This window comes from Pongo pygmaeus, chromosome 8 (genome assembly GCF_028885625.2).
Source record: "Pongo pygmaeus isolate AG05252 chromosome 8, NHGRI_mPonPyg2-v2.0_pri, whole genome shotgun sequence".
Classification (NCBI taxonomy): domain Eukaryota; kingdom Metazoa; phylum Chordata; class Mammalia; order Primates; family Hominidae; genus Pongo; species Pongo pygmaeus.
The window spans coordinates 101,419,886-101,480,833 of record NC_072381.2 but is presented as its reverse complement, the minus strand read 5'-3'; the positions used below and the strand labels follow the sequence as shown (position 1 = coordinate 101,480,833).

Below are 60,948 nucleotides of genomic sequence, written 5' to 3'. Positions count from 1 at the left end.
TAGAGACGCAGTTTCACCGTGTTAGCCAGGATAGTCTCGGTCTCCTGACCTTGTGATCCGCCCGCCTCAGCCTCCCAGAGTGCTGGGATTACAGGCGTGAGCCACCGCGCCTGGCCTCCCTGATCCTTTCTTTAAGCTTCTGGTTATCTATTGGAATGACCTGGCAACTGTTTAACCTCCACTGTTACTGATTGCTCTACTGTTTTCTACAATACTCTGAAGTCTGTTACAAATAAAGTCAGGCCCTGTGACAGTTAATTTTCAGTGTCAACTTGAATGCATTAAGGAATACCTAGAGAACTGGTAAAACATTATTTCTGGGTGTGTCTGTGAGGGTGTTTTCAGAGACTGGCATGTGAGCCATTAGACTGAATGGGGAAGATTTGCCCACAATGTGATTGAGGCACAATCCAAACAGCTAGGAGCCTGGACAGAAGGAAAAGAGAAAAAGCTAATTCTCTCTCCACTAACCTCCTCCCCCCCACGCCTAAACCTATACCCCAGGAGCTGAGACAGCTTTATTCTCATGCCCTTGGACATCAGAACTCCAGGCTTTCAGGCCTTTGGATTCGAGGACTTACACCCGTGGCCCCTTGGTTCTCAGGCCTTCTACCTCAGTCTGAGAGTTACACCATCAGTTTTCCTGGTTCTGAGGCTTCTGGACTTCGACTGAGTCATGCTACCACCATCACTACGTCTCTAGCTTGCAGACAGCCTAGTGTGGGACTTCCTAGCCTCCATAATTACGTAACCTAATTCCCTCAAGACTTGCCCTCTTATATTGGTTTCGTATCTCTGAAAAACCCTAATTCAGGCCTCTTGTAATGATGTGTCAGTTTTTGAAGCTTACTCCAACCCCCCACTGAACAGAACCTCTGTACCTTTATGCTACGGAACAGCTGGAGGATAGAAAGAATGGTAAATCAGCTCTTTCTGCCAAGCGGGTACATTTAGTCTTCCACTCAGAAATACTATGTTATCTCCCAGTTACATCTTACAGGTTTGGTTTGGTGTCTGGTTTTTTTTCTTTTTTGGTTGTTGTTTTTTGGCAGGCTTGTATTATTTTGTGCCTCTTATTATATACACGGGTCTTACTGGCTGGGCGTGGTGGCTCACGCCTATAATCCCAGCACTTTGGGAGGCCAAGGCAGGTGGATCACTTGAGGTCCGGAGTTCAAGACCAGCCTAGCCAACATGATGAAACCCCATCACTACTAAAAATATGAAAATTAGCTGGGCATCATGGTGGACACCTGTAATCCCACTACAGGAGCGGCACTTGAACCCGGGAGGCAGAGGCTGCAGTGAGCCAAGACTGCACCACTGCGCTCCAGCCTGGGGAACAGAGTGAGACTCTATCTCGAAAAATAAATAAATGGGTCTTCTTTTATTGTTTCCCAGTTGATTACTGTTAATTGTTCAGGAAAGTAACTAATTTTCAGTGTACTCCTTTAAACTTTAAAGATATTAAAAGCAAGTCATCAACAAGAGTATTTTGGTCTCTCTCCCAAATTTAACTTTCATTTTGCTTTCCATTCTTTGACATTAGCAATAGCTTATGATGTAATTGATGATCGCAGGCAACATTTCGCTCCTTAATTGAAAGATGTATTTCAAGAGTTGCCACACAAACATAACCCTCACTTTTGGTTTAAGCACTTTAAAGTATATGGAAAAATTCTTATTTTAACACATTAGAAATGTCTTTACTAGGAATAAGTATTTAAATTAAGCACATTCTTGGCATCTCCTAAATTCATGACTTCTAAAATTGATGTACATTATATTTTTTCCACACTATTTACTTGAAAGTTTCCACTCTTGTAACAATTATTCTTGTTTTAAAAAGATTCCTAAATTTGGAGGCATTAACAGAAGCTTTGTTAAACTAGTCAAAAAGCACCTCAAAGATGACTTCATGAAATACTTCCTCCAAGATACTAATTACTTCTCAATTCTCCAGTTATTAAGAGAGGCATACATAAATTAATAAACATCAAACTCAACCATTTCAACTCTCCATTATAGGGAAAAGTTTCCACTAATGCCATACTCTGCTATTTAGCGACAAATACCACCCTGAAAAATCCCCCCAGTAAGTTTTGCTAGATGACATCCCCAATGGGTCAAGTAGTTAGCTGAGAGCAAGGATCCTAACAAGTTGCTAAGGCAAAGAACAGAGCCAATGCCCCAACTGGGTCTGTTAAGAAGGTTAAGGAAGTAGATGTCAATGGTGAAAACGAATCTTATTTTTAAAAAATCAAGATAAGCTGTATGGAATTAATATATAATATTCTGTTTTTAATTCACCTTCATTTTCTCCCATCCCAAGAACTTCTATAACTTTTTCTTAACAGCTATTTCAGATCACTAAAAGAATATCTAAGTCCTTTTCCCATCTAACCTGGACATAAATTCTCACAGCATTTCTGCTCTATCTCATTTTTAATCCCTTCATAAGTTGCACTACTCTTAGCACACAAATGACCTATTTTACCCACTAACCATTTTCATTATATTTACAGTCTCTTTGTTGTTATACAAGTACATCCATACTAGAAACTTTACATACATACATTTCAGTTCGTACTTTGTAGCTCTTTTACACAGGTGAGGTACATCACGAAACTTATCAAGCTTGTGTTTTTTAAACAAAAATCCCATTCTGAAAGCAGACTCTGGGGAATTCAAGCAACAGTTAGTAAACTATGTCTGGTAGGCCAAATTCAGCCCACTTCCTGTTTTTGTAAATTGTTTTATTAAAACATAGCCACACTAATTCATTTATATATTGTCTATGGTTTTTTCTGCATTATGAGAATTGAGTAGTTAGGACAGAAACTAGAAGGCCTACAAAGCTTATTTATCTGACCCTTTATTGAAAAAATTTGCTAACCCCTCAATGAAAATATTTTCCATTAAAAAAACTATTACATTTCAATTTGTGTTACTGAATACTTAGCAAGATAAATTCTTTGAAAAGTGAATTATGTTTTTTAAGTACTTGCCAAATAGTGAGAAACCCATTTCAGTGGAGATGGACTGGAAAAAATAAAACAAATTCCTCACCCAGAAATTCAACTGCAAAACTAAAACTAACTCTTCAATTGTAATAAGAACCTCGAACTACTGAATATCATATTTTGGAAAGCCCTCTTTGGAAAGCCACACAAAAAAATAAAGGATACAGGCTTTTGTTTTGAATTTTCTGCAATGGCAATAATGAAGCTCTAAGCAGGTTTGCCTCCCTCAGAATAACCTAAGTTAACAAAATCAGAAAAAGTTCCAACTAGAATATCTGGAGCACAAAGCTTACTTTAAATGGCTGTTAAAACTTTAAGGCAAGAAGTACGTATCTCGACATTTTCCTGAAATGGCTATTCTGAAATGTAATTTTATAGTGCTGCAAATATTAGCAGGAAAGTTCCTTCTCTCTCCTTGCTATTTACAGCAGGTGATGCCTCATAACAGATCTATATGTGACAAACAGGGCATTTTAATTTTATTGCTGTTAGGATACTGAAGTCTATAAGCCTCTCTATGGCTTACCTTGCCAGCATAATGATAGTAAAATTATGGTATATGTTACCTTTCTTAAACAATATATCATCTATGATTATGGGAAGAAAAAAAATCCCACACTTTATCTATCTCGTATAGTTAACTAGCATTGAAAAAACACATCACTTTAAAATCTGTATTTCCTAAAGAACAAAATTTCCATTAGATTTTAGCACAGTAAAAAAATTCTTGTGTAAACACAAACTTAAGATAAATTTAATTGAAAATGTTCATTACAGAAATTAACAATGCTTACCATTCTTTAAACACCATATACATTATTAATATATACTGTATATTTCCAATTAACTCCATTCTTAGGCTCAATTTAAGAAACACAATTGTAACATTTTATACAAAAAATACTTCACTAAGAAAGTAGACAAACTGCACAAAACAGTACAAGTATAATGTGCATAGCAAGATAGCTTGAAGCATTCTATGTATGGCTTTCTTTAAAATAAAACTATTAGGGGAATGGGCCCATTTGGGACCTACTGTTACAGTTGACATATGTAAACTGTTTCACATCTTTTTTAGGCACTTGCTAACAATAGTGTTCAATCCCTGAAGAACGAATTTACCTCAAAAACAAAATCTACATCTGAAATAAAAACCAAAAAAATAACATGGGTAAAGTCTTATATATTCCTTTTAAATTAAACAACCAGTTTTATTAGTGCATGCACTGAACTAAACTGAAAGAAAATAAACTTATGCCAAAAATGTCTGTGCAAAATTTACATAAAAGGTACAAAAATATGTACAGACTTAATTTGTTATATACAGAAAAGAAGCCCTGAAGTTTTCATCCATTAATGAAAATGTCATTAACACTTGTAACAATGTAACAAAAAATCATATAGCACGTAATTTTTTAACACAAGAACTCCATTATCCAAAGATCCAGCAAAATTTGATCCAAACTTACAAGGTGAAAAATCTAAATCTATGATTCTGTTGTCATCATGAAAACATCCATTTTAAAACTCTGTTGGGCGTGTCCCTTAGGAATCTATCCTAAGGTTTTATGCACTGCCTCTGGGTCCACTATTGATGCTTCCTTTTTCAAATGCCAACAATCTGTGTATGTTTTGGGTTGTCAGTCACACTGAGAAGCAGCTAACAGAAATGCTTTGTCCTAATTTGGACATGTTCAAATAATAAAGTGAATACAGACAAAAATATGATCTTGCTTCAAAATACTGTTTTGGTAAAAAATTTTAACTTTCAAGAAAAGCCACTCCCTTGGAAGTGCTCCTATGTTCCATTCTTTTTAAACGGATGGGAACCAAGAAGAAAAAAATGGCCATTTGTTTATGGAGGACAAATGAGATAAGCATAGTTCTGTGCAAGGGGATCATCAGAGAATATAATCAAATTCAGAACTATGTTCAATTTCTTTAACCAAACTTTCAATGAGACAAAGAGTTTAAATTCTTCTCTTGAAGCTGCCCATCTACTGCAACATTTGACATAGTCATTTAGAAAAAGAAAATCACCTTGGGAGAGTATTCCCAATCTCTAACAAGTGACAGAGTTCAACTGGAAAAAAAATTTACTTGCCAAGAACTCTTCAAGCATTGTATGAGGTGTAACTGTAGTGAGTTAAATGTAATTTCAAGGAGCCTAATATCCTTCAAAATAACTATATTTAGCAGACATAGAGTGACTTCTTTACCCAAGCTCTCTCAAAGTATCTTCACAAATGTGAGAAACTCCTTCAGTTCTATGATGAAAGAGCTCTCCATCTCCAGAGGAGCTACACTTAGATGCGTAAGGCTGGTGGAAGAAGAGAGGGAATGGGGGTGTCAGCCATTACCCTCTACTAAGAGTCACTAAAGAACTAAAGTGGGAAAATTGTTTTATCAAAATTTTCTTTAGCCCTAACTTCCCAAGAACACATGTTTAAAAAATTAAATCAAGGTACTTCTGTGCTGTGATTAGTTTCTTTCAAAACTTTTGAGTGCAGGGATACCATTTTCAAATATCATACATACAACTTTTACTCTTCCACAGAAATATAATCAACTTTTAAAATGTTCAATTTCAGGTATTATACTGAAGTAGAAAATGTCTGCATTATGGTAATTCAACCCGTTGTTTTCTTCTAAGGTAATTTTACTTTTCTTTTCCTTGGTAATTATGGTAAACTATTCTAACATGTTCCAATCCCGAGTAGCTTCCATTAAATGTCTCTGCCCATGACCAGCCCAAGTATCCTGATTGTCAAATACTCTACCACAAAACCAACAGTTAAATTTAGCCTTCAAAATATTTTCAGAGGTAGTCTTCACAATCTGGTAATTGTTTTTGCTTGTCTTTTTGAGTGTTAATTTTAGCACAAATCTTTCTTTCACAGAACTAACAGGTTTAAATGTTTTGTGCCTCTTGGAAAAATCATCATAAGTTGTTTTAGGAGGGTTGTAACAAACCGGTTTCAGTAAAGCATTTATAGTTCTTTTCGACAATGAAACCTTAAGTACATGTCCATTAAATTTAGCAATAGTTTTCATTACACTTACTACTTCTGGTGCATCTGCGTCAGGATGATTCAAAACTACAACTGGTTGGTTTCTCCTAGGACATTTCACAAGCTGTTTAGAACTAAAAGGGAAAAGCCGCAAAGTTCTGATGGAATCTTTTGAAAGCCTAGGTCTGCTAAATCCAAATGTTTCATGGACATCTTCAGGTTTTGCCTTTTCTTTACACTTTCTATGCAATGTTGCTTTTCTTCTTGGAGGTTCTTGGTAACTATCCCTACACTTTCGTTTACAGTTTCTGTTTCTAGATACAAAGGCAGTTTCAGAGTCTTTACTTCCATGAGTTTTTGTTTTTGAAAAAATTTTTTTGGAAGTCTTTTTTCTATTGAAGTTCCTCTCAACTGTACAATTTGTTTTACACCTTAATACCCTGGACTCTGAACAGTCACTGACACATATTGGTTCCTCAGAAGATTCTGGGCATGTTGCAGTAGAAGTTATCACAATTTCATTTGCTGGCATTAAGTCATCTAGTAAGAAGGGTAAGGCATCTCTAGAAGATTCTGGCTCTTTCTGCTCTCCTCCTATAATCTGATTAGATGGTACGTTGTCTTTTTGCAATGAGGATGCAGAGTTGCTTACTGACAGATTATTAGCAGCAGTCACATTTAAAACAGGGTTAAAAATTTTCAGCAATATTCTTTGTGGTGTTCCTTCAGGTTTCTTTGGCTGTATATTTTGATAAGTACTATTTTGGACTAATTTGGGCTTAAGCAGCTCAGTTTTATTTGGCATCACACACTTTAAAAAAACAGCTTGTTTGCCATCAGGCAAGAAGGTATAAAGAGGTGGTTTTGGAAAAATCTCATTCTGCTGTTTTACTGAATCGGAGATATTCAACTTAGTGCTCTGTTGCTCAGATAGCATGTTAGGAATAAGAACAGCTTTCACAGAACTCGTTGGTTTCAAAATGTAAGGGCCTTTTAATGGCAAAGTATTTTCTGAGCTACTTTTCATGCTCAAACAACTGCCAATGCTGGAACAAAGTCCAGGTGTAAGACAATTACTGTTTGGTTCTACCTTCAAAATAGGTGTTTTGCAAGGCTCCTTAGTCATAGTTCCACGAGCTTGGGCACCCTCGGTTTTGACAGCGGAAACACCTTCAAGTTTCCCATTATTAAGTGTTAAAATCATCCCAGGTTTCTTGTTTACAAAAAGAGAAGCAGGGATACCTTGTGAATTAACCAATGGAAGTGCATTTCCAGGAATAACCGGTAGCCCAGGCTTGTTAGTAATGTTCAATGGTATTAAAAATCCTTTTGAAGTCTGAACAATTATAGTTTTTTTTTGTTCTGAATTTAAAAGTGGACTCTGCATATAAAAAGAACCTAAATTTTGTGTGGTGGCTCGTAGTTTGTCTTTTACAAGCTGCTGTGTTATTATCGCATCTGACTGAGTCTTAAGTAATGTGCCAAAACCTGAAATTCTAGGCATCTTCTCTGAATCTCTCACATCTTGTGGCATTGATGAAACTTGTTTTTCTTTTCCAAATTTCAAATTCAAATCATTTGTAGGCACATTTATACCCACACTGCCAGGTGGAACCGGGAAGATGCCTTGCACTTTGAAATCTTTCGAAGACTCAACAATTTTGCTTTCTCCGTCCTGTTTTTGAAATGACTGGTCACAATGAAGTGGCAGGCCTTTATTTGGAGTGTTACTAGAATCTTGTTTTACATCAGGTTTTATTTTCAATACATCCTGAAGCAATTGGTTTACTTCAGGTGGCAGAAATTCTGATGCCTGTTGGCTCTGGAGAGAGAAAACAGATGTGATTCTAGGCATCATAGGTGAATCGACATTAGAAAAGTCTTCCCATTTAGATTTTTCAGTCGCACACTCTAAATTTTGATTTTCATTCCTGTACAGGTTTTGTCCATCAATGTTTTGTCCTTTTTCTAAAACATACTGTTCTTCAATTTCAGATTTTGCTTTTAAAGTCCCATCTTTATCATTTGAAAGGCTAATAGATGCTAACAGACTATCTGGTTTTGAGCTCTCCTGCCTCACTAGTGATAAAAATGATTCACTAATTGGTTGTTGGACAACTGTTTTGCTGGATGAAGATTCTCTTTGAGGGTTTTCACACACTGCTGTTCCTGAAAACCTACGACGTTTATTAGAATTATTCACTTTTGAGTAATTATGAAAAGGTAATGATCCTTGGTTGGAGGATTCAACAGGTAACTCAGAGTTGCCATAATTAATGCAATAATTATGCATATCTCCACTGTTGTATGTATTTGGTTTGGCAACACAGTTGACTTTATCTGGACTTTTAATGGTGGTACCTAATACCTCGGGGTGACTCTGAGTGAGATGATTTCCCCAGAAGTCAACATTATCTCTTGTTTCAAATTTTGTGGTCAAATTCACTGATGCTGTAACCAATTCTGATGTTGCTGACAAAGAAGATACACTTTTCTCATAATCCACTGTTTGAAGCATATTATTCCTTTGAGATATCAAAGTCATTTCTTTTTCTGAACTTGCTTTCCCTGAAAGTATAGAAGATGAACATGAAAATGGAGTAGTTGCTTTCATATAAACTGTGTCATTTAACTCAGTTGTTACTCCTGTTAAAAATCCATTAGTGTCCAAAGTCTGCGCCTGCAAATTAGCAGTACTGTCCTTTGCAGCACCTGAGTGTGAGTCTGGTGAACATACATTTTGTTTGATAGGCACCAATTTTAATACAATATGCTGTTTTCCATCCATCATCTTGAAGCCCATGAACTTAGCACTATAGTTAGGGGGAACTGCTATTTTATTATTTTTCAGCATTACAGTTTTCGGTGTAGGTCCTAGTACAGCAGTCTTCATGAAACCTGAACTAGCGTTTGGTCCCTCTTCAGCTCTATTACCTTGCCCAGTGGACAGAGGAGTTGGCTTCTCTGACTCTGATTCAGGGGCTTTATCATTATTCTCACAGTGTAGTCTTTCATCCTTTTCTTCACTTAAATGCTCTTGAACAACATGGCTCTGGTCTTCAGATTTAGTCTGTGTTTTGTTCATTTTCTTAAGCACTTGAGTGTTCTTTTCTATACTTCTGTCACTTCCACTGTTAATTTTCTTACGTTTCCAGAATGTCTTCCTTGATGCACCTATTTTATATCTTTTCAGTATTAGCTTAAGTCCTGCAGAAGTCTTTGCCATTCTTTTTTCATATTTGTCTTTTTCCAGTTTTTCTTTTGCATATAAATGTTCTTTGTGCAAAGTTATAACATGTCTTACAAGGTGTTCTCTCCTGGTGGCACCATAGCTACAATATTGACAAGTGAAGGGAAAAGTACCAGAATGAATATGAAGGTGCTTCTGAAGCTCTCCTTTGGTAAAACATACATGATGACATTTACCACATTTATAATGAATTTCATTATGTCTATGAATGTGCTGAACAAATGTGCCAACATCCTGGGTGGAGAACTTACACTTTTCACATTGAAAATTACCATTAACACAATGTGTGGATGTGAAATGCTTTGTCAAGTTCAGTAAAGTATATACACTCTCATTGTTACAAATCTCACATTTTACTAAAGTGCTTCTATGGGTTCGTCTGTGTTGTTTAAATACCTGAAAGTCATTTGCTGAAAAGTTGCACATTTCACAAGGATATGAAGGTAATTCGCCATGGTGCCACATTTGAAAGTGTTTCTGCAAATCATTTGGGCTATATCGAGTGTTGTCTCGGCATTTTAAACAGCTGAAATTGAGTATTTTTGCAGACATTTTTATACCCTCTTCTTCAGCTCTCTCAGACTTATGAAGCAATGTACACTCCTCTACACAGCTTACAGTCTTTATACTGATAGATTTTCTTGCAGTCTGCTGTTTACTCTGAAATAATTTTCTGTATTTGTCAACTTCATGTTTCAATAGGACTTCATTTGGAATATTTATTTTTGGCAAATCAATTTTCACATTTTTTAGTTCATAATGAATACTTTCTGAAATTTTTGGTTTAGGGGCCAACCTATCAACTATCTCATTTTTCACATCATAATCTTTTTTTAAAGTAGTTTGTTTTTCATCACAAAATAACTGTTTCTGTTCAGATGGCATGATTTAACCAAAAAAGTCCCAATTTCTTTTTTTCTGAAAACTCTTGAAGTTATCTGTAATTTAAACAGGAAACGATACTGTGTAGAGACATCTTCAATATACAGGATTTTTCCCACAATAACTCACCTAAAATTAAACAAAGAATTGAAATTCTCATCACAAAAATAATAGTAAATTTCCTATCTGTAAGTTTATTTTGGCACAAAGTAGGAATGTTAATCAAAAACATAAATTAAATATACAAAAGACTTGTTAAGTATTTTAAGAACAGCTTACCAAGAAGTAATAGTTTGAAGTAAAAATAACACTAATCTGGAAGTCAGGAAATGCAAGCTCTAGTTCCAGCTCTGCTGTGTGACCTTGGGAAAGCTTCAACTTCTCTGGACCTCAGTTTCCTCATCTAAAGAAAACCACAGTTGGGTAAGTAACGCTCAAGCGCTAAGATTTTTATATTAAGGTGATAATACAGTTTTTAAACAAGATTTTAAAAATCTTAGAATCCTAAAAAGTTCCAATTACACACATGTGGTTTATCCATATACTATTAACTTTTTCATTTGCTTAGTTGATCTAATAGCTATTCCCTGTGAGAATCCCAACAGACTTCTCTCCAGATTTCCCATTTCCCTAGTTCCTCAGGGATAATCTACAGTTAAAACAAAAGCTTCATTCATCTAACAGAAACAACCAAAGACGGTATCTGCTTATCATTACTAACAGGTTAGAAACCAAACAAAAAGAACAAAAAGGAAGAAATTAAAAAGAACAGCAGCACCATTTCCCTAGTGTAGTCCTAAAGTCCATCTACTCATTACCTTTCTGGTTCCCTACCATTTTGGCTATGTGAATTTATATCCTTAGAACTCAAGCCAGATGACAGCAAGGAAAAGCCCTTGGCAGATTAGAACATACCCATCACTACCTACCTGCATTAATTCAAGCACTTACTGGTCATGTTACTTTAGACAAGTCTCAACCTCTGTGTCTCAGTTCCTTCATCTGTAAAATGGGGGGAAAAATTAGTACTTCCCCTATGTCTTTCACAACGTTGTTGTGAAGATAAAATGAGAAAATATATGTAAAAATATCCTTTAAAGTGCTATATAAATCATAGTTACCACTATTACTCTATGTGATTACCAAGTATGGGACATAACAATATATTGTTGAGACAGGAATCTGAATACTGAAGGTTCAGTCATTAATATATCAAACTGTATTATTAGAAAAATTACATGTTTTTAATTTTGTGCTTTACATATATATATATATATATATATATGAATAGACAAAATCAGATAAGCTAAACAAAACATAGTATAAATCACATTAAGCTCCTCATCCATAATGTCTATCCAAAGGTCTCAGCTTTAAACTTCAGTTAATCTAAATACCTACGAACTTTACTGTTTTAGAAATCCTTTACTGAGGGAATCATTAAAAGTTGAATTACTTACATATTAAGAGATCTATAATAAATTAATCAGAAGGGTACTAATTATTGAATTGTTTTACATGCCATGACTAATACAGTAAAATGTGAATCCAGAATGGAATGTCTGTCATAAAACTTTAGTATTACAAAGAAAAGGTAATACAAGATGAAGGCCTCATGAAGGGTTTTTAGGGCCCTAAAAGAAGAAAAGCTGAAAAAGTAACTCAACTGTCAGGAAACCAGGGGAAAAGGCTGAGAAGAATTATCTGATGGCTATTCTCAAACTAAGATGGGGCTTACAGATGATTTCAGAATGACTAGCCAAGCAGAGCACTTGTCTTTCTAGGAGAATGAACTAGACACTAATTGAAGGCTCTACAATCCAACAGTCAGGTTTTAACTCACTGCTTTGTTAAGAGAAAAGAAAAGAAAAAAAAGAAGGGAAAAAAAAGAAAAGAAAGGAAGGCAGGAGAAAGAAACGAAAGAAGGAAGGAAAGGAAGAAAGGAAGAAAGAAACACAGAAAGAGAAAGAAAGAAAAGATTGATGACAGGGTCTCACTCTGTCGCTCAGGCTGCAGTACAGTGGCACCATCACGGCTCACTGCAGGCTTGACCTCCCAGGCTCAGGTGATCCTCCCACCTCAGCCTCCCGAGAGCAGCAGGGACTACAGGCATGCGCCACCATACCCAACTAATATTCTGTATTTTTTGTAGAGATGAGGTTTCGCCATGTTGCCCAGGCTGGGTGTAGAAAGAATTACATAAGTTGATTAAAAAGAAAATAGTGTAACTAAATCATGTGTTCAGTTCTCCTTCAGGGACTAGGGCAAGAGTGGGGAAATGGAATATATGAAGAGGTAGGAAATCAAACTGTCTAAACTTGTAAGATACTCTAGTATGTGACTCAGGAGTCAAAATGGTTGTGAAATAAAACATAAGACAGCTTTGGCTTCCTTCTCTAATAATGCCTCACTTAGACCTTGAGAATAGGGTTATTAAAATGTAATACATACTTTTTCTGTTTCTGAGTATCAAAAGATTTTAGATGCCTAGGAGATGGAAACTCAGTATTTACACTGCTTATGTCCTATTTCACATTTGACACCTGTTCTGTGCTATGCGAGTTTTCATGTGTTTTCACTAGTTTCAACTTCAAATACAAGAGGTTCAAAAGCTTCATTGGGAACATTTTTGTAAGTCAAAAAAATGGCATAACAATAAGGATAAAAGAGACCATCTTATTAAGAAATCCACTTAGCTCTTACTTAAGCTTGGTAACTGTTAAATAAAGTTGAATGTCAATCTTTTTTGTATTTAATGTATGGCATATGCCATACGGCATTAGAGGAGTTTGTATTTTAGGTAGTTTGGGGTTTGTTATTTGCCCTCAAATTTTAAGTTTCTCTAGAGAGTCTATTATGTCTTCAATTATGTTCAACTTGTTGCATGGGGAAGCAATCTGTGATGGTTAATTTTAGGTATCAACTTGACTGGATTAAGGAATACCTAGAAAACCAGTAAAACATTACTTCTGGGTTTGTCTGTGAGGGTGTTTCCAGAGACCAGGATGTGAGTCAGCAGACTGAGTGGGGCAGATTTGCCTCAGTGTGGGTGGGCACCATCCAATCGGCCAGGGGCCTTGATAGAACAAAAAAGGAGAGAAAAGGATTTCCCCTGCCTCTCTCCTGGAGCAAGGATACTCTCTTCCTCCTGCCCTTGGGCATCAGAACTCCAGGCTCTCTAGCCTTAGGACTCCAGGACTTAGACCAGCAGCCCTGCTTTAGCCAGACCTTTAACCTCAGATTGAGAATTGGACCATCGGGTTCTCTGGTTCTGAGGTGCTTGGACTTGGACTGAAACATACTACCAGCATCCCAGGGTCTCTAGTTTGCAGACAACCTGTTACAGGATTTCTCAGCCCCCATAATCACATGAGTCAATTCCCCTAATAAATCCTCTCTCATGTATTTATATATCTATCAATCAATCTATATACAGTCACATGCTGCATAATTATGTTTTGGTCAACAATGAACCAAATAAACAAACGTGGTCCCATGAGATTATAATACTGTAATTTTGCTGCATCTTTTCTACATTTAGATACACAAATACTCATCACTGTGTTACATTTGCATACACTATTCAGTACAGTAATATGCTATACAGGTAGCCTAGAAGCAACAGGCTATACCTTATAGCCTAAGTGTGTAACAGGTTTACCATCTAGGTTTGTGTAAGTACACTCTGATGTTCACACAATGACAAAATAACCTCATGACTCATTTCTCAGAACATATTCCCATCGTTAAACAAGGTACGACTGTGTATGTATCTTATTGGTTCTGCATCTCTGGAGAACTCTGACTAATACACAAACATGATATCTGACAACAATTTATACTAAGGTTGCCACGTATGGACAAAAAATGTTGGCATGTTGTGAACATATCAACATAAAAAAAGAAAAATTTTATTACAGTTGTAATCCTCCAACCTATGAGCTAATGCTCTTTTTACTACAGTCCAATCTCTACCCACCAACAAAGATTGCTGGTTTTATTTATTTATTCACTTATTTATTTTGAGACAGGGTCTCGCTGTTGCCCAGGCTGGAGTGCAGTGGCGTGATCTCAGCTCACTGCAGCCTCAACCTCCCAGGCTCAAGTAATCCTCCCACTTCAGCCTCCCAAGTAACAGGGACTACAGTATACACCATCACAGTCCTCTAATTTTTGTATTTTTCTGCATAGATGAGGTTTTGCCATGTTGCCCAGGCTGGTGTTGAACTTCTGAGCTCAAGCGATCCACTCGCCTTGGCCTCCCAAAGTGTAGAGATTATAGGTGTGTACCACAACATCCAGCCCAGATTACTGGTTTTAAATGTGCTATTTAAACTACTGCCTTCTATATATGTATTATTACAGCATAAGACTTGACCAACATCTCAATAAGTCTTGAAATAATACAATTTTGTAAAAGTATTAAAATAATCTGTAGTTTCCTATACGAACATGGCAACTGAAAACATCTCACTTCCTCCTTCTCCTAACTGCCCATTGAAACGACCAAAAAATATAATTTAGAAACTCCTACAAAATGTCTAGGAACTAGAAAAACATTCCATATACATATGGCAAGGTGTCTGACAGGAAACAGTCTGGTGAGAGGGGAGTAAAAACAAAGCCGATCAACTGCCAGCCACCATTTTTAAAGAGGGAGTTCACTAGGAACATTCATCCAATCAATATTTAATGAGGATCTGCCCATTATGCCCAAGTAAGGAAGTGAGAGACATAATTCTGCCTACTCCTTCCCCTAAACATACCTTGGAAGATAAAGTGAGGCCTGAGTGAAAAACCAGCTGGAGCCCTTTGGGTGACAGAAGGCTCAGGCTGAGGTACAAGGAAGAAGGAAATGAATCCAGAACTTCAAGCTAGGTCCAGAGGCCAGACAGAGTAGGGGATTGCTAGCACCAACTGTCAGGAGAGATGCAAAGAGGACATTATTTCTGAACAAAGACGAATCTTCCTACACCCATGGCTATCTTCCTCTGCTTAAGAGCCCTGTCCTTTCGCCACATAACTGAATTATCTCTACACTGTAAGAAAAATAAATGAGGTTAACTCTCAACTTCCCCTTCTCCTAACAAAAACACTGAGAAAATCTTGGTATATTCTTTAGGAATTCATCTCAACCACCAATGCCAACAAAGATAAGCAGGCAGAAACATCACTGGATGCAGCAGCTCTAAAAAGAGAAAATAATCTGAACCCTCAGAGAAACCTCTCCCGTTCTCCCATCCAGCAGTGACCATAACGAAAGTTACTGCAGTAAGGCTGGGCGTGCTGGCTCACACCTGTAATCCCAGCACTTTGGGAGGCCGAGGGGGGCGGATCACCTGAGGTCAGGAGTTTGAGACCAGCCTGGCCAACATGGTGAAACCCCGTCTCTACTAAAAATACAAAAATTAGTCAGGCATGGTGGTGGGTGCCTGCAATCCCACCTCCTCAGGAGGCTGAGGCTCAAGAATTGTTTGAACCTGGGACGTGGAGGTGGAGATTGCAGTGAGCCGAGATCACGCCACTGCACTCCAGGCTGGGTGACAGAGTGAGACTCTCTCTCGAAAAAAAAAGAAAGTTGCTGCAATAAAAAAAAAACTTAAAAAAAAATCAGGTAATAACTAGCAACCTCAGTAAGATCTAGCATATTGAAAAAAAGAGCATACTGACTGTCATAAAAGAGAGAACAAAGTAGATGCGGGAGGAATATGATTTTGAAAATGAGAAAAAATTGTACCTAGGTTTTTTTTTTTTTCCAAAAAAGATCTGAATTTTAAAAATCAAATGCTCTCCAAATACCAGGCAAGATTACAACCTCAGTATCTACAACTTATTCTTGTAAAAATTTTTAGCTTAAAAGATAAAAATGAAATGCTATCCAAAAAGGTGGTGATAGTTACCTAAAAAAAAAGGATTTTTCATCAGCAACACCACCTTTAATCAGACACCAATTTTTTTTTTTGAAATGGAGTCTCACTCTGTCGCCCAGGCTGGAGTGCAGTGGTGCAATCTCGGCTCACTGCAAGCTCCGCCTCCCAGGTTCACACCATTCTCCTGCCTCAGCCTCCCAAGTAGCTGGGACTACAGGAGCCCACTGCCACGCCTGATTAATTCTTTTTTTTTTGGTATTTTTAGTAGAGATGGAGTTTCACTGTGTTAGCCAGGATGGTCTCGATCTCCTGACCTCATGATCTGCCCATCACAGCCTTCCAAAGTGCTCAGATTACAGCCGTGAGCCACCACACCCGGCCCAGACACCAATATTAATCAGACATTTTATTCACAACTCTGAACACGAGAAGACAATGGAATAACATTTATATAGAGTTCTGAGGTAACCCAAGATTAATTTCACATCCAGAAAAGCTCCCATATGTGAGGGAAAAGCACAATTTTAGATATGCAAAGATTCAGAAAATATACTACATATGTACTCTTTGAGGAAAAAAGTTTTGAGTAAATACTTCAGCAAATTCAAATTTAAATCACAAAGAAAACTCAAAAAAATGTAATATAGAAGAAATATCTGTGAACAATATAACCTACAACATAGAAATGAATATAAACATTGTTATTAATATAGTTAAGAAAGCAGAAAAGACTGGATGGAGAAAAAGAACACCTGTGACATCAAATATTTAGAATCCCTTACAGCAAAATTCACAATGGAAAACAGAAGAGGAAGCAATAGCAACAAAATTTTGGATACTGAAAAGCAGATAAATGACCTTGCAGTCAGTTGGGAAAGCTAGGAACTAACATATTTTACATTCTGAATCTTTACGAGGCCTAAGAACTGGCAGCACCAAGCAACTCTGAAATGGGAGGAAGGAGGGAGGGAGAAGCTAAAACAGAAAGAAATTTGGAGAAAGCTGGTTGACTTTTAGTTAGATGCTAAGATTCTCTTCCCCACTCTATCATGCTATCGGTTACTGTTGTTTCCCCACTACAGAAGTCTAGAGGCTTACTCTCTACAGTGGGTAAAACAGAATCTTTGTTTTAAGGGAGACCAGGCACAGGGGAAAGAGTAGGCATTATGCCCAAACCAAGAGGATTAAACGACCATATATATGAGACACAAACCCTCACCTCATACCCCCTTTTTTTCTGCTTCTAAGTTGGCTCCTAGGCGACAGCAATGCTCCTTAAACTATGGTCTGCTGATGGTCCATAAGCCATCTGTCACCAGTCCATGACAAGGTAAGTACCAAAACCGAAAATAAACATTTATAAACTATTACAGGAATTTTCAGAGTTAGGCTTATCTGTTGAATCTAATAATAAAAATATGTACTTATGTTTTGTATGTCTTCATTTTTAAAATTTCATTATTCTGGCAATTTATTTTTATTATGCTTTAAAACTATCAGCTGTAATAGACTGAGGTAAAAGAAAAAAAAAAAAATCAGGCCGGGCATGGTGGCTCACGCCTGTAATCCCAGCACTTTGGGAGGCCGAGGCGGGCAGAACCAGGTCAGGAGATCAAGACCATCCTGGCTAACACGGTGAAACCCCGTCTTTACTAAAAATACAAAAAATTAGCCAGGTGTGGTGGTGGGCGCCTGTAGTCCCAGCTACTCGGGAGGCTGAGGCAGGAGAATGGTGTGAACCTGGGAGGCGGAGCTTGCAGTGAGCTGAGACCATGCCACTGCACTCCAGCCTGGGCAATGGGGTAAGACTCCGTCACACACACACAAAAATTCCTGGAGCTTCACCAGTTGGAGAAGCACTGGGCCAGATTCTGGTGCCTGGCCCAGCCCAAAGAGCTCCCCACGGTGGGAGACAAAACCTTGTGTTACAAGCCCTTCTATGGGTTCAGACAGGGCTTTCCATGAGCTTCTGAGACACAAGCAGACAGCCAAGGATTACTGGACATCTGAGAAAACCCTCTAATATTAGTTCAAGATCCAAACCAATTAAATCAAAAAAAGCAATCTGTTAGAAACTGAGACTATGTATTAAGACAAAACTTTTTTTTTTTTGAGATGGAGTTCCACTCTTGTTGCCCAGACTGGAGTGCAATGGCACGATCTCGGCTCACCGCAACCTCCACCTCCCAGGTTCAAGTGATTCTCCTGCCTCAGCCTCCCTAGTAGCTGGGATTACAGGCATGTGCCACCATGCCAGGCTAATTTTGTATTTTTAGTAGAGACGTGGTTTCTCCATGTTGGTCAGGCTAGTTCTCGAACTCCCGACCTCAGATGATCCACCCACCTCGGCCTCCCAAAGTGCTGGGATTACAGGCGTGAGCCACCGTGCCTGGCCAAGACAAAACATTTTTTAAAACTCATTGATTTCTAGGGATATAAGAAATAAGAACAGGATACCACAAAAAAGGGAACATCAAAAGAACAAAAAGAACTCCAAGAAATAAGAAAACATAAAGAACCAAAAAGGGGCAACAGAAGGGCTGTAAGGTAAAGGTGAAATAACCTCTCAGAAAAAAACAAAACACAGAGATGAAAAATAGGAGAAATAAGGTAAGAAAGTTAGAGGAGCAATCTAGGAGGTCTAACATTGGACTAACAGGAGGGCAGGAGGAGAGTACAAAGAAAAAGGGGAAGGAAATCATCAATAAAATAACTTTTTAAAGTACTGAGCTGTAAGAAATCAGTTTCCAGGATGATAATGTCCACCAAGTGCTCAGTGTAATGTACGCAGGCATATCATTGCAAAGATTTATAACAGTAGAGACAAAATCCAGTTTCTAAATAGAAACAAAAAAGGTCAGAAAACAAAGGATTAGAAATCAAATGACTTTAGATTTCTCAGCAACAATAACAGATGGACAAAGACAAAGGGGCAATACCTTCGACTTCTGGCATAAAGCTTTCAACTGAGAATTCTACATTTTGCCAAGGGTCTAAATATAAGGGTAAAATGAAGACATGCAATATCTCAAAATTTACCTGCCAGACATCCTTCCCCAAGTTGTTACTGTAAGATTGTAAGATATACTCCAGCAAAATGAAAGAATAAACCGAGAAAGAGAAAGACACGACATAATATGCATTGGGAGATCAAATGGAGGAGAGAGAAGTAAATAATATCCCCAAGATGACAGTAAAGGGAAATACCAGGATAACAAACAGCTGGACCACAGATCACATGCTCCTGTCAGTCCAAAGACAAGACATCTTTGACATCAAAAGACACATTGAGGACTTCCATCACCAAAAACGTCACTGACACTGTACCATCTTTTCAACCATTGGACAGAATCCCCAGGTAAGCCTGGCCCAGATTCTCATCTGTATTTGGCTTGTATTGACATAAACTCATGATGTTCCTGCTTTTCCCTCCATACCTTTATATCCAGATCAACTACATGGTGAGCTTAGAAACCAAAATTAGAGCAGCCTCTCTCAGATATCCACTATCTGGTGTATACTCTGGGCCTGCCAGATTCTCTGCTTACAGTGAGCCCTAAGGTTGCTAGGATTCACTCATGATTTACCTAGACTTCCCCAAAAGCGGCTCTGATAAACTCCAGAGAAGCTAAAACCAGACTATGATCCAGGTATGCTGTTACCTTAACTTCCCCTGGGAGCCTTCATCTACTAGTGGCACTGTTACCTTTTCACTGTATAGCCAGATTTAGGCTTGCTACCAAATTTTCAAAACTAAACAATTTGGTGTTTATAGTCACCAAAATACCAAAAGTCAGAATGGTAGTTTCATATTCGTTAGGAGCAGAGAGGAGGATATGACCAGAGAGAACACAATGAAGGTAGAGGAAAGGAGCTTCTGTTTCTTAAATAGTTGGTATGCAGATATTTGTTTTATCTTTAAACCACATACATAGTGTGCATTTTGTACATGAACACATTTCATAATAAGAATAAAAACAAGTTACAAACTGGGCAAAAGACCCAAAGAAGAAAGTCACAGAGAAATATAAGTGAAAACATGCCCAACTTCACTAGAATTCAAAACAAATAAAAACAAGAAAACTTCTGCCAATCAGATTGCAAAAAATGTTACATATTTCTAATACCTAGTGTTGGTCAGTGAGGGAAAAAAGGCACAATGATATACTAATGATGGAGATAAAAACTGGCATGACCTTTATAAAGAACAGTTTGCAATACATACATAAAAAGTCTGGAGAAAAGGCATACAACTTCTGCTTCACTTCTAGAAATGCATCCTAAAGCTAATAATCAGAAATATTATTTGTGCCATTGTTTATAAAATCACAAAATTAAAAATAAGTGTCCACCAATAAATAATGATTAAATCAATTACAGTATTTTAAGGGAATATTATGCAATTTAAAAACCAATACTGTAAACTCACATTTATTAACACAATGATATCTAACATACCTTGAGTGAAAAAAAAATAAACAGTAGACATATAGAGTTTAATTTGTTCAAATACTGATAGATGGATAGAGAATGGATAAACAAATGCGTGAAAAGTTAAAAGTCAAGAAGAATACACATACAAAAATGTTCCTAGTGATCACTGGTTACTCTTAGGTCAGTGTTTCATAAAATGCTGTCTTAGATCACCATGGCCTCCACACTGGCATACTACCTTATGATAGCACAAGCAAACACCTTACATTTGGACTTTGTGAGAACAGCAATCTTTTTGCCTCTAGACTGCAATTTTATGAAACTTTATGAAAAAGTGGCATGATGCAAATTCTCAAACAAAGCAAGTGATTTCTGTGGTAAACCGAGTTTTTCTTAAACAAACTCAAAATAATATACTTGCTGCCAGTATAAAATAGATCAATGTTGACACTAAAGGTGAAGAAGAGATCAAAACAATATAGGTATCATTCAATTCTGTGTTCTCCATATCAACACACACGTACCCAGTCATACCACTGCAGAGAACACTTTAACACAAGCGTCAAAGTTAATGGTAAACACTCAAGAGAATGATGAATTATGTTACTGAATTTCATTCATGCTACATAAATTCATACTATAAGAGAAGTGTTTTTAGTTGGTTTATTTAACAATTAATTTGTGAGGAATGAGGCTACCTAAAAAGTAATGGGAATTAATACAACCAGAATAGCAGTTATGTATGCAGTGTTGTTACATAAATAAAAAGATGCGACCAGGAGCGGTGGCTCACGCCTTTAATACCAACACTTTGGGAGGCCAAGGCGGGAGGATCACCTGAGGTCAGGAGTTCAAGACCAGCCTGACGAACATGATGAAACCCCATCTCTACTAAAAATACAAAAATCAGCCGGGTGTGGTGGCGCATGTCTGTAATCCCAGCTACTCGGGAGGCTGAGGCAGGAGAATCGCTTGAACGCAGGAGGTGGAGGTTGCAGTGAGCTGAGATTATGCCACTGCACTCCAACCTGGGCAACAGAACGAGACTCCATCTCAATAAAAAAATTAAAAAATAAAAAGATACATGTATTTTATACAAAAACAAATGGTATTCAACTAATAATATGTTTCCTGATCTTGATACTGTTAAAAGAAATACTAAAAATTGTAACACCAACCTAATTTTGCCTATATATTTATTTCTATATGCTATACAAAGAAATGAATAGCAACCATAATGTTGAACTATTTTTGCAATATGCAGCATATTATTCTTTAATAAAGTGCTGAATTTCATCTGACAAAATGTTATTTAGAATTTTTTTTTTTTGCTATCTATATAACAGTTTTGGTAGTGGTATTACAGAGGGTTTGTAAAATGGATTGGAGTACTTACCACTATTTCATCTGCTCTGAAATAGTTCACTAACCAAACTACTGACAATAGTTTAATTTTTGTTCTTTCCTTAAAATTATACAGACTGCACCAAGAACACCATATGGACCTAGTAACACTTCAGATTTTTAGACCTTACACCTTTGCAAGTTCTTCTATGGTTTCTGGGCTCTTTAGATTTTCTACTGCTTGAGTCACTTTGGTAATTTATATTTTCCTTGAAAATACTCAATTTTGTATACTCACAAAAACCTCACTTTTAAGAATATCCTCCCCCTCAACCAAAAAAGCATAACATATAAACATGGATATATCAGTATCACTTAAATGCCCAGAATAGGAAAATTATAAAATTACGGAACATCCACGTGAAATTATACAGAAAGAAGTATGTGTACGGAATTGACTTGGAACAGTATTTATTCTAAGCAATTTTTTTTTTAATTTTTAGAAAGGAAGTTGTAGGCTGGGCATGGTGACTCATGCTTATAATCCTAGCACTTTGGGAAGCCAAGGCGGGTGGATGGCTTGAGCTCAGGAGTTCAAGACCAGCATGGGAAACATGGCGAAACCCCATTTCTACAAAAAATACAAAAATTAGCTGAGTGTGGTGGCATGCGCCTGTAGTCCCAGCTACTCAGGAGGCTGAGATGGAAGCATTGCTTGAGCTTGGGAGGTCAAGGCTGCAGTGAGCCGTGATCATGCTACTGCACTTCAGCCTAGGTGACAGAGCGAGACCCTGTCTAAAAAAACAACGAAGGAAGCTGCAGACTGAGGCACAGAATACATTTTTAAATTAGGAGAAATGATCCTCGTTTTCAGGCTAAGAGGAAAGATCTTATAAGCATACGTGCATATAAGCACAGATCTGCAGAAGGATATCCTCCAAACTACTGACAATAGTTTAATTTTTTTTAAAGAAATGACAGCATGGCATAGCAAAAAACAAACCAGAAAACCAAATCAATAGGAGAAAAATCATCAGCTCTCCTAAGAACCCTGACTGAAACCAAGAGGGCAATGTCACCACCACAAGCCTTTATGAGGTCTGCCTATATATTCCCATTCTTGAATTCCAGGAAATCCTGTATCCTTAAAATAATCCCCCCTTTCAACATAAGCTAGCTCACATTGGTTTCTACTGTTTGTAATCAAAGGCTTCTTACGTACTACAGAAAGTTGACAAATCAACGATGACTGTGTTTACTTCACAGAAAGGTAGGTTTTATGAGGACCCTTTAAAGAGTAGCAGGACTTAAACATGTAAGAAAGGAGCAAAGGCAATCTAAACCAGAAGAACAGAATAAAGAAACAATGGAATAAAAGTATTTTTCTCCTAAGGTACCATAGGATCTAGATGAAAAAGAGAATGCACGATGGGGAGGTTAAGTGAGAACAGACTATAGAGGACAGATCTGAACTGGAAATGAAAGGTAAACAGAAGCAATTATTAATTTAAGAACAGAAAAAAGTTATAAAAGCAGTACATTAGAAATATTAGAAGGGTACTAGACAGCAAGATAAACTGGAGAAAGAGTAAAAATAGAAATGAGGAAATTAAATGACTAGAGTGACAATCCAAATAACAAGTGAGGAGCCAAGGAACTGGTAATGTTAACATACATAGGTCAGAAATCACGGCTGGGAGTGGTGGCTCATGCCTGTAATCCCAGCACTTTGAGAGGCCAAGGCGGGTGGATCACCTGAGGTTAGGAGTTCAAGAACACCATGGCCAACATGGTGAAATCCCATCTGTACTAAAAATACAAAAAGTTAGCTGGGCATGGTTGTGGGTGCCTGTAATCCCAGCTACTCAGGAGGCTGAGACATGAGAATCACTTGAATCCGGGTGGCAGAGGTTGGCAATGAGCCGGGACCACGTCACTGTACTCCAGCCTGGGCGACAAGAGCGAGACTCTGTCGCAATAAAAAAAAAAAAAAAAAAGAAATCACACATTGGGTCCAGAAAGATTTTTAAAAGATAATTCCCAAAGTAAAATGCCAAAGATAAGGAAGATTTGAAGAGTTCATCAAAAGGCAACATTCCTAGACAGTTATATTTGCTTTCTAAAATAATTAAAAGTCAAAGGCATTCTATGGAGTCTAAAAAGGAAGAATCTATCTGCTACTTAACTATATTCAAGTTGCTTAAACACCAAAAAAAACTAAAAAACTCTAGTTTTAGCTTAGCTATATTCATGACTCAGCATGTAGCTCTGTAAGTTGTCTCATCACATAAAAAACTACTGCATTCCTTAAGTCATTCAATCCTTTTTCCGCAGATAAATACAGGCAAAACAGTCATATGAATGAATACATGAGTGGTGATCAGACCAAAGCAGCATGTAACAGTAAAAGCTTACTGAAAAATATAAGGTTCTGCTAAAAGGAATCTAGAAACACACACACACACACACACACACACACACACACACAGAGAAAACCCTAAGAATATTACTTTCAAAGCAGAATCTATTTTAGTGCTCTCAAAATAACTATTATCTATTCATGACTTGAAACAAACATTTTGGGCTTACTTCTTTTTGCAGCTGTTTCAAGTTTTCAAAAAGTTTACCTGAGAGACTAATGCCTATCACATTTTAAGACTGCAAGAAATGGTTGTACACAGTTTACATATGTAACCAAAGCTAGCTCCTTCCAAATCACTGTGGTCTAATGAACAACTTAAACATAGAAAAGAAATGTAGGCTGGACATGGTGGCTCAGGCCTATAATCCCAGCACTTTGGGAGGCAGAGGCAGGAGAAATGCTTGAGTCCAGGAGTTCAAGACCAGCCTGAGCAATATAGTGAGACCTCATCTCTACAAAAGTATTTTAAAAATTAGGCAAGTGTGGTGGCATGTGCCCATATTCTCAGGCACTCAGGAGGCTGAGGTGGGAGGATCACTTAAACCTGGGTGGCAGAGGTTGCAGCAAGCCAAGCACCACTGCACTCCAGACCAATAGAGCTAGACCCTGTCTCAAAAAAAAAAAAAAAAAAAAAAACGAAGAAGAAGAAAAAAAGAAATGTAGGGTTAAATATGCAAAAGTAATTAAATACAGATCTAGAAATGTTCAAAATTCTAGTGTATCTGTGAGTCACATAACATTCTGGTATGCAATTGATATTGCTATACAATTACAAAGGAGTTTAAAATTAAAAATTAAAATACAGAAGCAGTTCTTGGTTCAGGTAAACCTTATTCTTTATTACTCCCTGAAACTATGACTTCTCACTGTGCCCAATATAAAAGATGCTTACCCACACATACACCTTTATTTACCTTTGTTCTGTTCATATAGTTTTCGGTCACCAGGCATGGCATCTCTTTCCTTCTATCTAAATTCAATACTATTCAAACTTCCTTTCAAATTCTGCTTCCTATAGGGACATGTAACCTTCTACAATACACACTAAATCTCTCCTTTCTCTGAGTATCCACTTAAAGAGTAGCCAGTGCTCACCATTTATTACAAATTGCTTTATACTACTACATAATTTCATTATTTAAGTTTTACCTCCCAAATAATTTATAAGCTTCCTAAATGCAAGTTTTACTTAATATTTCTCATTTTTCCCCTCACAAAAACCAGAAGGCTGGGTACACAGGTACCTAACCCATATATTTTTAAGCGATTCATTCTCTCATTTTCAAATCAAATATATGACTATGATTTTAGATTAAATCACTTTCTAGCAAACTTCAAAGAGCATGTAAACTTTTTTGCTGCAATAATTTGGAACTTGGCTTAAAACACAGGGTCACAAATCACTCCCACAACCCCCCCCCCCATCTTTTTTTTGGAGTCAGGGTCTCACTCTGTCTCCCAGGCTGAAGTGCAATGGCACAATTATGGCTCATTACAGTCTCACCCTCCTGGGCTCAACTGATTCTCCCACCTCAGTTTCCCAACCTCAGTTTCCCAAGTAGCTGGGACTACAGGTGTGCACCACCATGCCCAGCTAATTTTTCCTTTTTTTTTTTTTTTTTTTTTAAGAGATGGGGTTTCACCATGTTGCCCAGGTTAGTCTTGAACTCCTGGTCTCAAGCAATTTGCCCACCTCAGCCTCCCAAAGTGCTGAGACTACAGACATAAGCCACCACACCCTGGCAGAAATCACCTTTTTAATAGGTAGGAATTGGGAGAAAAATCTGAACTAATTTGTCCAAAGTGACATAAGGACCATTGAATTCATATAGGAAAGGGATTATTTTCATCTCTTGCTCTTTTCTTTTTCTGTTTGTCATTTCGCTGCAACAGTGATTTAGAATAGGCAGATTTTGATTTGGAATACATGAGGGGAGGGAAGAAAATCAAAAGATGTACTGCTATTTGCTGGGAGAACATGTTATCATGTGATCCATTCCTACTCAGCTTCACAAAATAATATAAATGGTTTAATTTTTCTCTAGGTCTACACAGCACCTGCCTCCATGATTAGAAGTTCCACTCCCTGGATGTCCCCATCTTAGTATATGGCACTAAAATCCATACAGTTTCACGACCCAGAAATCAAGACTCATCCTTGATTCCTCCATCCCTTACTCCCCACATTAATCCATAAGCAAGCCTGGTCAATTCTATCTCAAAACCAGATCTTGGGCCGGGCGAGGTGGCTCACGCCTGTAATCCCAGCACTCTGCAAGGCTGAGGCAGGTGGATCACCTGAGGTCGGGAGTTTGAGACCAGCCTGACCAACACAGAGAAACCCCGCCTCTACTAAAAACACAAAATTGGCCAGATGTGGTGGTGCACGCCTGTAATCCCAGCTACTCAGGAGGCTGAGGCAGGAGAATCACTTGAACCCGGGAGGTGGAGGTTGCAGTGAGCCGAAATCACACCATTGCACTCCGGCCTGGGCAACAAAAGCAAAACTTCGTCTTGAAAAAACAAAAACAAAAACAAAACCAACAGATCTTGTATTTCCCTTCCTCTCTTCCTATCCACTGTCATCATCTTAGTCCAGGCCACCACCATTTCTAACATGAATGAAAATGTCCTCCTAACTGGCATCCATGCTTCCACCTTGTCCACCACCCTCCTCTGAGTCCATCCTCCACACAGGAGCAAATGTTCTTCTTAAAATAAAACATATCACAAAGCTCCCCTGCTTAAAGCTCCCTGGTGGTTGCCCAAGTGTCTTACTCTGTTCTGGCTGCTGTAACAGAGTACCATGGACTGGGTGACTTATTTCTCACAATTCTGAAGGCTAGGAAGTCTAAGATCAAGGCATTGGCGATTTGGTGTCTGAGGAGGCCTACTTCCTGGTTCACAGATGGCTATCTTCTCACTCTGTCCTCACATGACAAAATAGAGCTCTCTGGGGTCTCTTTTATACGGGTACTAATTCCATTCATAAGGACTCTGCCCTCATGACCTAATCACCTCTTAAAAAGGCCCCACTTCCAAATGCCATCACACTAGAGAATAGGTTTCAATATATCAATCTGAGGATGGGGAAGGGGGACATAAACATTCAGTCTATAGCAACAAGGCACTTAAAATAAAATTTAATCTCTTTACAAAGGCCTGCAAGAAACAGTGGTATCTGGTCTTGGGCCTTTTTCTTCAACTTCATCTCACACCACTCTCCCCATTGTACATATATTCCAACAAGCTGCCACAGATTCTCAGCTCCTCAAATATTCTTCCTATCCATCCTATCTCAGGCCTTTGCACCTGCTGTTCCCTACTTGAAATGTGCTTTCTTCCATTCTTCAAAAGGCTAGATTTTCTCATCTTTCAGGTCTCAGCTCAAATGCCACCACCTCAGAAGGGCCCTTCCCTATAAACCATCCCTTCCTCCAAAAAAAAAAAAAATTATTCGCCACTTTATCCTTTTCTATTTCTTTTTTGTAACACTTAATATCTCTGGCAATATTTTATTTATTTGCCAATTTAAGTTGTGTAAGGAATATAAGTTGTGTAAGGGTGAGAACTACATCTTTACTATATCACCAGCATGTGGGATGGTGCCAGGCTTGTAGCTAGCACCCCATCTATGTTCTAAGCATTGGGAATATGGCAGTAAACAAAACAGGCAAAAATCCCTCCCCTCACGGAGATAACATTTTACTGATTATTTAGGTAATAAACAAAGTAAGTAAATTATAAAGTATATTCAAAGGCAACAATTGCTACAGAGAAAAATAAAGCAAAGACAGGCAGAATCAGAGTGTTGTAATTTTACATATTAAGTCAGGGAGCCCTCACTTGAAAAGGTCTTATTGGAGTCAGTATCTTCAAGAGCTGAGGAAGCCAACAATCCAAGAAAAGAAAACAGTAAGTGCCATGACCCTGAGTGTGCAATGTGCCTAACACATCTGGGGAACAGCAAGAAAATCAGTATGACCACAACAGAAAGCATTAGAGGGAAAGCTAGAAGATGAGGTCAGAGAAGTAACAAGGGGACAGAAACGGGCCCTGATAGAAACTGTAAAGGCTTTGGTTTTATTCTGAATCAGAGAGGAAGCTACTGGAGCATTGTGGACAGAGAATTACCATGAGTTGAATTACTTCTATCATTTGGGCTGCTATGCTAAGAACAGAGTATTCAAGAGGGATTAAGAGTAAAGACAAAGAATACACAGTACAATTATCCAAGTAAGAGTTGATGGTGGTTTGGTTGAGACAATGAGGCATGGTCAGATTGAATATATTTTGAAGCTAGCACCTACAAGATATCCTGACATGCTTTCTCTGAAAGAAAGAGACATGTCAAGGATAACTCTGGAAGTTCTGACAGCAATGGAAAGAACTGAGTTGCTATTTACTGAGATATAAAAGATTGCTGAAGTAGTAGGAAAGTGTATCAAAAGTTCCATTTTAGGCATGTAACATCTGAGATGTCTATTTGACAGCCAAGACGAAATGTGGACTGTGTGGCTGGATATAGAATACAGAGGGCTAGGTGGATGATGAAATTTGGGGAGTTATCGGTGTGTGTATATGTACATATGTACTTTTAAGTACTTGGAGCAGGATGAAATCACCAGGGGGAATAAACAATAAGAGCAGTCCAAGGCCTGAGCCTCAAGATTCTACAGCACATTCAACAGAAAGAGATTAAAAAGAACGAGCAAGTGAGACAGAAAAGAAATTACCAATAAGACTTAAGGTAAATCAAGAATGTGGTATTCTCAAAGCAAAATGAAGAAAATGTTTACTGGATAAGGGATTGAACAACTCTGTCAAGTAAGAAGATGACTAACTAGACTTAATGTGAAGATCACTGGTACCATGGATTAGAACAGTTTCAGTGGAGTTGTAGAAGAGAAAGGCTGACAAGCTTGGATGTAAGGCAAAATGGGAAGAGAGGAAGTAGTGATGTAGTGCAGACAACTCTTTCAAGGAGTTTTAAGATAAAGGAGTTGTTTTGTTTTGTTTCATCTTATTTTTTGTTTTTTAAAGGTGGGAGAAATTACAGTATGACTGCACACTTATTAAAATGATCTAGTAAAAATAAAAAAATTGATGATGGAAGATAGGAAAGAAATGCAGCAGTGAAGACCTTCAGGTTAGAACGGATGGAATCTAGTGAACGAGTTGAAGAGGTGAACTTAGAAAGGAGCAAACATGATCCATCTATAGTAACTAGAGGGAAGGATAAATAAAGATGCTAGCAGGTGCGCAGATGTGACTGAGAGAGTTTGTGGAATGAAATGACAGTCTGTGGGCCAAATCTGGCCTGCTGCCTGTTTTTGTAAATTAAGTTTCATTGGAATACAGCCACACTCACTCATTTACATATTGCCTATGGATTCTTTTGTGTTACAATAGTTGCACCAGAAACCATATGGCCCACAAAGCCTAAAATATTTACTATCTGGCCATTTACAGCAAAAGCTTGCCAACCTTGGTATAATGGAATAATCCAACTGCTACTCTCTGAGTTGAGGGTCAGATGTGAGGCTATGAGGAAAGAAGGTAGGCAAGGACATAGGAAACTACAGCATTTAATGAGACAATGACACAACAATAAATTCTACATCATTCCTAGTTTCTGGAGCCCAAAATGAACATTCTATGAGCAATCAATCATCACTTTAAGTTTGTTCCTGATCTTTAAAAACATTTTTTTTAAATAGAGATGGGGTCTCACTATGTTGCCCTGGCTAGTCTTGAACTCCTGGGCTCACGCGATCCTCCCAGCTCAGCTGCTCAATGTGCTGGGACTACAGGCATAAACCACCTCCTCAGCCTTTAAATGTTTTTACATCTATTGCTACATTCGTTTCAAACTGGCTTTATCACTAAGGAATAGGGTATGGCTTTGACTATTACTAAGAGATCTCTCAAAAAGGGAAAGGTAAGAAGAAATAAATAAATATGTATAACATTTCTTCTTATCTTTCCCTTTTTGAGAAAGGTTATATATACATATTTATAAATCGGCATTCCAAGTTAATTGCTATTTTTAAAAAATCTTCAAGACAGATGAATAACAAAGGTTTTTGCCATAATGAGTAATTTTACAGTATTTCATCATACTTTATTTATATTTTAGCATACAAAAATGAAATTATATGAAAAGAAATATACACATTTTTTTCAAAGAAATCTCCATCTTAGTAGAAAGGGCCAAAATTTCTGCTTGGCTTTCCAAATGCCTCATACATAGATTTACCTAAAACAGTCACCTTATTTTCCACTACCTCATTTCCAAAGAACACATATTGTTACAGTGAAACAAATCTCCACTCCAACCTGGATCGCCTATAATCATTTTTAACTCCACCCTTTCTTCAATTATTATCTGTGCCTATCAAAGCCACATTCATAAGCAGAAATACATTTAAAGTTGTATATTCTTCAGGAAATCTTCCTAAATGGGTCAACCTGCTCACTTCCTTCCCATCAAAATTGACTTAAAATACAACTGTGCATTCATTTATCTGTTTTTTCTGTTGTGTTTGCTGTATATTAATATGAATTCCTTAACTAGAAGCACTTCCAAGACAAGGAATTCTTCTTGTTCTTACATATTACTTAGATGCCAAGCACCACAGTCATTATTCTCAACACATGCTTATTGATCTGTGCACCAGAAATAAATAAAAATATGCTATATATCCACCATCCACTCAGTCTAGCATATATAATCTTGCCTATCCAGGCAGTTGCACATACTCGTACATAGTGGACACTCAAAAAAATGTTTGTAGGTTGAGTGAAAGTAGATTGAATGCACAAATGATGAATAAAGAGAACCTTTTATAAGGTATAGGAAAGTGACAAACTACAGAAGGATGTGAATGATCAATCTGAAACTTTAGACCTTAAATTCATAAGGGCCATATATTCATCAGAACACTTTCTGCTGCAATACAATTCAAACCAATTTACACAAAGAATTTTGGCACAAGGACTGAGAAGGACACCAGGATAGTTCACAAAATCAAAATCAAAGAAAAGTAGGTACCACTTACCATGTTCCCTGAGATTGCAACTGGCACTACCACCATCCATCTCCCATCTCCTTATTGCTTCACTTTCTCCCACTACACAGATGCGCTTTTCATACACGTGGTAAAGAATGTCACCAGCACCTTCCCAGATTAACAATTTCAGAGAAAAGGTAGTATCTTTGTCCTAGCATTCAACCATAAATTTCAAAAAAGGATTCTGACTGGCTCTGCATGAGTGACAGCAATCACTGTTGCAATAGGGATGACCAAGCTCAGGTTATAAGACAGTAAGACTGACGGACAGCCCACCAACCACTCAGAATAGGGGAGGGGTGGTTCTCTAAATGAAGAGATACTGAGTTGACAAAAACAATATATGATATGTCTTTTACCAGCCACAACCTTCAACAAACCAATGTTAATCAGGAATTGACGATAAGCTTACTACATTTTGAAATTATTTGACTTTCCTCATGAAATGAGACCTACATGAAGCCCACTTAATTTTCTGAAACTTCACATCATGTACCTTCATTCTAATATTCTGACACTTGCTTCATGCAGCCATACCAGTCACAACTTTAAATTTTTAGTCAGACTTTGCTCACAACTTTTCAAGATAAATTAATACAAATCGTTTTGGTCAGTCATCACATAGCAGTCTCTTATTTACTTCACTACAACTAAAGCTTTCATTCTTCATTACATTACTTTTTCTGAGTAGTCTGGCTCAAATAGTACAAACTGAATATTCCTTAACCAAAATGCTTGGAAATAGGCCGGGAACAGTGGCTCATGCCTGTAATCCAGTGGCTCACCCCTGTAATCCCAGCACTTTGGGAGGCCAAAGCAGACAGATCACTTGAGGTCAGGAGTTCGAGACCAACCTGGCCAACATGGTGAAGCCTCATCTCCACTAAAAATAAAAAAAAAATTAGCCAGGCATGGTGGCATGTGCCTGTAGTCCCAGCTACTCGGGAGGCTGAGGCAGAAGAATTGCTTGCACCCGGGAGGAAGAGGTTGTAGTGAGCTGAGATCGCGACAGTGCACTCCAGCCTGGGTGGCAGAGTGAGACTCCGTCTCAAAAAAACAAAACAAAACAAAACAAAAAAGCTTGGAACTAGAAGTGTTTCAGATTTCAGATTTTTGTGGATTTTGGAATATTTGCATTACTTACTGCCTGAATATCCAAAATCCAAAATGTTCCAGTGATGATTGCCTTTGAGCTTCATGTCAGCACTCAAAAAGTTTCAGATTTTGGAGTATTTTGGATTTCAGGTTTTTAGATTTGGGATGCTCAACCTTTAGGAAAATTCTTAGCATTCACAATTACTTTATCTCTTCAGGAATAACACAGTACCCATGTGAATCTCGTGGTAGAAGTCAAACAAATATTATATAGGAAAAAGTTACTTAATGACATAAACGATAACGTGGTACCTCAACTCAGCTCTACTGCTCTCTACTCAATGTACATTATTTTCTGACAAAATAAAAATGCATGCCTTTGTAAAAAATGGCCCTGAATAGAAATCCATTTGCTGGTGAAGTTCAGGGAAGAACATGGTTATTATGATAATTAAAGCAATACTCTAAGGTGGTATAGTCTACGTCAGCTATTTCAACAGTTACATAAATAATCTTATTCCTAATTTACGGTTATACTTATGTGTATACTTACTGCATTTAGAGGAATTTTATGATACTGTGGTATCCAAGAATCTTAGGATTTCAAAGATCCCAGGACCTATCCAACACAAACAGTAAGAGACATCTGTGTTTTGAGGGTAGAAAAAACATGTTTTTTTACATGGGTACAATATTTTCCACTACATTTCCAAAGCTTTCCTTATAATACCATAGATTTGTTGGCATATTTTTCCTCCTTTTTTGTCTACACCCAGACATTCACATGATTGTCTTCAAGAAACCAATCATAACACTATAGTGATTCCCAAGTCCCTTTCCTGATTCATAATGAAGATGCTATTAGTCGTAATATAAACACATATCAGATAATTTTTCTTTAGGTACATTGCTTTGCACTTACTAGACCAGAACCACACTCTTCTGGCCATTCATATAGCTTTGAAACATCTATCTACCACCTTTATCTCCACTGTTCATTACCCAGAAGGCTTTAATGCCACCTTTCTATTTAGAAGGATGATACAGTTAAAGTCATATTTGGATCTCTAATAAAATGTTAAGTAATAAACTATGAAACCAAAAATTACTTTTTTTGCTTAGATTAAAATGAAAACTCATGTTTAAGTATTTTATTTTAGCCAAAAAATAAAAAATAAAACTATAACTTATATAACTTATTAAAACTCATGTATATGTAAACTACAGGTTGAGTGTCTCTTATTTGAAATGCTAGGGAACAGAACAGCTTCATTCTTCTTTTCTTTTTCTTTTTTAGGATGTCAGAATATTTGCATTATACCAGTTGAGCATCTCAAATCCAAAAATGCAAAATCCAAAATGTTCCAAAGAGCATTTCCTTTGATCATCATGTAAGCACTCAAAAAATTTTGCATTTTGGATTTTTGGATTTGGGATACTTAACCTGTATTTTACTTTATTTAGTCCAATATTAAAACATACCAACTTACACTACTTAATAGACTATATACTCCAGTATTTCAATCTTTACCATACCTCTTTCTTCAGGAACAAAAGGCACACAATTTAACACTTGCACAATGTCACAATCAGGAACAGTGATCAAAAGAAGAGATGATATCTGGAAATGAAGACCAAGATTTTAAAACTTTTGACCACAAAAACTGTTCAATTACACTTCACATTCAACTTAGGTGTATAAAGAAATGTTAAAAAAAAAAAAAACTAAAAAAAAACTTCTATACACTTAAGCATACATCATTGATGACCAGTGATAACATGTCATAAATTTGCAAAAGTCACAACCTAAAGCTTAGAATCAATCTAACTCAGTATCTTCATTTATTACAAGAAAAAGAAAATGAGCCTTGCCCAAAGTCACAAAACTAGAAATAATAACTGGATCTGATTCCAACTCAGTTATCCTACCACCACAATACTAACCCTTAATACTCATTTCTGGTATCTAATATGCCATGAAAACTGCTCACCATGAGAAGCCAATACCCCATATAGAACTGAAATACAGCCTACACACCTGGGACCAGATAATAAATAAAAATTTCAAGACTGTGTTAAAACCTTTTTCTTCTGCTAATTGCACTCTGCCACAAAACCTTCAGTAGCATACCTGAAGGAATGTGGGCAAGATTCAAGTCTCCTATCCAAAAAAAAAAAAAAAAAAAAGTTGTATTAAGTGCTCTAAAGTATGCAATATCACAATGCCTCAATGAGAACAATTCTAAACAACTATAAACAGAAAAGTAAACAAAAATACACTTAAAGGGCATTTAAAGCATATCTTGAAGTCAAATTACAGATCTAGGCTAAAGTATAGTCCCTCTGTAATATTTCAAAATATAGAAACTTCTGGGATTACAGCATACTATTACCAGAGAGACTAGAACAGAATCCAAAGTGTGACCATGGCAAAAAATTGAAGCATTTAAAAGTTCATACATTATCAACGCACATAGTGGGTGTTCATAGTGGTTACTGTCTTTTGTCCTTCCATAAAACCAGACATAAAACGTTTTAATTAGTAATTATACTTATTTTCACTGCAACAAACAGGAAACATTTGGTTGTGTAACATACCTACATTTTATTCTCCTCCTCCTTTTGTTGACAATTTTCTGTATCTAGGGATGATCTAATTTACAGTTTTTATAGCAAAAATCAACATCGTTTACTATGCTTACCTTCCCCAGGAAATCCCAACACCCTCAAAGTGTTAACAGAACGCAATGTCTCTCTATAAATTTCAGAAAAGATAATTTTGCTGAAAGGTAGTGAATGCATTTCTATAAATTTGCAATTAAACTCTGAAAATGTTAGGAAATTTCACTGAATCAATTTAAATGTTTTAAATTAAACCTGAGAATACCAACCTTACAGTACACTCAAATCAGACCCCTTGCTGCAGAAAAAGCAATTCAACAATTACCAGTAACTAGATCTAACATGCACACTTTCAAGTTAATAGAATTCCTACCCTGACAGTTTGGTGTCTTCATGTTTTATCACTGTGACAACCGTACAAATTCCAACATTCTTATGAATTCCCTGAACATTGATTTATTTTATTTTTCTAGGGTTTTTTAGATGTTTGACAACATACTCAACAATGTTGCACTAAAACAGCTCACATACACTACTTGCTCTCAAATTTAAACCTAAAAAGAAAACTGAGTCTTAACTGTTGTATTCTGAACTTTAAAGCTACATCTGTTTGATCGGTCCGCTTAAGAGTTAAAACATTTTTCCTTATATACATTCGCTCTATGTACTTTTCAATTACCACAGCCACCTAGGAAGAGACTGTCTACTTGACAAAGAGGACACCATGTAAAGAATAGAGTCAAAATGAACCCTACATGTGAGAAAGCCAATTACAAATAAATCCAACTGCCACTGGGTGTGGTTAGGGTCTGCGGGGAAGAGCACCTTTGGCCAACTCTGGAGAAGAGCGAGCGCGTCAGGGAGCAGGGCATCTCTGCAAGAAATGGCCCCCAATGACCACAGGCTGGGCCAGCAATAGGGACGCCGTCGAGTCGGGCCTGCGAACCTATAGCTCGAGGGGTGCGGTCTGCGGGGCGCCCTTGCTGTCTCCACCAACCACGAAACCCGCCGAGTGAGTGCTTCGAGCGCCGCGCGCCCAGCTTCGCCCCAAACACCGCGCCCGATCCGCCCCTTCCTCCCGGGTTCGGCTGCCCCGCGGGGAGCGCGGAGGCACACCGTGTCCTTCTCCCACCCAGCTCCTAGAATGTAGTAGAGTGTAGAGTTCAAAAAGCCCGGACGTAAAACAACCCCAGGTTAAAAAAGTAAGGGTCAGCTCTAGCAGTCGGCAAAAGCGCTCGGCAAAAAAACCCCGACTTCTCCAGAAAAACTTTGCGGCAAGTTAAGCGGAAGCGCTGAATGGCCGGGACTATTTAACTCGCGCTTCCTCTCACGAGAGGCGGATCCCTGGACCTGTTTGGGGGACCCTGACGGTCCACAAACTCGCCATTTGCCTGCTGGGTGGCCCTCTAGAAGTTCTGACATCCTAAAAGGTCTGGGCAGTCCCGCTGACGGGGAGTACCTGTCGTAGTCCCCATTGCCTGCGAGTCCCTGATGGCGGCCATTACACTTCCATCCGGGTATTGCCGAAAAGCTGATCGCAGCGCTACCAGGAGCGCACGCTGCGGCGGAGGGATCTGCGCTTTACCTGAGACAAGCGGAAGAGAACGGAGGCCGGCAAGGTCCGCGCTCGGTCTGACGAGACTAGGCCATGGAGCTGGGTTCGCCGCTGACCTCTCCACCTAGCGCGCGGCCCCGGCGCCTACCAGTCCAGTGACTCACTACTACCTCTTTGCTTACCAGCAGCTGCTGATCCTACTGCCGGTGAAATGGCAGACAAACGTCCACTCTGTGCTCTTCACAGTAGACACCAGGAGCAGGAACTGTATGCACTTCCCTAGCCCTTGCTGACTGGGAATGGTCTCCACCCTGAGATTTTAACCAGTTCCGGTTTAGCAAATGGCGCCTCCCCACCCCTGGCTTCTGGCACGCAGGTTTTAGCAACCATTGTAGCCCACGTCAACGAAAGAAGCTGCCGCCAGTAGTTCTAGAAGACATACTGAACTCCAAACATGTACCTATTGAATAATTGATCAACAACTGTCTTTACAATGAGGGAGGCTCGCATCTCCCTCAAACGAATACTTCCTCTCTGACAACACGGCTGGACAGTTAATATGGTTGGCTTTACCCCAAAGGCCAGTATGGCTCCTCTTCTGTTCTTTATAAATCCAACCTACTAATTGATACCTCACTTTCTACATAATTTTACATAAATTATGTTCCTTTTAAAATGTGGGGAGGGAATAAGTGGCGGCAAACGTTCAAGCAACAACAAAAAACCTTGGTGCAGAAGGATATACCAATAAATTAAAAAGTGAAACTACGATCAGATTTTTCACTTTTTTTAATGTTCCGTGTTTTCTTAAGTAGCATGTATGACATTTATAATTTAAAAAAAAAATTTTTAAATATGTGTATGATACATATTTTTTATTGTCTTAGGGTAGGCTTTTGAAAATGTCAACCTGTAGCCAAATGCAAGATTTTCTCCATCCTTTTATAAAAAGCACACTGAGAAATCCTCACTTTGTCTTTAGGAAGCCTTCTTTATTATTGTGTTTATTGGGCTACACAATTCCACCTAGAAAAGGCGAATGAGCGGAAATTCACATTAGTCATACTTATGCTTGTGTAAAACACACAAGGAGAAATCTGTAAATACCAAAGGGGATGCCATTAGGGAATGAAGAACATGTTTACAATTTGTACAATGTGATGTACATCGTACATCACCTTCAGGTCCTCATTTCTGTGCAAGCCAGACATGCACACACATCACAGCAGAAAGAGAGAGAACAAGATTTTTCTTTTAATAACAAAAAACGATGTTAGTTTGGAAAAATGGACAAAGTTGTTTGTTCTGTGTTTTGATGTAGTTTTTGTTTTTCAGATTAAGATATTGCATCCCTCCCCACAGTATTCACATTATAACTTTATTTTTACTTCTACATATACATTCACCTACAAAACCTTGCAAACCTGCATTTATGTTATAGAAGAATTGGAGAAAGTTAAAATAAATTAAAATATTAGTCAGACTTATCTCTTCCCCTTTCTCTTCCACCATTCATATCACCTTTTTTTTCTTGCTAACCTCTTATGTTCAAAACCTGAAAGGTTTCTCTTGATATCCTTTCAGGTTTTGAACATATTGGTTAGCAAGAAAAAAAAAAAAAGCCGAAGTCGGGTGGTGAGGGAGGAGAGGAGATAGGATAGTGAATCAAGAAGGAAGGGAAGATGATTAAAAGGGAGAAAAAGATACAAAGGGGAGAAGGCTAAATCATAGCTTAGAAAAGGATTCTGGAATACTTTTTTACTTGAGAAGGATAGTTAGTGGGGATAGGACATCTAGATTAATGCTTTAAATAGTTGATCCCTCCGAAGCCCTTACTACTGCTTACTAGCTGACAGCATTTAACCTCTGAGCTTCTCAGATCTGTGCAACGTATAACTAACACGTTATATATTGTTTGATAGACTGAAGACAGTACTCAACGCCATTGCACCAAGAGTGTAATGGAAATGATAAAAGTGATGATGGTGGTGGTAGTAATGAAGTTTCCATCTTGATTACAAACCTCTTTCTGCTTTTCAATATACAACTGATGCCAGGTGCAGTGGCTTGTGCCTATAATCCCAGCGATTCAGGAGGCTGAGGTGGAAGGATAAAAAAATATATGTACAACTCATGGACACTGTGTCATAAAGCAGCTCACTTTAAGACAGTGAAATTTTCTCCTAAAAAATAATATATAAATGGAAATTCATTTATCTCTAAGGATTCTCACCTGTAAATCATACCAACAAACTTATATTTGTTCTTACAACAATGTAAACATACTTTTAAGACATAGGTAAGTTGGTACATCATAAGCACTATGATAATAAAAGATTAAATGATATTAATTTGGATAGTAAGAGTCTCTAAAAATGTCTCTCTTCTTTTTGCTGATCTATGAACTCAAGCCCAGGTTCTCTACCCCCAACAATATAATCAAGTGCAACCAGAATTGGGAAAAAAAAAAAAAAAAAGAGATACAAAGAGTCTGGGTGATACAGCATAAAGTGGTTACACATCTTGGTCAAAGATATGGCTTAATTACTTGTGGCAATCTATCATACAAGTGTTAGATGATCTTTAAGTATTATTCTTCTCAACGTTCTTTTCAATTTTGTTATTTAATATTTATTCAGCAGACATTTTCTTGAATACCTATTATGTGCCAGAAACTGCTAGCAATAAATAAGACATGATTCCTCATGGAGAGCCATCAGTTCAATGGAATTTTCTTGAATATTTAAAAGATTCTATGATCCAACAAAGCAATTCTAAAGATGAGATTTCAGACACTGTAACACAGGATGAGAAAGATTTTTCTTTAGGTTGGCATCCCTGACAGTTTCTTCTCAATTCACACTTCTTAGATGACGAAGACATTTTTATTAAGTTTTTATGAAAGACACAGTCCCTCTTTCTTAGTTCTTTTCATGGATACTATATTCAACCATAAAGAACATTAAAATGAACTGTATAAACTATATTGGTCTTACCTAAGTATTTTAGGGTACCTCTCCCCACCCCTAATCACATCAAATTCTTCCTAAGACTCTCTGCATCCTGAGCGTAAGATAATAGATAGCACAGTTAATTCAAGTCCTTACAAAAAGAAAAAAGAATTAAGTGGAATACTTGTTAATTACATTTAAGAACAAACCTGGTACACATATATGTTATATATACTCCTTTATTTCTCTTGTATATGCATAGAACATTTCATTATTTAAAGTTTTAAAAGAATAAAAAAGTATAGGGTTTTTCTTTTTTGTTAGTGGAGATTAATTTTTTTTTGTCTAAAGTGGTTTAAAAGATAAATTTGATTTCTGTGAGATCAATGCCATATGGACTATGTTAATACCAATAAATTATACTTGAGAACTTGTAAAAGTAGATTATTATGTCTCATTACATTTTAAGGCAAACTTTTAATAAAAGTTTGATGGTTCATGGGGTGTCCAGCAACAGACATAATGAAAAAAAAAAAAAACAACTCAACCCTGATACATTATAATGAAATTGAAGAATATCAAAGACAAAGCGGAACTTCTAAAAGTTTCCAGAGATGAAAAGATCACTTATACAGAACAAGAATCAGATTGAGATCATGTAGCTATCACAGCACCAGACATTGTATCCTCCCTCAGCAGTATATTAAGCAGGAAGAAGTGAGAAAAAGCAAAAAAAAAAAAAGATCTTGTCACACTTTCAAATTTTACTGGAGAGAAAAACCTTTTCTAATGAACTTCTTATATTTCATTTGCCAACATGGAATCACATACTCATCTCTAGAACAAATTGATGGTAAAGAAAAACAGTATTGTTGTAATTGATTCAAACCAATCATGATTTATACCCTGGGACTGGGCAAATGGACAACTGAGCAAAATAGTAGTTCTGACTAGCATGGAGGAAGGATGAATAACTTTTGGTTGGCATATAAAAACGTTTGACATCTGTCAATATCACAAAAAAATGGGAGAAAACCAGTCATTATGGGAAAACAAGAGTGCCTATAGTATTACCAATTCACAGGAATTACAGAGGTCAGAGGAACATACTAAACTACACAATGAGCACAATCAACTTTGTGAAACTGTATAAGACAAATGACCTGTTTTTTCAACCAAACAAAAAGTTGCACAGAAAAAAGAGATGAAAGAGAAAACCTATAGATTAAAAGAGACAAATTATATATCAATCAATCATCATGTGTGGAAGTTACTTGGATTCTGATTCAAGCAAATAGACAAAAACACATTTATGACATGTATAAGACAATTGGAAATTTGAAAACAGGGTATTTGATTATATTAAATTGTTTTGTTAATTTTTAGATGTAATATATTTGTTGTTATGTCTTCAAAGTTTATCATTTAGAGATACATGCTGAAATATTTACAGATGAAATATAAGACCACATTTCATGTATGTCCACAAGTTATAGGTCTTCACTTTAACTGATCCTGTCACCAAGATTAACGATGTTCTTTAAAGACAAGAAAGCAGAGATATGGCAAAAGGAATTGACCCTCTGGACAAAATGCAGAGATTCAACAGATTTAAATGAAAAATGCCCCTATGTAGACAGAAATTACCTCACTCCCTTTTTTTCCCATCTCCCCAACCTCCTCAGGCAGCTGAGTAACTGAAAAATAGAAACTATCAACATCCAGCTCCTAGCTTAAAGTCTGACAGAATAATTCAAACAGTTGCTAGATAAATAGGAAAGGGAGTTAAGAGGACTGGACCTATACAATTATTGACACAGAAAGATTAATTTAAAAAATAATAATAAAAATCACTAATAAAACTCATGGGGTACAGATAAAATTTCTTCCCCTCCAAAAAACAAAACCAAACCAAAAAGACTTAAGAAGAAAAGTTTTTAGGAGAGGATTCTGGGAAGATGGCAACATAGGAAGCAGCAGGAATCTATCAACAGGTGGTACTGGCAGGATATGTCTGATGTAACTATTTTGGAACTCTGGCATCTATAGAAGCCTTGCAAGGTAAATTGCAGTTTCTGTCAATTTCAGCTCTTAGCTCCGCAATAGCTACCATCCCCCACCCTGTAGCCTCCAGCCAGGCAGCTGTGCACTTGTTCCTGGAGTCCCTTGCTTGCAGTTTGCTGGGCTTGGGTGGCAATAAGGAGCAAGTACTCATCCTCCAAATACTGGGGATCTGTGTTCTGACTGCTGATTGCTACTTCTGATCCTAGGAGTGTCCGCACAGAGGTGGACAGCCATTGTTGCACCACCACCACCCAACCCCTCCTCCAAGGTGGCAGGCAAGTCCCTCCCACTCAGGCTGAAGCAACTGCCAGGAGACTTAAAGGGCCAGCGCCTTTTTCCTCTCCTTCATTTTCCTTTTTGCCCTTTTGGAAGCCAAACATTAAAGACTAGGACATTCAAAGGCAACTGCATATCCAGGGGAAATAAGAAAGTCACCGCACATGCCCAGGAAAAGACACAGGCTCAGAAAACACCTGAGGAGACCCTAGGTTTACACCTTAGGTTGATCCTTGGCTTGGCATGAGTACAGCCTACAACAACCAAAACTCAAACAACAAAAAACAGCAAACCCTGTGGGAATGTGGAGGACTCTGACTACCAGCTGCCTCATTATTAGATTCCAGTGGCCAACTTTCAAAAAGAAATCACAAGGCATACAAAGATATAGGAAAGTATGACACAATCACAGGGAAGAAATAAGCAAAACAAAAATTGCTCTGCAAGAAATGTTAATGAGAGTTCCTGCAGTTTGAAATAAAAGGACACTAGACAGTAACTCAAAGTTATATGAAAACATAAAGCTCTTAATGAAGATAAATATATGGGCAATTATTAAAACTAGTTTTATGGTAACAATAACTTGGTTTTTTGTTGGTTTGTTTTTTAAGACCAGGGTCTCACTCTGTGGCCTAGGCTAGAGTGCAGTGGCGTGATCTCAGCTCACTGCAACCTTGACCTCAGGCTCAGGTGATCCTCCCACCTCAGCCTCCAGAGTAGCTGAGACTGCAGGTATGTGCCACCATGCCTGGCTAATTTTTTGTATTTTTCGTAGAGATGAAGTTTCGTCATGTTGCCCAGGCCGGTCCCAAATTCCTGGGCTCAAGCTACCTGCCCACCTCAGCCTCCTAAAGTACTGGGATTACAGCCATGAGCCACCATATCAGGCCAACAGTGACTTGTAATTCAACTTTTTTTTTTTGAGACCGAGTCTCACTCTATTGCACAGGCTGGAGTACAGTGGCGCGATCTCTGCTCACTGCAACCTCTGCCTCGCAGCTTCAAGGGATTCTCCTGCCTCAGCCTCCCAAGTAGCTGGGAGTACAGGTGCCCACCAACACACTTGACTAATTTTTGTATTTTTAGTAGAGAAGGAGTATCACCATATTGGCCAGGCTGGTCTCGAACTCTTGACTTTGTGATCCGCCCACCTCGGCCTCCAGAGTGCTGGGATTACAGGTGTGAGTTACCGCGCCTGACGTAACTCCACTTTTTGTTTTCTATGTGATTTAAGAGACTAATAAATTAAAAAACAATTATTGGTCTAAAAGCTAGTATTCTTATAACTTTGGTTTGTAAATCCATATTTCATTTTCTACATAATTTAAGAGACTAATGAATTTTAAAAACCAGTGACTAGTTTATGTTTTCAGATGCACAATATATAAAGATGTAATTTTGTGACATCAATAATAAAAAGAGGTGGACATGGAGCTGTAAAGGAGCAGACTTTTTGTATGCTATTGGAAGTTAATCTGGTATAAATTCACATTAGAGTGTTATAACTTTAAGATGTTAAATATAATCCCCATGGTAACCACAAAAATAATTATAGAATACACACAAAAAGAAATGAGAAGGGAATTAAAACATTTCACTATAAAAAGTCAACTAAAGATAAAAGAAAACTGTAAGGCAGGAAATGAGGGACAAGGAAGTTATGAGTCATATAGAAAACAAAGCAAAATGACATAACAAAGTCCCTCCTTATCAGTAATTACTTTAAATATAAATAAAACTCTCTAATTAAAAGACAGAAATTGGAAGAATAGATAAAAATACATGATCCAACTGAATGCTGTCCACAAGAGACTCACTTTAGATTCAAAGACACAAATAGGTTGAATGTGAAAAGATGGAAAAATACATTTCATGCAAATAGTAAAAATAGAATTACCATATGATCCAGCAATTTCACTTCTGAGTATATACCTAAAAGAATTAACAACAGAATCCTGAGGAGATATTTGTATACTGTGTTCATAGCAGCATTATTCACTATAACTAATAGAAAACATAAAAAAGTAAAACCTAACATCCAGGTAATAGGAGCCCCTCTTTTCCATGAAGAGAAATGAGAACAAATTATTAAACAAATACAATAAAATGCCCTAGAACTGGAGGATATCACTTTCCATACTGAATTTCACACTGAATGTCACCAAAATGACAACGCTAAGACACATCACTATAGATTTTAGAACATCAGGATATAAAGAGCCTAAAATCTTACAGAGAGAAAAGAGAGGTCACATGCAAAAGACTGTAAATAGAAATAAAATCAGATTTCTCAACAGTTACACAAATAACTAGACAACAATGGAGTAATACCTTTACATTCTAAGGCAAATTAGACAATTAAACATAAGAGTAGACTCAAGACATTTTTAGGAAGGGAAATGCTCTAAAACTTACCTCTCTTGAACTTTTTCCCAAAAAGGTAATGCTTCACTAAAATTCAGGGAGTAAATCAAGAAAGAGTAAAACTCAGAAATCAGACAATAGGAAGTGTAAGTCAGGAGAAAGTGTAAGAAAAATCTCAGAATAATAGAAAAAGGAAGTACCAGGAACAAAACAAAATTATCCACTGGCTCTCCAGGGAACTGTGTTAGCCTCAATTTACTCTAGAACAGAGTAATATAAAATCTAATATAAAATCTTGTTTCACCCTGAGGGACTGGGATAGTCTAAGAAAGACAACTTAACAATAATTAAATGAAGAAGAGTGAGCAGAGAGCAAGAGCAAGAGTGAGAGAGAGAAAGAAAGAAAGAATGCCCGGGCGGGGTGGCTCATGCCTGTAATCCCAGCACTTTGGGAGGCCGAGGCAGGCAGATCACAAGGTCAGGAGTTCAGGACTAGCCTAGCCAAGATGGTGAAACCTCGTCTCTACTAAAAATACAAAAAAATTAGCCGGGCATGGTGGCGGGCGCCTGTAATCCCAGCTACTCAGGAGGCTGAGATGGAGAATTGCTTGAATCCTGGAGGCAGAGGTTGCAGTGAACTGAGATGGCATCACTGCACTCCAACCTGGGCAACAGAGCAAGACTCTGTCACAAAAAAAAAAAAAAAGAAAGAAAGAAAAGAAGAAAGAAAGAGAAAGAAAGAAAGAGAGAGAGGAAGGAAGGAAGGAAGAAAGGATAAACTTCCTACTCAAATTGACTCTGCAAATTTAACTCCAAACCCCATAAAGTAATCTAATGCTATGAAAGTAGCCAATAAATCAAACTTTAGAATGTAAGTTCACTCCAGAAGAAACTAAACTGTCTTACAAAAAGGTAAATGAAAAAATGATGTTATTAAAAACAGCAAGCAATGAATAAGCAGGCAGAAATGAAGCACCAGTAGAGTGATATTTTAAGAGAATGTATTAGAATTATAATTAGAAATCTTAGAAATAAAAAAATATAGCCATTGAAATATTATGTTAACAGATGGAATAAAGCCTACAGTGGTTATAATAAAGAGAATCAATGTGAAAATAGCCCTGAGGAATTTCTCTGAAATGCAGTAAGGAGAAACAAACACATTGAAACACATGAAAGAGCTTTTAATAGACATGGAGAATAGATTGAGCGTTTTCAACATACACCTGTTATAGGAGTGCATGCAAGTGTGTTAATGGAAGAAAAGCAGTATTGGAAGAGATAAAGGCTAAGCATGTTTCTGAATTGGAGAAAACACAAGATTCCTCTGGGGTGGGTGGCAGGGATGGCAGTGAGGTGGGGATAGTTAATGGGTACAAAAAAATTGTGAGAAAGAATGAACAAGACCTAGTATTTGATAGCACAACAGGACTATAGTCAATAATAACTTAACTGTACATTTTTAAATAACTAAAAGAGTATAATTGGATTGGTTGTAACATAAAGGAAAATGCTTGAGGAGATGGACACCCCAATTTCCATGATGTAATTGTGAATTGCATGCCTGTATCAAAATATATACATGTACTATGTACCCACAAAAATTAAAAATTAAAAAAAGAATAAATTGTAACAAAAAAACATAAAAGAATCCCCATTTGAAAATGTGCTACAAGCACTGGGTAGGATAAATAAAAACATACCTGGACACACCATAGTAAAATTACAAAAATAAAAAAGTAAAGAGAATTCTTTTTTAAGTCAACAGCAAGAAAAGACAGATTAAATACAAAAGAATTAGACTAAAAATAGAATTTTTCAGTACCTCATAGATATTATAAGACAACATCATAATTTTTTTAAGTGGTGAGAGAAGATGACTGTATATAGGATTTCATACCTAGCTGAACTATTGTTATAAGGGCAATTTTAAAGATATTTGCCATCATTTAAAGATTAAGTAAATTTACCTCCAAATATTCTCTGCAAAGGAATATTAAATAATGAACTTCAGCCAGAAGGTAAGTAAATCAAGAGGAAAAGTATAAAATATAGCAAAAATGTTGAGTTTTGAAACTTACAAAATATGTGAGACAATTAATGAACTCTTCAAGAAAACATTATCTAATCTTCGAGAAAAGTTGAAGCTAAAATGCTATGCAACAATTACAAGGTTTGGAGTTGGTCTTGATGCTCAATGGATAAAAGTCATGTGGTATTCAGAAGAAAGATAGAAATATTGGGTAATCACAAACTGGGCGTGGTGGCTCACGCCTGTAATCCCAGCACTTAGGGAGGCCGAGGCGGGCGGATTACTTAAGGTTAGGACTTCAACCAGCCTGGCCCACGTGGTGAAACCCCATCTCTACTGAAAATACAAAAATTAGCCAGGCTTGGTGGCACACACCTGTAATCCCAGCTACTTGGGAAGCTGAGGCAGTAGAATCACTTGAACCCAGGAGGCAGAGGTTGCAGTGAGCCGAGATCAAGCCACTGTATTCCAGCCTGGGCAACAAAGCGAGACTCTGTCTCAAAAAAATAATAATAATAAAATAAAAATTGAGTAATTACAGACATTGTTAGAAAAATTTATATGTAGTTATGTACATCAAATATTAAGGGTTCCTGTTAAAAGAACAGAAATATATTCTATAGCTTCTAAGCCAAGAGAGGAATCAAAAGGCAATACATTTTGTTTCTCAATCCAATCTAAGGAAGGAAAAAATAAAGACGCAGTGATAAAAGATGGTAAACAGAAAATGTAAATGTAAATATTATGATAAACATAAGTTCATCAATCATTTTAACAGAGTAAGCTTACATATTGAGACAGATAGATCCTCACAATATATCTCAAAAACAAATTCCATCACTGTGTTGCTTACAAGAGAAGATAACAAAACTATAAAGTTTGAAAGTAAAAGTTAGGTAGATACACCAAGAAAATATTAAACTAATGGAAGATGGCGTTACCAAACCAAACCGGGCTAGTTTGCCTGTGCAACACAAAGCTGAACACGGAAGCACCAGGTTTTTGCAACGTGAAAGGGTTATTGTGACCGGACTGGCAAGTAGACGGGAGGAGGAAACACTCTAACCTGTTTCCCCAAGCTGGGGGTTGGGCCAGGTTTTTGTTTTGTTTTGGTTTGGTTTTTGTTTTGTTGTTGTTTTTCAGACGGGGTCTCGCTCTGTCGCCCAGGCTGAAGTGCCACTCCCAAGTAGCTGGGATTACAGGAGCATGCCACCACGCCCGGCTAATTTTTGTATTTTTTTGTAGAGCCGGGTTTCGCCACATTGTCCAGGCTGGTCTAGAACTCCAGGGTTCCAGCGATCCACCCACCGCGGCTTCCCAAAGTGCTGAGATTACAGGCATGAGTCACCAGCGTCCAGCCTGGGTCGGGTTTTTTTAAGTATAGGATAATGAGGGGTGATCCGATTGAATCTTGCAATGAGTTGCTGCTGGGGGTCATGATGTCAGTGGTGTCTGCTTCTTACTTTAGTCCCTGTTCCTCGGTCTGAGCATTTAGGTTCCACCAGTGGTTGCACACTTGGTTCATCTGGGCATGCTCAGGTTACATGACTTTGAACCTGGGAGGTCCATAGCAACTGAAAAGCAATTCGCAACTCTGTTACATAAAAGTTGAACCCAATTGGTCTGGTTCAGTTACAATAGGTTAAAATTATTAGCATGAGTCCAAAATATCATTTAAAGACAAAAGCTTTAATAAGGATTGAAAACAGTCACTGCATAGTAATAATAAAAGGAACTATTAATGAATAAGGTATCATAATCCTCAACTTATAATTAACAATATAAGATTGGAATTTATAAAGTAAAATCTAACAATTAAAAGAAAAAAATTGAGACATCTACAATCATAGAGGAAGATTTTAATACACCTTTTTTAGAAACTGATAGGGCAAGCAGATTAAAAAATTTGTGAGGATATAGAAGATTTCAACAACAAAATCAGTAAGCTCAAACTAATTTATATACTCCTGCACTTAAGCTGACAATAAATAAATGGAATATTTACAAAACTTGAACACTTTTTTTCAACACCTTTCCTAGAATCAACACCATGCAAACTAGAGATTGTAAAACTAGGACAAAATAACAATATAGAAAGAGTTGTGTCTTATTTCATATAGTATTGAAATATTAGTGAAGATGGGTATTTTCTTTAAAATTTCCAAGATTAATAACATTTTTAAAATAGAAAAGCTAAATATTAAGCACATTTCAAACATAACTTAAAAACATATAAAACAGCATGCAAAACACATTTTTAAACATGCCTATCACTCAAATAAAATTTTTAAAGCAATAACTAAAAATAACGCATTAAAAATACTGAAGCACTACCCCAAAATCGATAAAAGTTTATTTAAAATGAAAGGTAAAAAATGAAGTAATATTTGATGACTTTTAAAAAATGCAATCTTCAAAACAAAGTGTGTGTCAATGGTGTGTCAACGGTGACATCCTTGAGTTGCAAATACATTTTGCGTACATTTATTCTGGCTGTTTCTTCTCCCTTTTTTTTTTTTTAAAAAAAAAAAAAAACCCTTCTATCCTAGGACCAGCTATTTCTTCCTGTGTCTATTTTATTGTTATATTTTCCTAGATTTTGTCCAGTTTTTCTTAAATGGCAAATTTACTGACAATGCAATTTCATCATTTTCCCATCTGTAGGATATGTTTTGATATCCCCTTATACATTGCTGATATTATTTGTGATTTCTCTGTCTTTCAAAATCATTATCCCAGAGATTTTTCCTTTTCTTTTTTTTTTTTTTTTTGTTAAGTCATTTTAAAGAACCAAGCTTTTGGGTAAGTTGATCTTCTATATTTAATATTTGTTTTCTATTTTATTCACTTCTGCTATTTATATTATTTCTTCTTTGTATATCCTTTGGTTTAATTTGTTACTCAGTACCTAGCTTCTTGAGAGGAATCTCTAACTGATTTCAGTCATTCTCCTTTCTTACGCATGCAAAGTTATAAATTTCCCTCCAACACTACTTTAGCTATATCCTACAGTTTTTGATTTGCAGTATTTTAATTAACACTGAGTTCAAACTATTTTTAAATTTCCATCGTGATTTCTTTTTAATCCATGGGCTATTTTGACATGTATGGTTTAATTTCTAAAGACATGGTGTTTCTTTCCTTTTTCTCTTCTACTGTTTACTTCTGTGTGTTGTTTTTGTATTGATCTCCAACTCTGTTCCCTTGTGATCAGGAAACACGTATTCCACAATTTCAATTCTTTGAACTGTATTGAGATTTGTTTTATAGCCTTGGATATGGTCAATATTTATAAATATTTCATGTGCTCTTGAAAAGAATGTGTATTCCATGGTAATGGGTGTAGTGTTCGGTGCATGTCTCTTAGGTGCATTTAAATCATTGTTTTTACTCCTATATCTTCATTGGTTTTCAAAATTTTTTTGTCTGTTTATTTTTTCACTTACTGAGATAAATATCTTTAAAACTCCCAGTATGATTGTTGATGTGTCTCTTTTTCCTTGTTGTTCTGTTATTTTGCTTTATGTGTTTTGAGACAATGTTATTTATGCACATATAATTTTAAAATTATTACATCTTCCTGATAAATTAGTTTTATCTTAATGAAATAGGACTGTATTTCTAGTCAGACATTTTTTTCTTGAATTTTACTTTATCTGAGAGTGATATATATCTATACCAGGTCTCTTTAAGTTAGTGTTTACATGACATGACCTTTTATCTTTAAGCTTTTCTTTCATTACAGTTTGTCTCTTACAAACAGCAGATCATAGTTTCTCTTCCTAAGAAAATGATTTGCTCCTAGCTGGACAATACAGTCATTTATACTTAATATAATTAGGTAGGGATATATGCGAACTTAAATCTACTATCTATTTTTTTGTTTTTTCTACCTCTTCCACAATCATTTTTCTCCTTTTCTTTTCTTCTTTTGGATTGATTGGATGTTTTATTATTCCTTTTATCAGTTTTGTAGTAATTCATTCTTTACTTGTCTTTAAGTGCTTTATCATAGTTTATATTATTTACCCATGGCTTATTAATGTCTAATGTACATGAGTACTTTTTCTTTTTTCTTGCCAATGAAGAGAACATTTTAACTCAGTTTAATCCCATCTTTCCTACTTTATGTGCTATTGTTCATATATTATAATTTTCTCTCTATCATAAGCCCCAATAGACGTTGTTATTACTGCTTTACATAGACATAATTGCATAATTGATTCAGATTTACTTCTACATGCTTTCCTAATATCTTTCAACTCCAAGCTTCCATCTGGGATCTTTCTCTTCTGCTTGCAGGGGTGAGGGGGGAAACACTTGATCTTTTAGTGTGGGTTTGCTGGTGATAAAGCTTTTTGTTTGTGTTTTCTTGAAAATGTACTTATTTCACCTTCATTACTGAAAGATAGTTTCGTTTGTTATGGAATTCTAGGTTGGCAGTTATTCTCTTGTACCACATTGAAGATAACTTTATGGTGCCTCTGACTTTCATTGTTTCTCTTGAGGAGTCACAGTTATCTATTCAATTTTTGTTCTGTTGAAGATAATATGTTTTTTATCTTTATATGAACAGAATTTTGCTTTTAAAAATTTCCCTGTCTTTGATTTTAGCGGTTTGGTTCTTATGTCATTTCATGTATTTATCCTTCGTGTTGTTTTTCGGGGAAAAACCCCCTCGGTTTTGGAAAAAAATTATGTTATTAGCTATCTATAGCTGCATTTAAAAATTACCTTCAAAGCTTAGCAGGTAAAACCAATAAACATTTATTATCAAGCCGGGCACTGTGATGTATGCCTGTAGTCCCAGCTGCTCAGGAGGCTGGGGCAGGAAGATCGCTGAGCCTAAGAGTTCAAGGCCAGCCTGGGCAACATATACTCTGTCTCTTAGAAAAATAAAAATACATTTATTATCTCATAGCGTTTATGTTAGAGGAACCTAGAAGCAGCTTAGCTAGGTGTTTCTGACACAGAGTCTCACATGAGATAGCAGTCAAGATGCTTGCTAAGACTGCAGTCATTTAAAGGCTTGACTAAGGTTGAAGATCCACTTCCAGGGTGTCTGATTCAGTGCTGACTATTAGCAGATGGTCTCAATGCAATGTCACATGGACTTCTCCATTGGGCTGGTTGAGTATACTCCTAGCATGGCAGCTGATTTCTACCAAAGCAAGTGATCTAAAAGAACACAAGATGGAAGCCACATTGTCTTTTATTATATTGTCTCAGAAGTATCAGTTACAGAGGCCAACTGTATTCGGAATGAGAGGGGACTACCCAAGAGTTTAATACCAAGGAACAAAAATCACTGGAGGTCATCTTGGTGGGTAGCTACCACATTCCACCTTCTCTAACCCAATTATTCATGTCCCTCTCATATGAAAAAATAGTCACCCTCAAAAGTTTTAATCCGTTACAGCACGAGCTCGAAGTACAAAACTTTATATCGGGTCCAGATATGGGTAAATCTTCTTGAGTGTAGTTCTTTCATAAAAGCTCAAGTATTGTTCCTTTCAGTCTGAAGGCATATGAACTAAAGTGACAAGTTATTAGTGTCTCCCATGTCAAACAGTATGGTGGCACAGGCAAAGGATAACTGCTATAGATGCTCCTGTTTAAAAGGATGGGGGAATGAGTACAGCAGACAGTCCACAGCAATTCTGAAATTCACCTGGACAAATTTTTAAAGTCCTTGATCGGAATTCATTGCTAATCCTGCACAGGAACAATTCTCCATATCTCTTGGCTTTACCATCTGGGCTCTTGATTCTTTTCTTTGAGTTATTCTTCATTTTTCATGAAACACTATCATTGGTTTTGGTTGCATGATTTTCTTGGCCTATTTCATGCCTGTAAATGTTTCCAAATCCAAGGACTTATTTTCCTTTTTTCTATTTCTGGCCCATTAAGTCCAAGCTAGTGGTGTTTCCACCAATATAAGTATCTTTAAAACTTTGTGGGTATTCTGTTAAAGTTCTTGGATTTACTCTACTAAGCAAAAGCCACACCCACAAATCTCACTGAAGTGATCCCTTTTCTACACTGGGCTTCCACTGATGCTGCTGGGGACAGCACACCTAAGAGTCACATAACTTTTATTCTCTGATTAAAAGTATCTAAAGCATCACCTTGGATCCTTCTGAGATCTTTAAAAGGATTTTACAGGCACACTCTCAGCTTCATCTGTTAGACCAGGTTTTTCTCAAAGTGCCTTAAATTTGACCTTTGTCTGGAAGCCATTTGTTAATTTCAGCATTCTGTGTCATTTGGAGAGGCTGAGAATGTTCAAATCCAATGATTTCTGGCTTCCCTCACTCAACTTTTTTAAAACAGTTCTATTTTTTGCTTATTCTCGCCTTTCACATTTTACTATAAGCAAAATGAAGAATCAAGGAGGCACACAATACTTTGCCTGAAAATTCTTTTTAGCTAGATCACTTAGCTCATCTGGTATGTTTGCTACTTTCCATGTTACTGAAGGTACTAGGTTTGCTAAACTTTGTTTTTACATAAGGAAGATTTCCTTTCCTCCAATATTCAGCAAAATTTACCTCCCTTTCATTTTAAGTTATCACCTGCAGTCTCCTAAAATGCCATCAGGTTTCTACTAACAAACACCTAAAAGCTCTTCAAGGTTTTCACCATTTTGTGTTCCATATACTGCCTAGTTCCAAAGCCATTACATTTTAGGTTTCTGTTACAGCAGCACTCCAACTCCAGGCCTCAAAAATCTGTATTTGTTATTTGTCACTGCATGCAAATTAGCCCAGACTTAGTGGCATAAGACAATCAACAGTTACTATCTCCTACAGTTTATTTAGGGTGAAAAACCTGGGAGTGGCTTAATGATTATGGCTGTGACTCAGGGTCTCTCTTTTTTTTTTATTTTCATAATTGAGATTTTATTGCTTGAGAATCAGTACAGACATTTCAATTTGTACACAATTCTTAACATACGTAATGAAATTTTAAAAAGCCATGTATTGTAATTCTTTTTAAAAGTTATTCCAGTGACTTTCCAGCTTAGAATTTGGAAGCAAATTTTCCTTAGAGGCTATCAAGTACCAGTATCTTCACATGTTGGTCAGCTGTTACATACGGCCCACCAGTTCACAACTGAATAGCACATACAAAAAATATGGAACAATTCACGAATTTGCGTGTCATCCTTGCGCAGGGGCCATGCTAATCTCTGTATCGTTCCAAGTTTTAGTATATGTGCTGCCGAAGCGAGCGCGACTCAGGGTCTCTCTTAAGGTTGAATACCAGAAGACAGCTAAGAATGCAGTTATCTGAAAGTCTGACTGGGCCTGGAAGATCTGCTTCCAACATAGCTTACTCAATTGGCTGCCAAGTTAGTACTGTTTTTTGGCAATAGGCCTCAATTCCTGCCACATGGATCTCTCCATTGGGCTACCTGAATGTCTTCATGACATGGCAGTTAGCTTCTCTGAGAAAGTGATCTGAGACAGCAAGATGGAAGGTGAAATATCCTTTATGCCTGGCCTTGGAAAGCACACTCCATCCTTTCTGCACTCTTTTATTGGTTATACAGATTAGCCCTCTGCAATACGGGAGAAAACTATATAGGAGGAGAGAATACCAGGAGGTGAAAATCACTGTGGAAATCTCTAAGCCTGGAGATCACTTTTCAGTTTTGGGAAAATCTCAGCCATTATGTCTTCAAACATTATTTCTGTACCATTCTCTTGCTCCTCCTTTTCTGGGACTCCAATACAAACATGTTATACAACATGAAATGCCTTTTCATTTTATTCCCTAGCCTCTTAAACTTTTCTAAATATTTTCTTTTTTCTCTTGGTATCTTATTCTTCTGATGTTTTTCTCTGACATATCTTAAAGTTTACTAGTTAATTTACTAATTATTTTCTTCTTTTGGATGACTCAAGTATTTTTATTTTATTTTCCCCTTATTAGTTTATTATGCAGTCCTAGTATTTACATTATATATTCTTGACTTGTTAGAGCCCCTATGAAATTAGTAATTTTATCTCTTCACAAACAATGAAAGAACTTTACAAATTTTAAATCCATTTACCGCCCCAGTTTGTCCTACTGTTGTCATAGATTTCATTTTATAAATATTTTAAGCCCAAGGCATTATTTTTGTCATTTGATAAAGTCAATATTCACTCTAATATACCCACATATTTACTCTTCCCAGCACTCTTTATTTCTTTTTCTATTCTGTACTTCCACCTGAGACCATTTCTTTTCTCTTTGAGCAACTCCCTTTAATGTTTCCCTTAGTGAAAATCTGCTGGCAATACATTCTTTCAACTTTTTTGCCTGAAAATGTCGTTATTTTGCTTTTTAATTTTTTTAATTGTGAAGAATTTTTTTGCCAGTTGTAGAATTCTAGCTTTATGGATAGTTTGTTTCAACAACTTAAAGATATTGCTCTATTGTTTTCTGACTTTCATTGATCCTATTGAAAAGTCATTTATCTGGCTTCCCTCACTCAACTGCCCATTTGAAAGAAACATCTCATTTTTCTCAAGTTGCTTTTATAATTTGCTTGTCTTTGACTATGCTGATCCCAAGTGTGATCGTCTGTATTTATCTTACCTCTGTTCTTAGAGAGCTTTTCAAATCTGTGGTTTGATATATTTCAGCAGTAGGAAAATATTCTCAGCCAACATATTCTGAAATACTGCTACTATTCTATTCTCTCTCCTCTTATTCTGAGATTTATACACAAGTCAGAAGATGTCACCATGTTCTATATATTCTTATCTTTGTTATGTATTTTCCATCCTTTTTTCTCTGTGCTTTAATCTTGATAATTTCTAGTCATATGTCTTCCAGTAAAAATATCCTGTTTAGATGTGTCAAATCTGCTATTAAACACATCAACTTACTTCTTAATTTTAGTTACAGATTATTTTCAATTCTAAAACTTCCATTTGACCTTTTAAATAGATTCCAAGTGTCAGCTGAAATTTTGTCTTTCCCTTTGTTCTATTGACTATCTTAATCACTGTTTTTAGAAACTTTTTTTTCTTTTTTCTTTTTGATCAGCAATTAAACATGGATCATTATTATTTTAAAGTCTCTGTCTGCTAACTTCAATATCTGAATCACTGTGAGGATATTTCTACCATCTGTTTTAAATTTGTTTTTTCGTTATGTGGTCCTTCTTATAGCATGCCTCATAATTTTTACTGAATGCCAGACCTTGTGTATTAAAACTGTAAAAGGTTTAAATAATGTTTTCTCCTTCCTAAGTCAGTTTTCTTCTGACAGATGGGACAGATTATCTTAATTCTATATAGGCCTGGTTTTAGGCTTTGTAAAAGATGATTCAGTTTTTTGTTTTGTTTTGGTTTTTGCCCTTACTCCTAGGATATGGCTTTCTGTGGTATCTTCTAAAAGTCTGTGGTATTTATATAGTTTTCCACCTTTGCCAATCTTTTTAACTTGAACCTCTGTGTCCCTACCACCCCAAAGCTGCTGAAATCCCTGTTCAGCTCTTCAGCCTCAAAGATGCTTCTTTAACTGGATTTCTTGAACTTTCATCTTGTGCATGTAAAACTTAGCAACTGGCAAATGTCTTGAGGGAAGATGACATGCAAGTTTTGGATATACTTTCCTTGATTTTCTCTGCTCTGATATTTTGTCTCTCAATTTCTATTTGTTTGTCTCCTCAGCCCAGTGGCACTAGTGCTTTCTGTTTGAATCTATCTTGCCTAATCATCTATGTTAAAAATTGCAAATTTCCCTCAGGTAAAAATCCAAGAGTCTATCAAAACTGGCCAGAGAAGTTAACAAAGTACCAGGTAGAATTTCCAAAAAACAAAAACATAGTAATTGAAAATTAAAACTCAGGAAGTGGATTAAACTAAGTATTAAAAACACATGAAAAAGTAAGTGAAAGACAGATCTGGAAACATTTCCTGAGTGCAGCATTGAAAGTCGAAGGGATGAGAATAATGAAAAGGATGTAAAATACACAGAAGAAAGACTGGGAATTTCAACACCTGTCTAATCAGAGTTCTAGTAGGAAAAAAAAAATGCTGGAGAGGCAGTATTTGAAGAAATAACCACTAAAAATCGCTATAATTGATGAAAAGACACCGTGACCAAGTGGGATTTATACAAACTATGCAAAGCTGATTCAGTATTTGAAAATCAATTACTGTTATATCCATCAAATCAACAGGCTAAAAAAGAAAAACTATATAGTCCTATCAATAGATGCAGAAAAAACATCTGACAAAATCCAATACCTATTCATGATAAAAACTCTCAGCAAACTAGGATAGAAGGGAACTTCTCAACTTGATAAAGAACATCTACAAATACCATAGCTGACATCATACTTAATGATGGTAAAGTAGATGCTTTTCACTAAAATTAGGAGTGAAGCAAAATTGTTCCCTCTCACCACTTCTGTTCAATATTATATTGAAAATCCTAGGTAATTCAGTAGGACAAAGAAAGAAAAGAAAAAATATACAGATTGAGAAGGAAGTAATAAAGTTTTGTTTGCTTACAGATAACATATTTATCTATTATAAAACCTCAAATAATTGACCAAAAAATGCTAGAACTAATAAGTGATTACAGCAAGGTTACAGGATACAATGTTAATTTACAAACAAAAAATGCTAGAACTAATAAGTGATTACAGCAAAGTTACAGGATACCATGTTAATTTACAAAAGTCAATTGCTTTCCTATATACCAGCAGTGAACAACTGAAATGTGAAATTAATAACACAATACTAACTTATACCAACCACACTCTTGGACCGCAGCACAATAAAAATAGAAATCAATACTGAAAAAATCACTCAAAACCACACAATTACATAGAAATTAAACAACCTTAAGACTGTTCTAAGAAACTTCCAAAAACATGTAGCACTTAAAGGAATGGCCATTTTCTCTGAAAGAAACTGCTTTGATGGCTATGATCTTATTGCTAGCTGCTTTTACCAAAAGTCTTTTGTTAAAACTACCACCTACACTCTTTAAACAAGTAAAAACTGAAACCTCTTGCTAAAAAAAGAAAAAAAAGGAAAGAAAGAAAAAGAGAAGAAATTAAACAATCTGCTCCTGAATGACTTTGGGTCAAATAATGAAATTAAAGCAGAAATAAAGAAATTCTTTGAAACAAATAAGAACAAAGACACAACATACACGAATCCCTGAGACACAGCTAAGGCAGTGTTAAGAGGGAAGTTTATAGCACTAAACACCCACATCAAAAAGTTAGAAAGAGCTCAAATTAACTACCTAACATCAAAATTAGAAGAACTAGAGAAACAAGAGCAAACAAACCCCAAAGCTAGCAGAAGACAAGAAACAACCAAAATCAGAGCTGAACTGAAAGAAACTGAGATGCGAAAAACCATACAAAAGACCAACAAATTCAGGAGTTGGCTTTTTGAAAAAAATAATAAGATAGATAGACTGCTATCTAGACTAATAAAGAAAAAAAAGAGAGAAGATCCAAATAAACACAATCGGAAATGATGAAGGGGACATTACCACTGACCCCACAGAAATACAAAAACCTTCAGAGACGCCTATGAACAACTCTACACACACAAACTAGAAAACCTAGAAGAAACTGATAAATTCCTGGATGCATACAACCTCCCAAGACTGAACTAGGAAGAAACTGAATCCCTGAACAGACCAATAATGAGTTCCAAAACTGAATCAGTATAAAAAGCCTGTCAACCAAAAAAAATGTCTAGGACCAGATGGATTCATAGCCGGATTCTAGCAGATGTATAAAGAACTGGTACCATTCCTATTGAAACTATTCCCAAAAATTGAAGAGGAACTCCTCCCTAACTCATTCTATGATGCCAGCAACATCCTGATACTAAAACCTAGCAGAGACACAACAAAAAAAGAAAACTTCAGGCCAATATCCTTGATGAACATAGATGCAAAAATCCTCAACAAAATACTAGCAAACCAAAACCAGCAGCACATCAAAAGCTAATCCACCAGCTTTCTCACTGTGATCCAAGATTGGTACAACACATGCAAATCAATAAATGTGATTCATCAATAAATAGAACGAAAAACAAAATCCACATGATTATCTCAATAGATGCAGAATAAGCTTTTGATAAAATTCAACATCCCTTTGTCAGAGGCATTCAAACCAGAGTGACTCCATCTTGAATAGGGGCTGGGTAAAATAAGGCTGAAACCTACTGGGCTGCATTCCCAGGAGGTCAGGCATTCTAAGTCACAGGATGAGATAGGAAGTCAACACAACATAAAGGTCATTAAGTCCTTGCTGATAAAACAGTTGCAGTAAAGAAGCTAGCTAAAACCCACCAAAACAAAGATAGTGATGAGCGTGACCTCTGGAAGTCCTCACTGCTCATTATATGCTAATTATAATGCATTAGCATGCTAAAAGACACTCCCACTAGTGCAATGACAGTTTACAAATGCAATGGCAACATCAGGAAATTACTCTAGAATGTCTAAAAAGGAAAGGAATCCTTAGTTCCTGGAATTGCCCACCCCGTTCCCAGAAAACTCATAAATAATCCACCCCTTGTTTAGCATATAATCAAGAAGTAACAATAAGTATCCTTAGTTGAGCAGCTCAAGCACTGCTCTGCCTGTGGAGTAGCCATTCTTTGTTTCTTTACTTTCTTAATAAACTTGTTTCACTTTACTCTATGGACTTGCCCCGAATTCTTTCTTGCATGAAATCCAAGAACCATCTCTTGGAGTCTGGATCAGGACCCCTTTCTGCTAACATTTTCATGTTAAAAACCCTCAACAAACTAGGCATTGAAGGAACATACTTCAAAAGAATAAGAGCCATCTATTACAAACCCACAGCCAACATCACACTGAATGGGCAAAAGCTGGGAGCATTCCCCTTGCAAACCAGAACAAGACAAGGATGCCCTCTGTCACCACTCCTATTCAACATAGTACTGGAAGTCCTGGCCAGAGTAATCACGCAAGATAAAGAAATAAAAGGCATCCAACTAGGAAAAGAGGAAATCAAACTATTCCTGTTTGCAGACAACATGATTCTATACCTAAAAATTCCCATAGTCTCTGCCCAAAAGCTCCGTAAGCTAATAAACAACTTCGTAGTTTCAGGATACAAAATCAATGTACAATAATCAGTAGCATTCTTATACACCAAAAATATTCAAGCTAAGAACCAAATCAGTAATGCAATCCCATTCACAATAGCAACAAAAAAGAATAAAATACCTAGGAATACAGCTAACTGAGAGGTGAAAGATCTCTACAAGGAGAATTTCAAAATGCTGCTCAAATAAATCAGAAATGACACAAACAAATGGAAAAACATTCCACGCTCATGGATAAGAAGAATCAATATATTGTTAAAATGGCCATACTGCCCAAAGCAATTTACAGATTCAATGCTATCCTTGTCAATCTACCAATGACATTCTTCACAGAATTAGCACAAACTATTTTAAAATCCATATGGAACCAAAAAGGAGCCCAAATAGCCAAAGCAATCCTAGGCAAAACAAAAACAAAAACAAATACAAAAACACAGAAAACAAAAAACAAACAAACAAAAAACAAAGCTGGAGGCATCATGCTACCCAACTTCAAACAATACTACAAGGCTACAGTAACCAAAACAGCATGGTACTGGTACAAAAACAGACACATAGGCCAATGGAACAGAATAGAGAACTCAGAAATAATGCTGCACCCCCACAACTATCTGATCTTTGACAAAGTTGAAAAAATAAGCAATGGGGAAGGAACTCTCTATTCAATAAATGGTGCTGGGATAACTGGCTAGCTATTTACAGAAGATGTTTGGTTTTCCCAACTTTATAGATTCAATGCAATTCAAATAAAAAGCCCAGCAAGCTATTTTGTGGATATCAACAAATTCAAATTTATATGGACAGCCAAGAGACCCAAAATAGCCAACACAGTACTGATAAGGCAGAATAAACTGGAAGAATTAACACTACCTGACTTCAAGGCTTAGCAAACGTGTATAGTAATCAAGAAAGTGTAGTATTGGTAAAAGAATAGACAAATTGATCAATGGAACAGAATAGGGAGCCCAGAAATAGATCCATACAAATATACTCACCTGACCTTTGACAAAGGAGCAAACGAGATTCAACGGAGAAAGGGTAGTCTTCTCAACAATTGCTCCTGGAACAACTGGACATCCACATGTTAAAACGATATATATAGACACTGACTTCACACATTTCACAACTCATAATTCAAAACACATCATATACCTAAATGTAAAGTGCAAAACTAAAAGTTCTAGAAGATAACATAACAGAAAATCTTGGTGACCTTGTGTTTGGTGATAACTTTTTAGATACTACACCAAAAGCACAATTCACGAAAGAAAAAATTGGTAATCTGGACTTCGCTTAAAGTTAAAACTTTTGCTCTGTGAAATACACTGTTAAGAACATTAAAAGACAAGCCACAGACTGGGAGAAAATATTTGCACAATACATATCTGACAAAGAACTTGTATTCAAATATAGAAAGAAGTCTTAAAACTCAACAATAAGAAAACTAAGAACTCAATTTAAAAAATAAGCTAAAGATCTGAAAAACACCTCCTCAGAGGAAATACACAGATGGCAAATAAACATATGAGACCACATACACCATACACCATATACCTAATGACATAATA

At 36.8% G+C, this 60,948-nt stretch overlaps 1 protein-coding gene and 1 non-coding gene across 31 annotated transcripts; both read right to left on the bottom strand.

Moving 5' to 3' along the window:
* Positions 1-3,755: 3,755 nt before the first annotated feature.
* On the bottom strand, positions 3,756-37,345 carry ZNF518A (zinc finger protein 518A). Of its 30 annotated transcripts, XM_063670024.1 has the most exons (8): positions 35,852-37,345; positions 33,941-34,025; positions 32,958-33,023; positions 31,298-31,417; positions 14,933-15,083; positions 11,118-11,168; positions 10,446-10,569; positions 3,756-10,295 (listed from the first exon to the last, which is right to left on the bottom strand). In XM_063670024.1, exon 8 carries the CDS (start codon positions 10,167-10,169, stop codon positions 5,715-5,717), a length of 4,455 nt encoding a protein of 1,484 aa, XP_063526094.1. In that variant the 5' UTR covers positions 10,170-10,295; positions 10,446-10,569; positions 11,118-11,168; positions 14,933-15,083; positions 31,298-31,417; positions 32,958-33,023; positions 33,941-34,025; positions 35,852-37,345; the 3' UTR covers positions 3,756-5,714. The 30 variants fall into 30 exon arrangements, with proteins under 30 accessions (XP_063526094.1, XP_063526096.1, XP_063526097.1 ...); XM_063670026.1 differs by lacking the exon at positions 31,298-31,417 and having other exon boundaries at positions 35,003-37,345; XM_063670027.1 differs by lacking the exon at positions 14,933-15,083.
* Positions 37,346-53,400: 16,055 nt separating this feature from the next.
* Positions 53,401-53,505, bottom strand: LOC129006930 (U6 spliceosomal RNA). The gene has a single exon (XR_008492123.1). It is a non-coding gene; the product is annotated as a U6 spliceosomal RNA (small nuclear RNA).
* Between the last annotated feature and the right edge of the window lie 7,443 nt (positions 53,506-60,948).

Excerpts from the sequence above, each read along its gene's own strand:
- ZNF518A (XM_063670026.1), bottom strand. The coding sequence starts at position 10,169 with ATGCCATCTGAACAGAAACAGTTATTTTGTGATGAAAAACAAACTACT.